General features: G+C 47.5%; 1 protein-coding gene across 1 annotated transcript; it reads left to right on the top strand.

Annotated features, from left to right (window-relative positions):
* The first annotated feature begins 3,824 nt into the window (after positions 1-3,824).
* On the top strand, positions 3,825-37,133 carry LOC136566518 (heparan sulfate glucosamine 3-O-sulfotransferase 3A1-like). The gene is made up of 2 exons (XM_066565691.1): positions 3,825-4,378; positions 36,496-37,133. Exons 1-2 carry the CDS (start codon positions 3,825-3,827, stop codon positions 37,112-37,114), a joined length of 1,173 nt encoding a protein of 390 aa, XP_066421788.1. The 3' UTR covers positions 37,115-37,133.
* Positions 37,134-71,437: the final 34,304 nt, after the last annotated feature.

Genomic DNA, 71,437 nt, shown 5'->3' on the forward strand with positions numbered 1-71,437 from the left:
CCTCCTCCCTCTCCCCTGGCTCTCAGATCCTTGGCCACTGCTGGCCTGTCCCCGTTAGCCATTGTTCCCATTCATTTTAGATGAAGGGGCCTTTGTTGTGGGAGCCTATGTGGGGTCACATCACCCCCTGGTTATCAATCTGTTTCCCTCTGCTCTGTCCCATTCTCCATCTCCCCAGCACAAAGGGATGTTTTCTTCAGCAGCAGCTTCCTGACAGGCAGGGCTTCCCTTTCCCTTCAGACCTTATAATCACTTGTTAAGTTGCACTAGCCCCGGGCTCCCGGGCCCTTTTCCACCACAGTCCCAGTTTAACCCCTGATCCCATCTGTGCCACGGGTCACTGGGAAAGGGGAACAAATACAGCAATCCCAGTGGGGCTGGCACGGGCTGCTCAGAGCCTCTGAGGTGCAAGCCTTTCCCTTTCCCAGCTCTGGGGAAGCACCTGGAAACGTCTGATGGTGGAAGCAAAGCCTTCAGCTCTGGTTTCCCGGGGGGCAGAGAAGGTTTTGGTTGCTCAGTTGAAGCCAGAGGTCTCTCCTGGTGAGCAGGTGTGTTGTATTCAGTGAAGGGCATCCCAAATCAGCCCATTTGGAGTAGGAAGCCTCACTGCTGAAAGGAGGATTTTGGCACCAGCCAATGCCAGGAGAGGAGCCCCACTCACCCCCCTCAACACCCCAAAATGACTGGGGCAGGGTGGAGGCATTCCTGAGGGGGAGGCAGGAGTGCAGCGAGAAGCAATAAAATAAATGAATAAATAATAAAACTGCGAATAAAAGTAAAAAATAATAATAATAACAATAAAACTGTAAATAGATAAAAGGAGAAAGGAACAGGGCAAAGTAAGGAGCAAGTGAAAAGAGGAGCACAGAGGAGAGGGAGCCTGCCATGGCAGCAGCAGGACCGGTGCCAGGGAGCTGAGTCACAGCCAGGGGCACAGCCCGAGGGTGGCCACAGTCCCCTCCGCCCTGCCAGCACTGTGGGGACAGTGGGGAGGGCCCATGGGGCCAGCACAGGGGGCAGAGCTGCCCTGGGATCCCCCCAGGCTGGCTCTGCGATGGGTGCAATGAGCAGCTCCGAGATGGGCAGACAGAAATTCAAGGGGCAGAGGAAGAGGCTGCTCTGAAAATGTTAACTCAGTTGTGCAAGGGACTGAGTAAAATGAAAAGCAACTTTTGCTGCAAGCTCCAAGTCGTTCAAAACCCCTGAAGTGATCCCTGAGAAGGGTTATTTTTGCAGCAGGGCTAAAACAGATAAGAGGAGTAAGTTCTCAGCACTTGATGCCATGATCTCAGCCACATAATTTTTCTGGCTTTATAGTACACTGTTCATCAAATGCTCTCTGTAGCAAGAAAAACTCATCCAGAAATAAGGTCCAAAGCAGTCTGCTGCTAATAAAGAATCTCAGATTTGCAGCTGTACTAACAGAGCCCACAGCAATACGGGTGGAACTATTTCCCTGTATTGCCCTTTCTAAAGCATTAAGACACCTTCCTTCTTGGAGAGCTGGTCCTGGCTGCAGAATTACTGCTGCCTTCAGCCCCAGGAGGCAGAAACCATGAGTCAGGGTCTGTAAAAATATCACAAGTTTGCCTTAAATATCGTAGGGCTCTTTTAAATATAGATATATTTAGCTTATTGCTTTCTAGACACTGAAACTTTTTATACAGGCTCTGGTCATATTTTCCCCAGTCAGCTAGTGACTCTTTAAAGGAAAGCTGAGATTCACACAAATATTTCCAGGAAAAATGCTGCAAACATAAGGCTTGAAAAGCAATCCCAGCAGATACACGCTCTAAGCTCTCTCACACCAATTTCCCTTATCTTTTCTGGTTTTCTCCATTTGAAATGACCATTTTTTTTTCAAACAGAAAGCGTAGCACTGTTCTAAGTGTCCAGGAAAAAAGTATCAAAATGAGAATAATAAGAAGTGAAACCACTTTTACCCTTCTGCAGGGCCCAGTCCAAAGCCCATTGATGTCAGCAAAGCCTTTTCATTGATTTCAATGAGCTGGATCAGAGCACAGATTTATAAAGGCATTTAGGTTCCTAATGATGTAAGAAGTTGCCTAGAGGTGTTGGTGGCCTAACCTGCTTACAGCATTTTGTAAATCTGCTTATATATTGGAACACTGAAATACCTGAAATGCTACAGTATCTTGAAATCACCAAACACACCAAAATCTAGTGGAGTAATTCACTGCAAATAGCATTTGTTATTAATTTTGGTCTGTTTACTATTTGGAAACACATTTTTATTAGCCAGCCAGCTCTGCAGATGGCTGATTATAATTCAGTGCAATTTTTCTCCCCTCTTTTCATTGCATAATTTGTGGATACACCAGCTTTATTTCCAAGCAGTTGAAGTTTAAGTCCTCGGCTAGGTCCACACCAAACAGAAGGAAAAAAAAAAAAAGATCTAAGTCAAGTGTTTCATGTGCGAGTTTGTTTGAAAATTCTATAATCTATGACAAACATTTCAAATTAAGAGGGCATTCCCACAGGCAATGAAATAACGAAGCCCTTAGAATCAGGCAGCCGAGCCACGGAGCTGAGAGCTATTTCCACATTTTATGTACTCTCAAAGGAGAAGAGCAAATTCCAAGAGCAATATCGTGTTGCTTTTGTAGATATTTCTTACCAACCGTGGGCCAGATTCTGCAGCCAGCCCAGGGGCAGCTCGTGCAAATTAGGGGGGGAAAGTCTGATTTTGGGTGTTTCTGTGTTGTGTTCTGCATGGAGCTCAGTGGAGCTGTTGGTTGTGATGCCATGAGAGTGTTTTACACCCCTCAGTGGCTTTGCTGAGCTTTAGGGGGGCTGTTCTACTGTGCAAAGGTATTGGTGTCTGTCAGGGTGGATTATTGGGCACATCAGGAATTTGTTCTCAGGTCCGGAGGGATGCGGGGGCGTTAATTAAAAATCTGAGTGGCCGGACAGGTGGGTGGACAGCACGGACAGCCAAAAGTCCTGCAGCGTTCGGCTGCCAAAAGAGGCTGCCCGTGGGCAGCAGGATGTCCCTGTCAGCACCGAGAGGAAAACTAGAAAAGAGTTCCCAGCTCTCCTCCCTGCCCCGCGGGATGGACTCAGGGCATCCCTGCACCCTCCGCGACAGCTTCTGGGGCATCCCCGCACCTCCCAGCACAGCCTCCGGGCCATCCCTGCATCCGTGTACCTCTGAACAGCCTCCGGGCCACCCAGGGCATCCCTGCACCCTCCGCGACAGCTTCTAGGGCATCCCCGCACCTCCCAGCACAGCCTCCGGGGCATCCCTGCATCCGTCTGCCTCCGGAACAACCTCCCGGCCACCCACGCATCCCCCGGCAGAGCCTCCCGAGGGGTTCCCGCATCCCCCGGAGCATCCCCCGGAGCATCCCCCGGAGCATCCCCCGGAGCATCCCCGCATCCCCCGGGACAGCCTCCCGGACACCCCCGCTCCCCCCTAAAGGGCTCAGCAGCGGCTCCCCGGCGGGTCCGCCCGCTCCGGGCTTGGCTTCGCCCCCCGCCCCCGCCGCGCCATTGGCCCCGCCGCCGGCAGCGCTCCGCCCCGCTCCCGGTGATGCCTCGGCCGAAGTTTTCCGCGGCGGGCTCCGCACGTGGGAGCCCCGCGTCGAGCCCCGTTCCCGCATCCCCGCCGAGCCCTCCGGAGCGGCAGCGGCTCCCCCGTCCAGCCCCGCCGTCCCCCGCGGGGGATGCCGCCCTGAAGGCGCCGGGGATGCGGCAGCGCGCAGCCCCCCGGCCCCGCGGAGCGCAGCGCGGAGGGGCCGCGCCGCGGGGCGGCCGCGGAGCAGGAGCATGGCCCGGGCTCCCCGCAGCCCTCTCGGGGTAGCATGGCCGTGAGCGCGGCGGCCGCCGCCGAGCCGCTGCCCCGCAGCATCTTCAAGAAGTTCCTGGTGATGCTCTGCTCGCTCCTCATGTCCCTCTACGTCTTCTACTGCCTGGCCGACCGCTGCCAGACGCTGCCCGGACCCATCATCGCCGCCGGCGCCGCATCGGAGGAGGACGAGGGCGGCGGCGGGGAGTTCCTGGGCGGCTCGGCCGAGCTGCCCCCCTGGCAGGCGGCGGCGGCGCGGCGCAAGCGGCTCCTGCAGCGGCTGAAGCAGCGGCGGCGGCGGCAGGAGGCGGCACCGGGCGCGGAGGAGCCGGCGGGGGGCGGCGGGAGCCGGGCCGGGGGCTCGGGCGGCGGGGCGGGCACGGCCGGCACCCTGGCCCTGCTGCTGGGCGAGGGCAGCAAGCGGCTGCCGCAGGCCATCATCATCGGAGTGAAGAAGGGAGGGACGCGGGCGCTGCTGGAGTTCCTGCGGGTGCACCCCGACGTGCGCGCCGTGGGCGCCGAGCCGCACTTCTTCGACCGCAACTACGAGCGGGGACTCGCCTGGTACAGGTACGGCACGGGCGGCGGGACGGGGACGGGGATGGGGACGGGAATGGGGATGGGGATGGGGATGCAGCGGTGGCCGAGCCGCCAGTGCCCCCCGCTGGCCGCCGCTCCTCGCTCCCGAGCCTTTCCTCAGCCCCGTTCTCATTCCTCCGCTCACGGAGCACTCTTCCCCGCAGCCTCTCGCTCCACCCGTTCTTCCCTCCCTGCTCCCAAATCCTCCAGCTCTCCTTTGCCAGCTGTCCCCATTCCGGAGTGCCCCAGGACCACCAGTGCTCCCGGGGTCCCTCCGGCGCTCCCCGCTGCAGCCCGGCTGTTGCCTGCTCCCAAATCCTCCAGCCCTCCTGTCCCCTCATCCCCTTCCCGGTTGTCCCCATTCCTGCGTGCCCCAGGACCCTCCTGTCCCCCCATCCCCTTCCCGGTTGTCCCCATTCCTGCGTGCCCCAGGACCCTCCTGTCCCCCCATCCTTCTCCCTATTCCTGCGTGCCCCAGGTCCCTCCTGTCCCCACATCCCTGTCCCCATTCCCGAGTGCCCCAGGACCCTCCTGTCCCCGCATTCCTCTCCCCATTCCCGCGTGCCCCAGGTCCCTCCTGTCCCCGCATTCCTCTCCCCATTCCCGCGTGCCCCAGGTCCCTCCTGTCCCCGCATTCCTCTCCCCATTCCTGCGTGCCCCAGGTCCCTCCTGTCCCCGGCGCTCCCGGGCTCTGCTGCTTGCCCCGGGGTCCGTGACAGCACAAAGGGAGAAGCGCTGGGTGCCCCGCTGGCCTGGGGACTGCACGGGGATGCTGAGGCACTGCTAAACCCTGCCGTGAAAAGCACAGCCTCTCAATATCTTTACACTCCCCCAGCTCTTTGCAAAACCTGTGGCTGACCGCTGAGTCTCAGCCGAGCCCCGGCTGCCTCCCCATCGCCTCCCGCAGCTCCCAGCCCAGAGCTGCAGAAGCCGCTTTTCCTGTAGTCAGTGTGGACAAAACCCCCCTATTTCCCACGGAAATATTTCAGTATCCCGCTAGTGACCAACCAAAAATGTCACTTTCAGCATGTGTCACCCCACATGCTCACCTTGCCTTTGAAATACTAACAAAGAGTTGATCGGGTGGTTCTTGCAATGAATTAACGTTTTGTTAAACGAGCCAGTAAATGTTAAAGCTAAGAGGCTTCTCCCTGAAGTTGTTCAGGTCTTTTTTTGTCGTGTGTTTCAAAGTTAGAGGAGCGTTTTCCCGGCAGCTTGGTTAGGGTGAGAGTGAAACTGCTGTCTCCAGAAGTGTGTCTTGTGTTCGCGGCTTTCTTGAATGAACAAGCAAACAGGAGAGGATTTGGGTACCCCTGGAGTTTTGTTTTACTTTCACATAAAGCCCGGCTATTAGCAGAGAGAAGAGGATTTTGGCTCAGCTCGTGGTGACAGTATTGAAATGCGGAGTAGGGTGGTACTGGCAGTCCGAGTGTTGATGTAAAAGTCTTAACACGTGGAAGGGATGAGTTTGCTTGTGTATCTGCCAGTGTCAGAAACACCCTGGGTTCCTGCAGCCTGCAAAGTGTGACTTCTCTTGAGAGGAAAGATTTCCTTTCGTGTGGGCTGAAGCTGTCTACAAAATGATATTTTTAGTCCGTGCTTATCCGATTTCCACATGCTGACCCTGTGGCAGAAAGGAAACGTTAAAAATGAATCTGAACAACCTCAAGAACTCTAATCAGGTCTTGACTTTGAAAAATAAACACATGGCTGTGGGGTGGCATCTACTGAAATTTATGGTGGATATGCAGAAAAGCTCATTTGTCAAACCTGCTCTGGAAGCTTTGAGGAGCAGAGGGCAGTGGGATAGACCTGCCTCTGGAAGCAGCCCTGAGCCACGAGTGCAGACCTAGACAGAGGAGGAGCCACAGGCATTTAGGGCATAGTGCAGCCCTCGGTGTTGGGGGTATCATTTTCCAGAGGTTTGGTCTTGATCTTGCAGCTCTTTTTCACTGGCTGTGCTGCCCCGTGTGCTGTTTGTGTAATCATTATGTTTTAGCAGTTGGCACATGAGCTGTCCCATTAATTGCTGCAGTTTGTTTGTTCTGGTATTTGATGTGCTGAGTTGAGTTTCATCTTTTTTTTTTTTTCCTTTCCTTTTTTTTTTTTTTTTTTTTTTTGCTTTATTAGCCCTGTGGAGGCTGAGGTACAGTGAATTCTTTGTGTGGGATTATTCCTTTGAGACCTAATCTTGCTGGCTTGGCTTGTATGAGTAATCTTTGCTCACACAGGATGGCAGAGCCGTGGTGCCAGCACGCTGGTCACCACTCACAAATACTCATTTACAAACCTACCTGTCTGTCTGCGGGCTTTGTTGTGATCTTTGATGAGGGTTCAGGGCTGGGGAAATGGCCAGATGTTTGCCAGAGGTCCCCATTCCTTATCTTTGCCATCAGAGGCTTAGGTTTCATGTGTGCTGCTGTTTCCCAGCAGTCAGACTAAACAGGTTTAGGGTCATTACAAGGTATAAACACTTGGGTTTGTTTTCAGTGCCCCAGGAAGGCAGCCAGTGCCCAGGGAACAAAAAGCTGGTGGCTGTTGCAGAGATTGAAGGGGCAGCCAGCCTGTGGAGCTGTCACAGGCACACAGAGGTGGGCTGGCACAGGCACAGGGTGGCCGTGGCGTTTTGGGCATCAGGAAAGCCCTGATTTTCCCTGGAAATAAAAGAGCTGCTCCCCTAGCAGCTGCAGTGAGCAGGGGGAATGGCTGGGCTGTGCCTGCAGCAGAGGGGGATGCTCCTGGAGCAGCCAGCCAGGTGCACCTCTGAGGCTTTGTGGTGCTGTTCACAGGGGTCTTATGTTGAGGGAGGAGATGAGGATCTGACTCCATGTTTCAGAAGACTTGATTTATTATTTTATGATATATATGACATTAAAACTATACGAAAAGAATAGAAGAAAAGGTTTCATCAGAAGGCTGGCTGAGAATAGAAAAGAATGAATAACCAAGGCAGCTCTCTCAGACTCTCTGTCCAAGCCAGCTGGGCTGTGATTGGCTGTTAATTATAAATATCCAAGATGGGCCAATCCCAGATGCACCTGTTGCATTCCACAGCCGCAGATAACCATTGCTTACACTTTGTTCCTGAGGCCTCTCAGCTTCTCAGGAGGAAACAATCCCAAGGAAAGGATTTTTTATAAAAGGATTTTTTATAAAAACCTCTGCGACGAGGTTTGGTGCCACGCAGGTCACCCGCTGGGGTGCGTGGAAACAGCACCCAGGAAATGAACGGAGCAACAGCGCAGCCCCTGGTCCCCTGGAGAAGCTGACTCTGTAAAAACCATCTGTGGGATTTCATTTGGTGAGTGTGACACCTCCGTGTGTGGGTTGGACATCAAGGGCAGCTGTGTGCCCAAAGGAGCTTTTTCTGGTTTGGGTTTGAGTCCCCTCGTGCACAAAAGGAGGGAGGGGGCAGCCCACAATGCTGGCATTGACTTCAGTGCTGAGCTTGCTGCTGCAGCCCTGAACAAGGCTATTGAGCCAGCAGGGTTCAATGGCAGGTGAGCACGGGCTTTAATAGAGTTCAACTGCCAAACCCCCACCCCAAAATGGCTGCACAGCCTGGGGAAAACTCCCAGGAACAGGGGCTGAGCCAGGCATGTAAAAAAAACCCCTGGATTAAAAGGAAATATCTGTGTTTGAGGGTGATACTGCAAACGTGGCTCTTTCCCTCTGATCTTTTGTTAGTCTGCACTGATTGAGCTGCCTGTTGGAATGCCATTATACTGTCACTCAGCCCAGGAACATTTATTTCATATGTTTTAATCTCCCTGCCTCTGTAGCACCAATGCCACTTTCACTAGAGTGAAGCCAAGTTAATGTCATTAGATTACATCTGATGCAGGGGAAGATGAAAGATAATTCAAAGTTACTCCGTCAGGTTGGGAGTTGAAATATCTCTCCTCCTCAGTGCTTCCAGAGCTGGGGAGTTGTGACTCCTAATTAATGTCCTCTTGGGATTTATTTCCAGGGTTTTTTTTGTGGGTTGTTTTTTTTGCTTCTTTGTAATCTAGATAATGACATTTCTGAGTCAAAGGGAACAGAGAACATCTCAGGTGCTGAAGGGGTCTGAGATGGAGGAAAAGGGGGATTTTTGGGAGGGGAGATGCTCCCAGCAGCTGTGAGCAGCTGCATCCCTCCTCGAGCTGTGTCCCATCCTCTGTGCCTCAAACCAGGGTGGAATCAGAGCCTGATGGGGATGGAGGAGTCAGGCTGCTCCTGGGGCAGGGGTTTTGAGGTCTTTGTAATCCAGCAGAGCGTTCTGTGACTGAATAAGTGTGGGAGGGAGGGGAGGAGTGCATGGGTGATGTTGGAGGGACATCAGGGCAGTCAATGCAATTTATGGAAGGTGGAGCAGGACTGGGTGGCCTTCAGGAGGAAAAGCCCTTGTTGCAAACCCCCTGTGTGAGGGAGATGCTGTAGCAGGAGTTGCCTTGAAGTGCTCATCTCCCCACCTTCCTTCTGCAAGCAGCAGCAGCTCTGTGGCTGTGTTCAGGGTGTGCCCAGCACAGAGCATGGCTTATGGGATTGCACATTCAACCAGTTTGGGTTTTCCACTCCCTGCTGCAGGTAGGAAGGGCTGGCTTAGCAGTGCCTTCTCCTTGTCCTGGGAACATCTCATCTCATCTCCCAAACACATTTGACTCACTAATAGCACCAAGCACAGCCTGAAGCAGTTTCCCTGGAAATTGCAGCCTTGGACAGCCACATGCTGAAGAGGATCAAGGTCCTTGTTTATTTATTAGCTGTGTAATCAAACACCTCCTGAACCGAGCTGGCAGGGCCAGGTACTGTATAAAAAGGAAACAAAAGGTGGTTGTGGCCCCAAAGTGCAGCTAATTCACTGTAAACAGCAGATGGAGATGGGCTGAGCCTGTGCTGGCTGGGCAAGGAGTCCCTGCAGATGGAGGATGAGGAGGGTCTGTGGGTGGCTGAAGGGACCTTTCTGTGCTGGGGAAATCAGGGCTGGTAAGACATTAACTGGTTCTTGTGCTCATGTGCTTTGCCACTGCCTGGAATTGGATACTCCAAGGATTTTCAGCAGAGATCTGAAGCAGTTTGGAAGTCTGGGGAGGTGTGGTGGTGTGCCTCAGTTTGCCATGGGGTAAAAGGAGGAGTCACTGCAGGGCTGGAAGCAGCAGGGCTGTGCTGGGACACCTCTCTGCAGCACAGAATGAGGAGTCACAGGCATTCTGATGGGTTAAATATGGGTTAAATCCCACCCAGGGCTGCTGGCAGAGCAGCTGCAGCCTTGGCACAGCTTTGGCTGTGCCCTTGCACCTGGAGGGACTCTCCAGGGATGGCACTGCACAGACACTGCTGCAGAGACCTGGGGCTGGGCTCTTTCCCCTCTTACTCCTTAAACAGACCCCAAAGGATTATTGGTTTATGGTGGTTTTTTTCCAAGCATTTTGTGTCTGTACATGTCCCTTCTGTTTAGTGTTAGTGGGGCAGTCCATATCTGGGGTTTGTGTCTGCTCCTGGTGATGGAGTGAGCTCTTGTGGGAGCAGCAGGGCTGTGCTGGGACACCACTGCAGCACAGAATGAGGAGTCCCAGGCACTCTGATGGGTTAAACACCACCCACAGCTGCTGGGCTGTATTTATCCCATCAGAAACCTTGGCACAGCTTTGGCTGTGCCCTTGCACCCAGAGGGACTCTCCAGGGATGGCACTGCACAGGCACTGCTGGGGCTGGGCTCTTTCCCCTCTTACTCCTTAAACAGACCCCAAAGGGTTATTGTTTTATGGTGGTTTTTTCAACCATTTTGTGTCTCCTTCTGTTTTCTGTTAATGGAGGAGTTCATATCTGGGGTTTGTGTCTGTTCTTGATGAAGGAGTGAGCTCTTGAGTTGGCATATTAGGAGAAGTCAACCACATTCCTATCAGAAAGCACCAAAATAAATACTTCAGATTTTACTGACTCTTCTTTCCAGATGCTGTGGTCTGAACAGGGGGGTTTCAGAGCTCTGTAGCCCATGCTCCTCTTCAGTGCTGGTTCACACCCCATTCCTGGAGGGAACAGCACCTTCCTGACCCGCCCTGTGGCCCTGCTGAGATGTTTGCAAATAAAGCTCCCCTGGCCCCGTCTGCTGGTGCTGAGCAATTGGGAAAGCATGGCCTTGGCTGTCCAAGAAGCTGTCAGTGGAATTCTCAGAGCCAGCTCTCGTGGAGAGCAGCACAAAGCTGCAGCTGGCTGGGGTGAGAGCTCATTCATGGCAAAAGTTGGGATAAACTTTAGAGAAGCAGCAGATTCACCTGCTTTAGGCACTGTGGTTGGATTCTGTGAGTGCCCAGCTGTGCTCCCAGCCTGTCCTGCTGCCCTGGGGGGCTCCTGGGAGCCATTCCATGGGGGCTGGACACCATCCCCACCAGGATGTCTTCACCACAGCCCAGCTTGGGTTTCACCTTTTGAAGTTTGGAATAGGAGCAGTGAGGTCTGGGGAGGGGGAAGGGAGCTGGTGCACTTCCAGAGAGTTCAGGGCAGACAAGCAGCGATCAGAAAACCTGAGAACAGCCCCCCATGAGCCCCCTGTGGGACACAGGCATTGAAACTCCTGAGCTGCTAATGATGCTTTCTTCCCCTGGAGAATTCTGAGGTAACCCAAACTGCTTTCACAGGGAAACCTCAGATGCTGGAGAGGGGCAGCTGGGGCAGGGTGTTGTGGCCATAAATCTTTACAAATTCTCATTATGTGCAGGTATGATGGGAGGGGAGTGAATTTAGGTCAGTTCAATTTGTGTTGCTGGGGTTGGGTGCTGGGGTCTTACCCTGTTCCAAAGCCCCCAGTGGGGCAGTGGGGGTGTTCATGCAAGGTCTGGAATCACCCCAGGGATTTTGACAGCGTTTCTGCCTTTCTCCTGCACGAGCCACCTCCTGGGAAATTCACTTTTTCATGGTTTGGGGTTACACATGTTCAGCTTCACACCCTCCTGAGCCCTGTGAGCAGGATGGTGCTCACAGTGAGGGTATAAATAGAGCTGCTCGAGGAAGTGAATTATTCCTGCCATTCCTTCCATGGAATAATGTGATTCTGCAGCAGGAAATCTTTCAGCAGAAGGAATTGCTGCTTCCCTTCATGCATGGCAAAAGCATCCTTCTTGCTTCCTGCAAGTGAGGAGCCTCGTTTTGTGCTCTTCCTCTTGCAGCACCATCTGTTGCAGGGTTTGAAGATCCCTGCTCAAACTCCCCCAGGCTGCTGGGGATGTCTCTGGTGGCAGAAAGAGGAGGAACTTCTCCCTGCTGCCCCAGGGCAGCTTTGGCAGCCTCCTGTGGTTGTTCTCCCCGTGGCTGAGCAGCTGTGCCCAAGTGTCACATAAGGAAATCCCCCTGGGGTCATTCCAGGCATCTGGGGACCTTTCTTGCACCAAACTCCTGCAGCTTCAGTGGGATCCTGCTCTACCCCTGTCCCCAGTTCCTGAGCACAGCTGCAAGCTGGGATGTTAACAGCTGGATCATTTGCATCCACAACCAGCCTTCCCACAGCATCCCCTGGGGAGAGATGTTCAGGTTCCAGTGCAACATCACCATGGGAAGCTGGCCATTTATCCATTTAATTATTTATTTCTCCTCTCAATTTGTTAAAAACTGCAGAAAGCCAGGCTGATTTGCTCTGCCATTGCCTGTTGGAAGAGGGCTCCCTCCCATAGACCAAGCTGCCTGGGGAAGCCTTTTATGGAAAACCAGCAGATCAATAATTGTGCCTTCTGTGTTTTTCCATGTGTGGCTCTGTGTGTTCATATCTGCAGCTTTCAACTCCCAGTGTTGCATTTTGTCTTTACCATTTCACTGCTGCCTTCGTGCTCTTGTGTTGTAACACAGAGCATCTTTTGACATTATTTTAACCCTTTTGCACAGTCTGAACTGGACTGTTTGGGAAGCCTGATTACAGAGGGAAAGCCCAAGAATTGGCTCTGTAGAAGAAGTGAGGAAACATCTGGATTTCCCAGCTGTGTCCTGACTCCTCCAGCTCGGAGTTAGTGAGTGAGAGGCTGGAGATGTGAAGCCCAGGAGAGATTTTGTGCCAAGGAGGTGCCTTATTGTATTTGCAGGGATGCCCTGATGAAGGAAGGAATGATGAATCTGACTCCATGTTCTCAGAAGGCTAATTTATTATTTATATATATATATATTAAAAGAAAAATAAATATATACATATAATATATATATAGTATGTATAATATGTATAATATATATTATATATATATTTATAATATATAATATATATTTTAATATAATATATACTATATTATATTAAAAAATGCTAAACTATAGTATACTAAAAATATGAAACCCCTTACTAAATACTAAAAAAAAAATTTAAAAATACTAAAAAAACCTCTTACTAAATACAAAAAAAATACTAAAACACCCCCTTACTAATACTGAAAATACTGAAAAAAATTTTAAAAACCTCTTACTAAATACTAATAAAAACTTGTGACTCTTTTTAGAGTCTCGACACAACTTAACACTAATAAATCAATAAAACAAAACAACTCACACTAAAATTTAATAAAACAATCACTTGTAAATAAACAATCTCCAAACACATTCCACACATAAACACGACACAAAAAAACCCCAAATAAAATAAAAATTATTTTCTCAGCTTCCCAGAAAAAAAGTCCTAAACAAAAAGATTTTTTTTGAAACGTGTGAGTACCACAGGTGTTCAATGTGTGCTGAGCTTCCCTTGGCACCAGGCACATCCTCCAGGCTGCTGCTTGTGCTGAAGGTCAGGAAAAGTTCCCCTGACACCTCTCATGAGGCTTGAGGGTGCTAATCCCCATGTCTGGGCTAAATTCCATCCCTGGTAATCCTGGTCTGTGCCCCTAAAAATGAGCTCTGCTTGTTTCAGCTGGCTCCAGTTCCTTTGTTCCCTGCCCATGGGCCTGCTGGCAGAGCCCCACCACAGGGCTTGGGGTTCTCTGCTTTTGATTGCTGAGACATGGACGTTCTGAAAGCCAGTTTGGGTTTTTCTGCGTGTGAAACTGCGTGTCACAGCAAGGCACAAAGTGAATATTGCACAATTATCCCGTCCTCCTGCACTGCTGAACTCTGCCGTGTGAATGTGAATATTTGCCCTTAAATGTTTGCCTGGTATTCAGCATTCTTGTACGTGTGTGGCAAAGGTGGTTACAGCCTTCATCACCTCCAAAGGAGGATAAAAACACAAAAGGGAAAATCTCAGTGCCTGCAGCAAGCAGAGCACAGGCAGTGACATGCAGAGCTGGGGTTTGGGGCTGACAGCTGGCACAGCCACCCCTGTGCAGGGCTTGGGGAGCCTTGGCTTGTCCTTGTTCACTCCTGGGGGATTTCATGGGGTGGTTTCTGAGGCACCCTGGCCTCCCCCTGTCCCTCCTCCCCCTCTCATGTCTCCATCTGTCCTATCAGCAACAGGTTGGAAAGAAGCAGAATTAGAGACTTTCTCAAACAGTGTGAGATGAAGCTGTGAAATTGGCTGCCACGGGAGGTTTTTAGCTAAAAGAGTCCAAAAAGCACCCTGGAAGTGCTTGGCAAAGAACAATGCACCAGGAGCTGCTGAGTGTGATGGACCAGAAACAAAGTTCAGTTGAGGGAGCTGCCAAATCTTACCTGGGAGGGACCCAGGGCCCTGCTGCTGGCACAGGAATATGAGCTTGTGGCTCACAGGGTGACCCAGGGAGCCTCATCTTCCCATAGCTGTTACTGGAGGGGAATTATGGCTGGTGTTGTTTTGTATTTGCATGGCCCCCAGACGAGGAAGGGAGGAATGATGAATCTGACTCCATGTTCTCAGAATGTTAATTTATTATTTTATGATGCTGTAGTATATTAAAGAATACTAAACTAAAGAATAGAGAAAGTATCTCTGGCTGGGGTCTGTGTACAAATCACAAATGAGACAGGATTGCTAGGAACGTGCCTTGAGCTGTTGGATTTTCCAGCATCAGTCTCATTCCATGGCTATGACAATGGAAGATGCCAGCAGCTGACATCCCAGGCAGCAGACACAGAACTCAATGTCACAACTCACTTTATGAGTTTTGTGACCAATCCCACAAAGCAAAAGCACATTGACAGTAGTTCCATCCAACCACTGTAAGCACAGGTACCTTTGGTTAAACAATGCTTGCTTATTTCAAATACAATACCTGCTTGTGAGCCTTCAAACACAATGCACAGAGCTCCATTATTGAGCTTAGAACTCCCTAATATCTCACTGGATAAACTTTTCTGCAGCTTAGGGAGTTATTCTAGACAAGTGTTAATACACAGACCATTGTTCTATTTGTCCTTACTTTTCTACTTCTTACATAATTTTTCTGCTGACCAATCTCATGGCTGCTGCTTAGCTCCAAACACAGTTCTGCTGTCTCTGAGGCTGCCTTTTGCAGCTTTCCCAAAACCCTCTGATTTTATGGATTCCAAAATAAAGGATACTTACAGAATGCTAAAAAGATAATAATGAAAACTCCTGACTCTCTCCAGAGTCCTGACACAGCTTGGCCCTGATTGGCCAAAGAGTCAAAACAACTCCCAGCAGAATCCAATGGAACAATCACCTGTGGGTAAGCAATCTCCAAACACAGGAGAGCAAAACAGAAGAGAAGCAAATCAGATAATTCTTGTTTTCCTTTTTCTCTGAGGCTTCTCAGCTTCCCAGGAGAAGAATCCTGGGCGAAGGGATTTTTTCAGAGAACGTGAATGCCACGGTGCTGTTTGGTTAAAAATCCAGCTGCTGTGCAGGGAGGGATTTTCCAGTTGGTAGCAAAGAAGGGAGCATTTCCACCACTCTGCACCACGGTCTGGGTAATTTGGGTAGAAATGACCCTCAACCCCCTGCTCCCTGTCAGCTCTTGTGCTGCCTGGGGGTCATTAGCCCAACTTCTGTGCCCTGTGCAAACCTGCACGGGTTTTAGGGCTGCCAGAGGTTTCTGAGCAAGCACAAAACCCCCCAAAACAGTCCATGGGTGGGTGTGAATGGCTGAGAGTCAGTGTGTGTCCCACAGAACACCAAATGTTTCTTGTGTCCAGCTGCTCAGGTGAACCCTCCCTAGGACCAGGTATGGGATTTTGTTGGGCAGCTGCAGGGATGGAGGTGCAGGGGTCAGCATGGGCATTGCCATGGCTGGGACAGCATCTTCTGTGTCGTGTCCAGAGCAGCTGAGGAGGCTTTGGCACACGCTCAGCTGGCTGGCGGTGAGAAGGGCCTGATGAACTCACAAAGCTGAGCTCCCAAAGCAGCTGGGAGGGCTGGGACTGGGTTTCCTGCAGCCAGTGAACACCATGAGCTGTCCCTCCAGCACTGCCCTCCCTGGGTTGTGTTTGCTCTGACCACGGGCTGACACAGCAGGTGCTCAGAGGTTTGCACAAGGGAGTCACACTGAGCTGAAATCTTGTGTTTACACGCCCAGGGTGTGATCCCTGATCAGCCCAGCACCCAGAGCTGTTTGTCACCATCTGTGATGCTGCTCTGCCTGCTCCTGCCTCACCACAGAATCACAGAATAATGAGCTTGGAAGAGACCTCTAAGATTGTAGCCATTATATTTTATGAAAAATCCTTTTGCTAGGATTTTTTCTCCTGAGAAGCTGAGAGGCCTCAGAGGAAAAGAAAAACAATAACTATCTGCTGCTGTGGAATGCAACAGGTGCATCTTTGATTGGTCCATGTTGGTTGTTTCTAATTAATGGCCAATCACAGTCAGCTGGCTCGGACTCTCTGAGAGTTATGAGCTTTTGTTATCATTCCACTCCTTTCAAGCCTTTTGATGAAATCCTTTCTTCTATTCTTTTAGTATAGTTTTAATTTTATATATCGATCATAAAATGCTAAAAATATTCTTATTTTCATAAAATATAAATATTATATCTATATTATTATAAATATAATATCTATATTATCATAAATAATAATTTTTATTATTCTATTTTAATAATAAAAATAATTATTATAGTTTTCGTACTATTTACTATATAAATAATATAATTATTTATATAATAATTATTATCTTATTATAATATATTTATATATAATACTATCTATAAATATATTTTATATATAATATTATCTAAAAATATATATTCCTATATAATATATATAGAAATATATATTATATATAAATATATCAATATATAAATATGTAATATATATTATGTATTTATATATAAAAAATATATAAATATATTATATATTTATATCTTTATATTTATATAAAATATAAATCAGCCTTCTGAAACATGGAGTCAAGATTCTCATCTCTTCCCATGTCAGGACTGGGAAATTCCCACATAAGATCATTGTGTCCAACCTGTGCCCCAGCACCTCATCCAGACTCTAGCACCAAGTGCCATGTCCAGTCTTTTTTTAAACACACCCAGAGATGGTGATTCCACCACCTCCCAGGGAAGAGCATTCCAGTGCTTTATTATTCTTTTGGTGAAAATTTTTTTCCTAATATCCAACCTACAGTTTCCCTGACGTAGCTTGAGACAGCAGTACCTCCTCTGGGACAGCCTCCTGTGGAATTCAGCTGGCAAATCGGAGAGGCTGGGGCAGGGAAGGGCTCCCAGGCTGACCCAGATGCAGAGCAGAGAATTAACACGGAGTTAATTGAGTTTGACCATGCCCAGTGCCCCGGCGGGGTCAGCCCTGGAGCTGCTTTGTTTGCTGTGGGACAGCTTGAGCTCTGCCCTGCCTGCACGGGGGGTCGTGGCCCCCTGTCACCCCCGGGGACCTGCTGTCCCCATGGTGTGCTGTGACAGGGTCAGTGAGCTGTGAGCTGTGCCCTTGGGGGGATGCACTGAGGAGCTTCATCTCCTCCCAGCCCCCTGATTGCACTTGGGCTCTTTGGCAGCGACAGCATCTCGGGATTGCTGCTGCTCACAGGGACCCTGGGATGGGTTACAAAGTCTCTTTTCCCAGCCCAGCGGTTGAAGAAGGAGTCAGAACTCTTCTGTTCTCGTTCTCAAGGTTGTTTATTGTTTCTTATCTATAAAATTCTTTCTCTGGCCTCCCAAGGTCTGTTCAGCAGGACAGACAGAGGCACTCTGGCCGTCCCCAGGGCAGTGTTATCTTTTTATACTAAAAACTACATACACAATATTTACCATAACTTTCCAATACCTATCACCTATGTTAGACAGTGAGCTTCTACCTGAAACCAATCTGTAAGTGTCACCATCACAGCAGAAGATGGAGGCCAAGAAGAAGGAGAAAGGCTGGACACGCCCAGATTCCTCCATCTTGCCCCCTGAACCCCCATTCTAAAAACCCCAAAAAATCTTTTTCACCCCGTGACAACTCACTATTCTTCTGCTTAGACTTTCATGGCTATAGATCCTCATATAAGGTTGGTCATTTTTTCCATGGGTCATAATCAAAGGCACAGGGGTCTTGGGCTCTGTGCCAGGGTCTCTGAGCCCCCTGGCAGGGGTTTGGGCAATCCAGGACAGCCAGAGCTTTGGGGAGTGATGAACAGCTCAGCTGGGGCAGGGCTGTGGGTCAGAGAGGCCCAGTGATTTCCTGGTGATGTTCCTGCTGCAGGGGATGCTAAACCAACGTGGCAGGTACAGATCTACCTGCACCCCCAGCTTTGGAGCAAAGTGAGGGCAGGGGCAGTGGGGACATCCCCTGAGCCCTGCTCTGCAGAGGGACTTTCAGGCACAAACCTTGGGTCACCCTGGCATTGCTGACTCAGCCATGGGCCCTTCCCTCTGCAGAGATTTCCAGGAATGCCCTCCTTAACATCTCCCACTAGGCAAATCACAGCCAGCATATGGTTAGGGAGAAATTGGATTTACCCTGTAATCTAATCAATGTTAAATAACAGTAATTCTAACTCTGAGCTCCATGTTTAAAGTGCTGCTGGTCTCTGGGGTTCACTGGAGTTATTTAATCTAATGAAATCCCATTACTGGCTCATGAGGGTGCACCACAGGATGTCTTTCCTAGGAAGGAAAGCAATGGTTAAAGAACTGGGACAAATATTTAGGGACAAATATCCAGTAAGGGAAAGGGGCTGAGTGCAGTAAGTTGAGGGTTTCACCTGGCAGGAGCTCAGAGCACTTTGGCTGCATCATTGCAGTGGTGGCTGTCATTGCTCAGGACATGGTGATGCCCAGGTTCCTCCTGTCACCTCCCTGGGCAGGCTGTACCACCTGGAGCCACCTTTTCCCTTTTCCTGGCCCTAACAGGGGTTGTGTTCCTTAACCCATCCCAATTCTCCACCCAGCATCACACTTGCTGTGCTTCCTGCAGTGTTGGGTTCTCAGCCCTGGCTCTCCTGGCTGTGTTGGACTTTGATAGAATCAGAGAATCACCAAGGCTTTGGTTGGATGGGGCCTTACAGACCAGCTCCTTCCAAGCCCCTGCTGTAGGCAGGGTCACCTCCCCCTAGGCCAGGTTTGTACAAGCCCCATCCAGCCTAACCTTGAACACTTCAGGGATTTAAGATGGTTTCCCCCAGACCTGCTGTGCTTTTCCCATTTGCATCAAGCAATTTTTCCTAATCTGCTTCATAGAGGGAGACAGGAGCTCTCCCAGGTCACATTTCCCACACTGGCTTTGTGACAATTCCTGAGCCTTCAATCAGTTCCATCCCAACAGAGTCAAGCTGAGCCTATTGCACCAGTTGCTTTCCTACATGCTGAGCTGATTGTATTCAAATACCTTGGAATTCTCTCAGCAGAAGGCAGGGACTCTGCTGCTGACAGATCCCAGCCAGGCTGCATCCTGTGTGCTGGGGGAGTGTTCCTTCCCCTGGAGCACGTGCTCCAGTTTCCCTTTATTACTTCTTTAATAAGACTGATATTTACTCTGCATTGCTCATGTGCTGCCAGAATTGGAACCATTAGCGCAGTAAGTGACAATTACCTTTAGAGCAGCGTGGGATAGGAGCCCAGTGAGGTGCTGCCCCAAAGGTGGGGGATCAAACCTGATTTTGGGGTGTAAATTGCTGTCTCACTCTATTCCTCACTTTCTAGGACAGCTGGGATGGCTGTCAGGGGTGCTCAGCATCCTCTAGAGGAAGGATTGCACGCAGAGGTGCTGGGAGAGGACACATCTGGCTCAGTGGCAGTGGATGGGATGGGAATGAGGGGTTGTGGCTCTGTGCTGCTGAGTTATCTTGGGACATCTTCAGAGCTGCCCATCCCCAAGGAACAGCTTGTTTCCTTGAAAACCATCTCTGTGCTGAAAAAAAAAAAAAAAAACCAAAACCATTAAAAAGGAGCATGTCTGGTAATTTAATCATGTTAAGTGCTCCTAAAATCACGTCTGCACTGCACAGCAGCGTGCCAGAGCTCTCTGGAGGAGCAGATGTGGCAGGGTTAGGTGCAGAGAGATGGGGCTGATGCCTCAGGTTTTAACTTTTATAATTTTCAGATTCTGTGCTGCTTTAGTGTGTGGGTCTGAGCTTCACATCAGGGGATGCTGAGCTCTGTGCACAGAGCAGGGAGACAAAACGATTCCTGCTCCAGCTGGGGACCAAGGACAAATGATCCAAATCTCAGCCCAAGAGCACAAACCCCGTGGGCTGGAGAGAGAAAAACAAGGATGGGACTGGATGGGCTAAAGCTGGAATGAGACAATGAACTGCAAGATGCAAATGGAGCAGAACTGATCCCAGGGAGAGACCCCGTGCCTGGCCGTGCATTTTGTGACCATTTTGATTCATCTTGGGTTCATTTTGTGACCATTTTGGTTCATCTTGGGTGCAGCCCTGGCTGGGCTCTTGTGCTGCCCAAGGTGGATCCATGGAGGAGATCCTTTTCATAAATCCCTGCTTTATTCTTTAGCTCTGCCCAGCCTCTGCTCTAACTCTGCCTTCCCAAGGCATCAGGGCAAAGGATGGAGGGCGAGACACTGCCCGTGCTTTGGCAGGCGCTGCAGGAGCAGCCCTTGTCCCCCGAGGGGTGGCCCTGTGTCCTCAGCCCCTGGGGGAGGCTGGCAGGGTCCCCTGGCCCTGGGCTGGCGTGGGAGCAGTGGCAGAGCTGGCTGTGCTAACGAGGAGCTGCAGTCCCACCGTGGCTGTGCTCATTATGCGCGTCCCTTTCACACCGCCTTCATTATTCCCCTGCTATCTAGTGTCATTAAGATATCAAGTTCATTTAGGTACATCCACATTGGCAGTTTAATTATGTCTGGGTACTACTCTGTATTTTATTCATGGACTATCTGGGGGCGGTTGTCAAACACAAGGCCAGGAGATAAAGGTTTGGTGGCTGCAGAATGCTAATGTCCTGCTGGCTCCCTTTTGACAAATACACATGCCAGTTATTGCCAAACTGATTATTTCATTCATTAACACCACATACATCAGCTCCCTTCACCCAGTATTATTGTGTACATTCATCTTTTCATAAACAATTACCTGACAAAGTTGAGAGGGGCAAGGATTGGGGAATGAATGCTGTGCTGGGAAGTTCCTGGTGTGGGTTTGGAGCAAGGTGCTGGGGGTGTGCAGGACGCTCCCTTGGCGTGATGGCTTCATTAATCAAATTAGGGACAATGGCATGTCACATGTGTGCCCTGCTTCCCAACAGCCTGGTTGTGCTCTGCTCCCCCTTGGGCTCCCTGAGCAGTTTGTGGTGATGGGGTGGGTGAGGTGAAGCCCAGGGGTCCCTGTGGGAAGGCTTGGAAAGCAGCCAGACCATGACCTGCATTTCTCATTGTTATTATTTTTAGTAGTAGTATTATCATGATTATGATGAGGAATATTTGCATGAAAACAAACATTCTTTGTTTATTGTTTCTGTCTTTTTTCCAGCCTCCTCATACTGCTTTTTCCAAAACTGGAACCATTAGAGCAGCAAGTGACAATTACCTTTTGAGCAGCGTGGGGTAGGAGCCCAGCGTGGTGCTGCCCCAAAGGAGAGTGATCAAACCTGAATTTGGGGTGTGAATTCCTGTCTCACACTGGAGCAGCTTCCTAGGGCCAGCTGGGATGTCTGAAGCTGGAACCCTGTGCAATAGGATTAGAAATGGTAGCAGGAATGATTAGGACATCATGAATATGTAACCAGCTGGGAACAAAGCCCCCACCCTGACTTCTTTCTGCAGTTTTTGACTGTAAAAGCTGGAGATGGAGGAAAAAAACTAGCAGGGAGATGAGAGCAGTGAAAAGTAACCAAAGTCATGAAATAAGTGATTCCTGCAGCTTTCCTAGAGATGGTGGTGAGACCCTGTCACAGACATCTTTTATGGAAAATCCTTTCCTTAGGATTTTTCCTCCTGAGAAGCTGAGAGGCCTCAGGAACAAAATGCAAACAATGGTTATCTGCTGCTGTGGAATGCAACAGGTGCATCTGGGATTGGTCTCGTGTGGTTGTTTCTAATTAATGGCCAATCACAGCCCAGCTGGCTCAGACTCTCTGTCCGAGACAGAAGCTTTTGTTGTCATTCCTTCTTTTTCTATTCTTAGCCAGCCTTCTGATGAAATCCTTTCTTCTATTCTTTTAGTATAGTTTTAATATAATATATATCATAAAATAATAAATCAGCCTTCTGAGACATGGAGTCAGATCCTCATCTCTTCCCTCATCCTGGGACCCCTGTGAACACCAGCACAAGACCCACCAGGAGGGACCTGCCCAGGGGAGATCATTCCCATCTCCAGCTCCTCATGTCCAGCACAACCCCCTGTGGAAGGGATCAGACCTGGAGCTGCTCCCAGCCATCCCCTGGAACACACAGCCCACATGTTTTCTGTGAGGTGTCTTGTTTTATTTCTTCAGATGCTTTGTCCCCTCGGCTGTTCCTGCAGGCAGAGTCTCCCTGGTGTGGAGGAGGAGCAGCTGCTGGAGGCCACCAATAGAGCCAGGATCAATTCATCTTCTCACTCAAGCAGACACGCTCCAGAAGTAATGCTGCGGGGGTCACGCTGCTCCAGTGCACGATTTGCAAACTAAATAAAAGATCTGAGTGAGTTTTAAGTGCCTAACTCCCTTAGGCCCCTTTGGAAAAGCCCCACTGGAGTAACTAAGAAGCTTTCAGTGCGCATTTGCAGAAACATTAATCCCCCTTGCTATGTCAACTCTCTTTGATCACACTTCAAAATCTTCATCTCCAGGGGTCCTGTCTGGGCTTTCCAAAGTGGCTTAAGAGCAGAAGACCTGTGCTCCCAAGGCTCAGAATCCTTTTGCAAATCCCTCCATGCTGGAATGGAGAGATCACCCCATGCCGGGGGTCCCTGTGTCCCCCTTCCCTGCAAGGTGGGACCCACCATGGCTGATGGGTGACTGTTGGGGTGGGTTCTGGGGTTTAAAATCCCTGCTGCTCTCAAGAGTGTCAGCCTTGGTCAGTTCTGCCTGTGCTTCCTTACTGTTCCCAGGGAGGTGTGATGGAAGAGGAGGGGGGTTTTGTCTTTGGGTGCTGGGAAATGAATGGTGAAGGAGGGCTGGTCTTGCTAAGCAGGGCAGGGCTGGAAAAGGAGAGGCTGGAGTCATCTTCAGGAGCTTGATCTGAAACCTCCAGCCCATGTTCAGAGCTGGGTGAGGAACAGCAGTGTTTATTGGCCTGGATCCAAATGACTCAAGTTGACTTATGAACCTGAGGTCAATAATTGGGGTTTTTTTAATCCATCCATCCATATTCTGGAGAGCACTTCATCCTTCCTTCCTTCCTTCCTTCCTTCCTTCCTTCCTTCCTTCCTTCCTTCCTTCCTTCCTTCCTTCCTTCCTTCCTTCCTTCCTTCCTTCCTTCCTTCCTTCCTTCCTTCCTTCCTTCCTTCCTTCCTTCCTTCCTTCCTTCCTTCCTTCCTTCCTTCCTTCCTTCCTTCCTTCCTTCCTTCCTTCCTTCCTTCCTTCCTTCCTTCCTTCCTTCCTTCCTTCCTTCCTTCCTTCCTTCCTTCCTTCCTTCCTTCCTTCCTTCCTTCCTTCCTTCCTTCCTTCCTTCCTTCCTTCTTCTCTTCCTTCTCCTTTTCACATTATTGAGCTGTATTCACTCTGAACAACCTCGGTGTCACTGCCCCATCCTGAGCCTCCACATCCCTCCCTGTGACCCAAAGCTGAGCATGGTGCAGACCTGCAGAGCAGAGCTGGCTGCTGTGCCATTTACTCATGAGATCTGCATCTGCTGCAAACTAAAACTCCCTGAAACGTGTCAGATGGCTCTGATAGTGGATCAGACAGTGATGCATTCCCTGGGAGAAGGTGGAATTGCTGAGCTCAGGGAAGAGCTCTTGCTGCATGATCTTGTGAGGAATGGCTAAATTCCCTGCCTTGTCTGGGGGCTGGAGACACCAGTGTCCATCCCTGTGCAGCTTCCTCAGCACTGCTCCTTGCCTTGCCCAGAACTTGCAGATTAGGGCAGGAAAAATCTTTTCCAGCTTTCTGGAGACTTTTCCCCCCTTTTGCACCTGACTGCTTCGCTCTAGGAATGAAAGTACAGAGCCCTTTCCCAGCATTTAAGGTTTCATTTAGCAAAAGGACAAAAAGAATTGGCACAGGAAGGATGAAGAACCACTGCAAGAATAAACTTGTGTGACTCTATGGATTTTAGATCATAGCCTGAGGTCAGGCTCCCTTTTCTGTAATACAAATAAAGGGTTTGTGGCCATGCAGCAGCAGGAAATGTGTAGTGATACATAAAAAAAGTCACTTCTCAGCATAATTTAAGGAACAACCTCTGCTCTCAGCAGTGAGGTCTTTGAGGTGTCTGGGTGTTTCATTAAACCCCCAGCAGGCACAGATACACACACAGATGTGCACACAGCATCTCCAGCAGCCCAGGGCATGCCACAGGAATTTCCAGAATTTATCATAATTTCTGCTGCACTGTTGAGGACTCCACAACAATATCCTGGCTGACAGATCCTTTTACCCCTGCAGATAAGGGAGAAAATGCATCTCCTTGCTCCCCAAACCCCAGCAGCCAGTTCATAATCTCCAGAGACACCAGGGTGTCCAGAACTCCCCAGGTGTGGCTGTACAGCCCAGTGGTCCCAGCCTGCTGCATCCACTGCCCGTTTCCAAGATTATTTCTTTACCTCCAGCTTCAGCTGCCTTTATTTAGCCAGTTTAGTCCCTGCACTCATTTTCAGTCTCTGAGATTTGGTGGCATTTCTTCAGAGGGAAGGAGAATGGAGGAACACTGGGTTTGTTGTTTTTTGTTCTTGGTTGGTTTTTTTTTTCAAAATCCACCTCAATTTAGTGTTTTTTCTGTGTCCTTCCAATTTTCAGACAACATTTTATTCCCCTTTATGTTGTCTGCAGCTTCTCAAGCCCCACCCCTGTCTCCAGCTCCATTTCCCACCCCAGCTCCTCTCCATCCTTCTCCTTTTCCATGGCAGGAGCAGTGAGTGTGCATGGCCTGCCCAGGCACCAAGGAAAAATGAGGCAGACATGGAAAAGGAGCAAATTGCATTATGTATTGCAGGCAATAATGCAGCTCCCAGGGGACAGAGATAATGCAGTGAGAGACAAAGGAACAAGAGTTTTTGCTGGCCTGAGCACTCACTTGATTGTGGCCTTTCTGGAATTATTCCTGACTTCTTCTGGGTGATTGTTTGTGTCACTCTTTTGACTTTTCACTTTTGTCTGGCTTGAATTGAACCCCAGGGTATTGCATTGGTGGGGTGCCCCATGGCAGGAATGATAAATATGACCCCATGTTCTCAGAAGGCTAATTTATTATCTTATGATACTATATTATATTAAAGAATACTAAACTAAACTATACTAAAGAATACAGAAAGGATAATTAAAGAAGGCTAAAAAGATAGTAATGAAAACTTGTGAGTCTCTCCAGAGTCTCGACACAGCTTGGGACAGATTGGCCAAAGAGTGAAAACAACTCCCAGCAGAATGCAATGGAACAATCACCTGTGGGTAAACAATCTCCAACACAGGAGAGCAAAACAGAAGAGAAGCAAATGAGATAAGAATTGTTTTCCTTTTTGTCTGAGGCTTCTCAGCTTCCCAGGAGAAAAATCCTGGGCAAAGGGATTTTTCAGAGAACGTGAATGCCACAGAATGGTTTTTGCTGGCCTGAGCACTCACTTGATTGTGGCCCTTCTGGAATTATTCCTGACTTCTTCTGGGTGATTGTTTGTGTCACTGTTTTGACTTTTCACTTTTGTCTGGCTTGAATGGAGCCCCAGAGCTGATGAGGGATCAGGATGTGGGCAGAGGCATTCCCCAGCACCAGGGATGGGGGCTGTTTTCAAGCTGGCTGTGATTTTTGGGGTTTATCTGTCTGGGGGACATTTTCTGGAGAACTGCTGGTTTGGGTTCCCGTTTTCTGCTGGAGGCAGATGTGCCATTGGCACTGGGAGGGAAGCAGTGGAGATTCCCCGAATTTTGGGTGCAGAAAGAGGCATCAGGGTGAAACTGCTGGCATCAGCCATGCAGTGTGTGTGTGTCCCCAGGCCACATCTGGGTTTGGGGCTCACAGTGGGGCTGGTGATCCATGGCTTTGCAGGACACTGAACTGTCCCTGTGATGGCTGTGGATTTCCTCAGCAATCTAGGTGGTGAGAAGCTGTCCAAATCAAAGTCCCTCAGCTTTTGGAAAAATCCCATCTGGGATGTTTGCCTGGGGGCTCCCCAAGGTCCCCCTGCAGAGACAGCCAAGGCTCTAAGATGTGCTTTGGACCTTCTCTTTTCTCTCTCTTCTCTTTTCTCTCTCTTCTCTTTTCTCTCTCTTCTCTTTCCTCTCTCTTCTCTTTCCTCTCTCTTCTCTTTCCTCTCTCTTCTCTTTTCTCTCTCTTCTCTTTTCTCTCTTCTCTTTTCTCCCTTCTCTTCTCCTTCTCTTCTCCTTCTCTTCTCCTTCTCTTTTCCCTCTCTTTCTCCTTCTCCTTCTCCTTCTTTTTCTCTCCTCTCCTCTTTTTCTCTCCCTCTCTCCTCTTCTTTATCTCTTCTGCTTTTTCTCTCCTGTCTTTCCACCTTCTCTGAGACATAAGCAAATTCCAGGGAGGCATCAGTTGTCTTTAACACCCAGAGGAAAAATCGAAGGGAAGGGTTCAATTACCCACATGAAAAATGAGTCTCCTAACAGAGCTCTATCCATTTGCTAGTTGTGCTTGTTTTAAAACTGAATTATAGAGACTGCACATTTTTCCAGAGACAAATGCATTAATTTTTCTCCAAACAGACAAGGGAGAAGCAGAGGGAAAATAAGATAATAAGAGTTTCCACAGTGATTTATATGCCTTTGTGAGAAATAATGGGGGCAGGCAGCAGTGTGCTCCAGCAGCTGGGAGGAAGGGGCAGGGGGGTGGCAGGGACAACTGCAAGGAAAACTGCCAGAAGTCCAAGTCTGATTGTTGGTTTTAGATGATATAAGATCACTTTATGTCTCTTGACTGGATTGAAAAATCTCTCTTCCTCTCTCTCTCTCTCTATATATATATATATATACACATATAAAATATAGACCATATGATGCACTCAGAGCCAGCCCAGGCTCTGGTGTTTATACAGGAAGGGATTGTGTTTCTGGCCGACCTCTCCCCAGCCCTCCTTCTTCTGACCAAGGATAAACTGGGACCTTTAGAAAACAAAGTGGTAGCTGCAATTTTTAACAGATTTGCTCTTGTATATATTTATACAGGGCAGGCAAGCCCTTCCCCAGGGCAGTCTGCTTGTGCCTGTGGGCAGAAACCAGGGGGGTTGAGTTTATTTTTTTTTTTATCTGTTCACTTGGGTTTGATTTATATGGTAAAAGAGATATTTTTATTACAGTGCACAGTAAATTGGGTTTCTTTATTGCTCATGAGAGCTGTTTCCCAAAATTGGACTATTTATATAGTACACTGATTGCAATGTATTTCTGATCTTGATGTCTAACTGTAGGGAATAAAAAAAAAAATTATAGAAAATCAGATGTTTTTTAAGAAAACCTGCAACTTCTCTTGAAATAAGATTAAACTTTTTCTTGAGATGATGATGTAGCTCTCAGCAGCTCCCAGGAAATCATCTTGGTTTGGTGACTAAAGACTTTTGGTGAGAATTGGAGGCTTTGGGAGGCTTTGAAGCAGTTTTGTGGTTTGTCCATTGGTGTAATCCACAGGAAACACATCCGTGGGGCCAAAGGCCACCCTGGCTGTGGTACCTCCCCTGATGTTTCTCTGCAATTATGGGAATGATTCAATGAATTAATTCCCACTTGGTTTCCCAGCAGAAAGTCCTGCAGCGTTCAGATGGACGTGAGAGTGGAGGGAAGTGATGCTTTAAAGCAAATCTTAAATCTGTTCCAGGGCAGATGGTTAATTGTGGAGTTCAATTTATTTGCCTAATGCAAATCATGTCCCATTTGCCCATGGCGCCAGGAGAACCCAGATTCCTGTTTGTTTTTGCTCAAAGCTGAATTTTCAAGGAATATTCTGCAGCTCCCACATGAACCTCCCATTTATGGCCCCAGAGGAGGGTGACTTGCACACAGGACAAGCAGCATGGAAAGATGCTGGGATGAGAAATTAGAACCCAGATTCCTGTTTGTTTTTGCTAAAAGGTGAATTTTCAGGGAATATTCTGCAGCTCCCACGTGATCCTCCTGTTGGTGGCCCCAGAGGGTCACTTGCACACAGGACAAGCAGGGGTTCCCATGGAAAGGTGCTGGGATGAGAAACTGAGAAATAAGAACCCAGATTCCTGTTTGTTTTTGCTCAAAGCTGAATTTTCAGGGAATATTCTGCATCTCCCACATGAACCTCCTGTTGGTGGCCCCAGGAGAGGATGACTTGCACACAGGACAAGCAGCATGGAAAGGTGCTGGGATGAGAAATTAGAACCCAGATTCCTGTTTGTTTTTGCTAAAAGCTGAACTTTCAGGGAATATTCTGCAGCTCCCACGTGAAGCTCCCATTTATGGCCTAGGGGAGGATGACTTGCACACAGGACAAGCAGGGGTTCCCTTGGAAAGGTGCTGGGATGGGGATAAGCTGCCAACACCCTGTTGGTTTGTAAAACTCAGCCTCCCATGCTCATGGCTCCAGACCTGAGCAGGTGATTCAGCCTCCTCTTTTCCCATTCCCAGTGTCTGTGGGGCTGGATTCCTGCCCTGGGCCAGGAAGGTGTTTCTCAGGGAACTTCCCAACTTCCCAAAAGGGCCTAATTGAAGCCTGTAGAAATTTTTTTTTTCACAGATTCATGGCTTTTCAAAGGAGAAATTTGCATATTAATAAGAAGCTGTTCAGACTGATTGGCTTAATGTGTTTGGTGTAAGTATAATTAAATGTCAAGGGAAATATATCATGAAGTAATGGAGCTGGAGTTAATTTATCAAAAAAAAAAAACAAACCAACGAATCCTAAAGAGGGAGACACTTCCAATAACAAACAGTTCTTTAACCTTCCTCCCTAAGATGATTTGCTTAGTCAGGGCTGAAATGTGTGGTCTTGGAGATCCTTGAGTGAGAGAGAATGAAGTTGGCTTGGGGATGGAGGTTTTTCCACACTCTCCCATTTACAGAGCTTTCTGTCCTGGGTCAGCCAGGATGGATTTTTTCAGATCCTGCACTGCATTGGTGCCTAACTCTGAACTCCATATCAAGTGTCAGCTTCTGCCTTCACATTTTGGTCAGACAGAACAATCCCTCTAGGCCTGAGATCCAAGGACATCCTACAGCCTCAGGCCCCAAAAAGTACAAACAAAAGTGAATTTGGAGGGAAGAGCAAACTGAGGGAATAGGACTTCATTACCTGAAGCTGTAATTGGACAATTAACCCCTGATACGTAAATGGGCCAAACTTAAAATTGTCTGAAAAATTCATGACCATCATCCATCCTGGGTGTAGCCCCTCTGGGAGGCTTTTGAGTGCCCAAGGTGAATCTGTTGAAGGCCTTTAATAAATACCATAATAAATTGAAGGCCTTTAAAAATCTTTAAAAAGAGGGTTCCCCCAGGTCCAGGTGAGGGAAGGTGCAATCCTGCTCCCTCCAAGCCCAGCAGCATCTCCTGTGAGGGTTTCTGGGTGGGTGTACCCCTGTAAGACTTCAGGGGTGCCCTTAGGGAGGAAGAATGAGATTGAGATTTATTTATATCAGGTGCTGAGCCATTTGTACCCATTTTTTGGTCATCCCTCAGTCTTTGCTCTTTGAACTTTTCAGAGCACGTGCCATCTCCTGCTCTGTTCACATCCTGGCTGGGCACAGACCCCACACAGTGGGGTTTAAAGCTGTGCCCACACAGGCCCAGCTTTAAAACAAACAAAAACTGCCATGCAGGTGCTGAAAGTGGATGGTTTAAGATTGTAATTGAGGAAGGTGAGGTGCAGGCTGAAGGCTGTGCTGATCTCTTCAAGGCTGTGGCTCCTGGCATCCTTCGGTGTGGTGGAAAGAGGCTGGGAGCTCCCTCCCCATGGTGCAGTGGACAAACAGGCAAGGACTTCCCAGCAAAACTCTGCTTTAGGTGGGTGCTGGGTTCATGGATTCGTGTCCAGCCATGTCCTCTGCTGTCCTCTTCCAGCAGGGACTGTCCCTCCTGTGTGCTGGGATGGCAGAAAGGAGCTCTTGATTTGCACTTGCAAGGGATGCGAAAGGATCATGTCCATTGTTTCAGCTGGAAAATCCTCCTTTGGCATGGCAGACATAGAGGAGAGTCAGCAGGCTGTGATGGAGAATCCCTTTTCATTTGGGAATGGCATTGAAAATATGACGAAATCACTGTGAGCCTGATTTTCAAGATTTTGGCAAAAGGCTCCTGCCTTCAGTGTGGAGCTCTGCTCACTGCTGGGGTTAAATGAACGTGGTGCTGGGGACACCAGAGGTGATGAGTGTTGGGTCCAGGTCTGATGGGAGAGGAGAAGTTTCTCCTTCCCAGTGCTTGACTGGAGCTGCTGGGAGTGCTCTGAGGCTGGCATAAAGAGCTCATGGCCAGCCCAAGGGGATGTCACACCAAGGGCAGTGACACCAAGCACTGCAGAGGTGGCTGATGAACCCAGCCCCAGCCCTGGCACAGAAAGATCCTTTAGAAGATGCCTGGTGGTGTCTCCATTCCCATACAAAGGATGGACACGTGTTGAAGGGGCTGTGACCAAGAGCCCTGGGGCTCTTCATCTGTTCCTGGTAGGCAGAGGGCTGGGATTTACCAGCAATTAACCATTGGAGAGAAAACAATCTGAAACACCCTTTCTCCAAAGGCCAGCTGGGCAGCCCAGAGGAGCTGGTGGTGCCACCTGTGATTGCCTCAGCCTCCATGAGTTTCTTGTTCCAGCAGAGAAAATCAATGGCTTGCAGGGCTAATGACACCAGGGAGTTTCTGCTTGTCAATAGCACTTGGGCACTGCTGCTCTCCAGATGTGCCTTCAGGCAGGGTGGGTTTTTTGGGAACCTCTTGGCACAGTTTCCTCTCCCAGACTGGTCACAGGATGCTGGGACATGGGGGTCACCTCTCAGCACAAGGAGGCCCCAGGGCACTGTGCTCCCCACTACCTGCTGCCCTCAAAGTAATTCATTTATAATTCATCAGAGCAATTAGACAGAGGGTTTGCGTGCTGTAATGAGCTCTGATCCACACGCTCTCCATCCCAGGAGAGCAGGGGGGCAGGAGCTGAGCATGGGAGGCACAGCAGGGAACGGGGTGGAGAGCAGAGCCCCCTCCTTGTGTGCAGCTGCTGCCCCTCACTGCACTGCCCCGAGGCTCTGCAGACAGGGCAGTGACCCCAAGGGCAGTGACACCCAGGGCAGTGCCACCAAGGGCAGTGACACCAAGGGCAGGGACACCAAGGGCAGTGACACCAAAGGGAGTGACACCAAGGGCAGGGACACCAAGGGCAGTGACACCAAAGGGAGTGACACCAAGGGCAGTGACACCAAAGGGAGTGACACCAAGGGCAGTGACACCCAGGGCAGTGACACCAAGGGCAGTGACACCTGTCACTCTGCTCTCTAAGTACTTCCAAGCCTTCTGATGTTTGCATTCTTGTAATGAACTTCCTCACACGCTTTTCTGTTCCGCGTTCTTTTCTGGAGGAGGAGGAGAAATGTGATGGACTGTTGATTTCTCCAGTGTCATTGGAGAGGTGGCATTGTCACCCTCCAATGCACTGTCACTTTTAGAAATCTATAAATGTTGGAGTCAGAAATTAAACTGTCCTTCTTCTTACCTTGGAGATTCATTCCAGTGTCTACATCGTTTTATTTCGTGTCCTAGAGCGACAGACCCCGAGGGCAGTGACCCCAAGGGCAGTGACACCAAGGACATTGACACCTGTCACTCTGCTCTCTAAGTTCTTCCAAGCCTTCTGATGTTTACATTCTTGTAATGAACTTTCTCATGCGCTTTTCTGTAAATAATTATTGTTTTATGTTCTTTTCTGGAGGAGGGGAAATGTGACGGACTGTTGGTTTGTCCAGTGTCATTGGAGAGGTGGCACTGCCATCCTCCAATCCACTCTTAAAAATCTATAAATATTAAAGTCAGAAATTAAACTGCCCTTTTTTTTTTTACCTTGGTGGTTCCAGTGTCCACATTGTTTTATTTTGTGTCCTAGAGGGACAGACTCCAAGGGCAGTGACCCCAAAGGGGTGACACGAGGTCACACTGTGCTGCTCTGACAGGGTCTCCTGGGGGTGTGTGACCCCCTTATCTCAGGGACCCTGCTGTTTCCTGCCTTGGCTCCCTGAGGTGCAGGAAGGATCTTCACCTCTGGAGGGATCAGCAAACAAGCTGGATTCTCCATGACATTCCTCAGATGGATTTCCCAGCTCCTCAGGAAGGGATGAGGCTTCCTGGCTGTGACCCTGGGACAGGATGGTGGCAGCTGTGACCTCCTGGGAGCTGGGTGTGCCAGGCCATTCTGGAGGCAGTGGGATTCCTGCAGTGGGCTGTTTTTAAATGCTGAGGTGGTTCCAGCTTCCAAGCCAATGGTGGAAGGAGTGGAGGTGCCCATGGCACTGGGTGTGCAGCTGGGAGGGTCTGCAGAGGACCCCTGGGTGGGAAATGGATTTGTGGGAAATGGATTTGTAGGAAATCCCCAAAGATTTCCTACAGAAGGCTCACACAGTGTGCATCTGTGTGCAGATCTTGAGATAAGAAATGCTGACTTAGAAATGCCATGGGATAGGACAGACATTGCTGAGACAGAAAAGGAGCTAGAAACAAGTTTCAAAGGATGGCCTTGCAAAAAAATCCCATATATAATATATGATATATATCATATAGATATACATGTATGGAGAAGAAATCCTGGGCAAAGAGGATTTTTCATAAAATATGACACTGACAGGAGGGAGCTCACTGCCCTGGGCACAGGGACCATGGCAGGGGGGCAGGACAGCCACCTCAGCACATCCCGAGGAAGCCAATAATCCAGGGTTGTTTCCTGACAGTGGGAGTGAGGCAGTGCTGCTGGAAACCTTTCTGACCACAGGCAAGGGAAAGAAACCACAAATATTTCAGCAGGTGACACCCTCATCCTGCATGGCTTGCAATGCTTCCACGGGCATGGAAGAGCAGAGACAAAGGAAATTCCAAGGCCCCTGACTTGTTGTTTTGTGAGGGTGCAGCATCCTCTGAGAGATGGCAGTTGTGTCACAGATCCCTCCAATAACACCAGAATTTCCCTGAGCTTTATCTTTGTGCAGAGAGAATGCCTCTGCAGCAGGATGGGCAAGGAGAGCAGACCCCCAGGGCTCCTTGTCCTCTCCCAGGGCTGTTCCTGCCTCTTGTTTTGCTCCAAGCTCAGCTTAATCCATCCTCATTAAAATCAGTGGCAAGAGTGTCCTTTTGCTGTTGGGTTGGATTTTACATCCCACACCACAATGAGTGATTTTCTGTTTTCCTTGCAGACCTCTCTGATCTTTTGCCCCTCTCCTTTCAGCTTCCTCGGTCTCACAGCTTTTTTTGGGGGGTTTTTTGTAAATTTCTCTCCGTTTCCTGAAATGCATCTTTCCCTGTATCGATTCCACCTGAGATCTGAAGGAAGGCAGAGCAGGAGGCTCAGCTGACTCCCATGCACACTCACAGCTCATCAAAGCAAACACAGAGCCTTGTGAGAGCTGCTGGGGCAGCACAGCCCCTGGGCTTAGCAGCTGGCCTCATGGGAGGGAGGAATTAATCTCTTTAGGCAGCATTTTTGAATTTATATCTCCATCCACGCTCCTGGTTACATGGAGTTATCACTCTTGCTAGAGCATCTTTCTTTTCAATCATCTCCTGAACATGCTGTAATGGCACTTCTGGGAGTGTGGGCTGAGCTGGGGGAAGGGGAGTGCTTTGAGAGCTGGTTTGGGTTTTTTTATAAATTCCTCTTGCAGAGTCACTGCTTAAAATGATTTGGAAGAAAAAGAGAGATGGTGGGGTGTGGGAACCCAGGACATCCCTCTGGCAGGGGGCTCAGAGACCTTGGCACACAGTCAAAAACACCCGTGCCTTTGATTTTAATCCATGGAGAAAATTACTAAGCTTATATGAAGATTTACAAGCCATGATAGTTTAATTAAAATAACAGTTAGTTTGTCACAGGGTGAAAAAGTAGAATTTTGGGGTTTTTAGAACAGGGGTTCAGAAGCCAAGGTGGAGGGATTTGGGTGTGCCTTGTCCTTCTTCTTCTTGTCCTCCATCTTCTGGGTGATGATGGCACTTTTGGATTGGTTTAGAGTAGAGACAGACTGTCTAACATAGGTGATAGGTATTGGAAAATTATTGTAAATAAAGTACAGGTAGTTCTTAGTATAAAAAGCCAACACCACCCCAAGGGCAGGGACTGTGCCACAACCTGACCTGCTGGACAGATCTCAGCAGGTCAGAGAAAGAATGGAACAGATAAGAGAAAATAAACAACCTTGAAAAGCAGAACCAAGGAACCTCGACTTTTTCTTTGGTCACAGGGCTGGGGAAAAGAGACTTTCTGACACCTCAGGGTCATCTTGACCACAAAACCCCCGAGAGTGGGGGAAGAAGAGGAAAAAATGAGTCACTGGTGGCAGCAGTGGCCCAGGGAGCAGCACACAGCCCTGTGGGGCTGGGGGTGAGGTTGCACCAGGCCAGGATGCTGGCTGTGCCTCAGTTTCTCTGTCCTGCTTGTCTGGTAGCTCCATGGTGCAGGAGGCCCTGTGTTCCCCCAGGGCTGCCAGCCCTGTCACACGCCTGTCACCACCGTGGCTGGCTCCTGCCTGGGCACAGAATTCTGGCACTGTTTCTGGGGAGAAGTCAGAGATGCAACAAGCCCCCTCGGACAGTTCATTTTCCCTCTCCACCCTGCTGCTCCACCCTGTGACCTTGCTGCATTTCTGGGAGCGGATCTGGCCCTTCCTTTCCCTTTTCCACAGCACCCAAAGCTGATGGCAGAGCTGTGGGGCTCTTTCAGAAAGAGCAGCATTTTTTTAAAAACAATTTCCCCTGCAATGACCCCTTCAGTGGCACCTCCTTAAAAACAGCACTTGCCACCAGGACAGATTTCCTTTCCCACCACCGCCTCAGGCTGGGGTCTCCAAATCCAAGCCAGACCCATTTCTCCAGAAGAAAATCAAGCTGCAGCAAAGCAGGGGAAAGCTAACAGAGAGCAGATTTCCCCTTTGCAGTTTGCTTTAAGGTGTTTGTTATCACATCCATTGGCAGCTCATCCCAAGCCACGAAAGCAGGAAGGTGCTCTCACACCACATTATTGTCAGTGGTGATTCCCTTTGTCTTCACATCTTCAGGATGCATGAGAAACCTTTCCTGCTCCTCAGCTTGCTTATTCCTCAGCTTGCTTATTCCTCAGCCTGAACGTCCCAAATTCTTGGAGTTTCCCCCAGACAGAAGCCCTCAGCAAAGGTTTGACTTCTCTGGGAGCACATCTTTGCTCAGCCCCTGTGTAAGGGGGCTGCAAATGCTTTAGGAAGGTCCATTCCTTGCTCTCTCATTTGTAACATAACAGCCTGGGGTTTGGTTATTATTGCTGTTTTTAGCTGCTGTTGGCTTTTCATTGTTGCTTTTTTGATAGATGGGTTCAATTTTGCTGGCAGATTGCTCAGGTTTGCAAAGCAGATGCTGCTGCTGCTGCTGCTGCAGGATGGTGGCAGCGAGGCGGGCAGGGAGCGTTCACCCCACACACGGGGTCAGAGCCAAGGGGGCAGGGTGTGGGGGGCTGCAGCTGCCAGGAGAGCTGCTGGTGGCATGGGGGTGACCCTCAGAGGGGCTCCAGCCACCCCCCAGTCCCCCTGGGAAGGATGGGACCGTGGGAGGATCAGCTGTGGAGAGGGAAACGGCTGAGCATGGATTTGTGTGTCACCACGTGATGGGGTGGGAATCTGGTGTTTTGTAGATGCTCTTGAGAAGGCTGAGCTAGAACAGAGGCTGGGCAGAGTTACAGAATAAAGCAGGGGTTTATTAAAAGGGTCTCCTCAGTGGTTCCACCTTGAGCAGCACAAGATGAACCAAAATGGTCCCAAAATGCACGGCCGGGCACGGGGTCTCTCCCTTGGATCAGTTCTGCTCCATTTGCATCTTGCAGTTCATTGTCCCATTCCAGCTTTAGCCCATGCAGTCCCATCCTTGTTTTTCTCTCTCCAGCCCACGGTGTTTGTGCTCTTGGGCTGAGATTTGGATCATTTGTCCTTGGTCCCCAGCTGGAGCAGGAATTGTTTTGTGTCCCTGCTCTGTGCACAGAGCTCAGCATCCCCTGATGTGAAGCCCAAAATTACACACTAAAGCAGCACAGAATATGAAAAATAGAAAAGCCAAAACCTGAGGCATCACTGGGTCTGGGTGTGGTGTAGCAGTGGTGTGTGTAAGGGATGGGATGTGGTGTGGCATGCAAGAGGGATGAGGAGGGCAAGGAGAGGAGCTGGTAGTCACCTGCTCCTGTGGCTCCTACACCTCACTTTGGGTAAACAATCTCCACATTGCATTCCACTTTAGCACAACACAGGCACAGCAAGCGAGATAAGAATTGTGTGTTTTCCTTCTTCCTTTCGTTTCCTTTCGTTTCCTTTCCTTTCCTTTCCTTTCCTTTCCTTTCCTTTCCTTTCCTTTCCTTTCCCTTTCCCTTTCCCTTTCCCTTTCCCTTTCCCTTTCCCTTTCCCTTTCCCTTTCCCTTTCCCTTTCCCTTTCCCTCCCCTCCTTTTTCCTTTCCTTCCTCCAAGAGATAAGAACTGTGTTTCCCTTCTTCTCTACTCGTCTCACAGCTCCTCTCTGTTCAGAGGGCACGTGAGCACCACACATTTGGGCCCTGACGTGTCCCTCGTTCCCCCTCTGCAGGGAGCTGATGCCCAGGACACTGGAGGGGCAGATCACCATGGAGAAGACCCCCAGCTACTTTGTCACCAAGGAGGCCCCAGCCCGCATCTCCTCCATGAGCAAGGGCACCAAGCTGATCGTGGTGGTGCGGGACCCCGTGACCAGAGCCATCTCGGACTACACCCAGACCCTCTCCAAGAAGCCTGACATCCCCACCTTTGAGAGCCTGACCTTCAAAAACAGGACTACAGGCCTCATAGACACCTCGTGGAGCGCCATCCAGATTGGCATCTACGCCAAGCACCTGGAGAACTGGCTGCTGCACTTCCCCATCGGGCAGATCCTCTTTGTCAGCGGGGAGAGGCTGATCAGGGACCCTGCGGGGGAGCTGGGCAGGGTCCAGGACTTTCTGGGCCTCAAGAGGATCATCACGGACAAACACTTCTACTTCAACAAAACCAAGGGCTTCCCGTGCCTGAAGAAGGCGGAGGGCAGCAGCAAACCCCACTGCCTGGGCAAGACAAAAGGCAGGACCCACCCTGACATCGACCAGGAGGTGGTGCAGAGGCTGAGGGACTTCTACAGGCCCTTCAACATGAAGTTCTACCAGATGACAGGGCAGGACTTCGGCTGGGACTAAGGCTGAAAGAAATAATTTAAGAAAAGGAAAATATAATATAATATATATCTATTTTTTTTACATATCAGTAGAGAGGCAGGGGGGAAAATACGGGGAAAAATAATAATAATAGCTGTGCTGAAACACACTTTGTTTTTTTCTTTTTTTTTTTTTTTTACACTGCTTTGTATCCTTTCTTCTCTCAGAGAAGAGGTGCTGTGTACACCCAGAAAAGGAAAGGCTGTGGAGAAACAGCCTGGTCCTACTGACATGAGCAGCTTCCCTCAATGGGCCCAAGGTTTAGCACAGCCTCTGTAAAAAAACACAGGTGCAAAGTTTCTAGCAGTGACAGGGGTGCTTGGGGTAGCTCAGAGTCTTCCTGAAAGTTCAGCCAGGTTTTGGCTTGCAAGGGCCATTTTGGCCAGACCTCACCACTTTTGACAATAAAACAAAGGTGGCTTAATACCTAATTTGGCTTTCCAAATGTTACTTTAGGGGATTTTTTTATTGCATGAAACATTTGGTGAATTTCGCTTCCACTTATCCAATTTTTTTTGTTTTACTTTTACCCCCCTTAAATCAACCTCTTTTCATCAGCCAAGCTTATTTTTCCTCTTAAGGAAGCCAAAACCAATAATCCTTTGTTTTGTTTTGAGAGAAAATAATTTTGGTAGCCAAAAGTGAAAGAACACAAATGATTCTTTTGACTCTCTAATGAAAATTGCCAGGTAGTCAAAGGCCTCATTCACAGGAGCTGGCTCTAACCCAGGGCTCCCTATTGCATCCCTTTTGCTACTCTGACAGCAAAATGGGTTTCTAAGGGGTTTTTTTTTTCCCCTAAGGGGGGGCCCATCTGAAGGGATTTTGGGGATGGGAAGGAGGTTCCACACTGAGATGATGCTCATGGCACACCCTGAAGGTGTTGGGGGGACCAACCATCCCACCAGGCATGTGCAGGAGACTTCTTGGTGTCCAGTGACATGGTTTAAGCCACAATGAGGAATGTTTTAAGTTGGGCCAGTCTTAAGTAGACTGGAGGAAGGGTTGGTTGGGAAAAGGTGAGCAATAATCGTGTCCAGAAAGAGGAATTAGAAAACAATTGTTCTTTTCTGAAGGAGAACTGAGGGGGAACCTTGAAGGTTGTGAAGGGCGCCAGGCAAAACCTTTACCACCTTTTTTTAGCTGGTGGAAATGTGTCAGTGAGAGAAATCTGTTAATGAAGCAGAGTCTTTTATTACCATGGGCTCATTTATCTGCTGGCTCTTGATCTTCAGCATTTCTGAGCTCTGGGAGTACCCAGTTACACCTTGGTGCATAAAACACATGGAAGGGCTCCCTGTCCTGAGCCCGGCTCTGAAGGGGTAAAACCTGAGGGGGTAAAACAAACTGTGTGGGGATCCCCCAGGAATGTGGTTAGGAAGGAGCCTGGGGATGAAGTTCGCTGGCTGCCTGCACACCAGCAAAAAATATTAACAAAATCGCAGCAGAGCAATTTCAGAGTCCAGAGAGAATTGGATCAGAAGTTACCATTTCACCGGAGAGGGAGGCAGTTCCACCTTGGAAAGTCAGGAAAAGGGTTTGGGGACCCTCTCAGCCTCATGGCACTGAGTTCCTCTGCATGTGCTGAGCCACAGCTGCTCCTGGCTGCCCTGAAGCACCTTCCTGCTCAGCCCTACTCATCTCCTGTTCCCAAAAATGTGAGTCCTGGAACCTTCTCATGCCCTGAAGACACAAACCCAGAGGGTTTTGCCTGCCCTTTCCCAAGGGGATGAAAACAGCTTCATTGAGCTCCTGAGGCCCCAGGAGCTTCTCCCACAGCAGGGCTGAGCCTGAGCCCGGGCTCCCATGCCCCAGCTGGTACAGAAGTGGTGCTGGGCTGGTGGCACCAAAGCCAGGCTGTGCTCAGCCCTCTGCCCTGGTGTGGCATACTCAGTGCCATCTGCACCCCCTCCACTGCTGCTTTCACCTCTTCCCCCATTTATGTCCCTTTTTAAGGCCTTTTTTTGGCAATGTGCCATGCCACATCTGCACAAACACAACACCTTACAGCAGAAAGGAGGATGAGGCGCCACACAGACCCCCAACATCCCTTCTCTTGCCTGCCTCCCTTCAGCCCCTCAAAATTCAGGCAAGACATGACCTGAGAAGATCAGAGATGGTCACAGAGATGGGACCATGGTCCCTCCCAGCATCAGAAGCTGGGAGAACCTTGGGCTCTTGGTAATGGTGTCACATTATTCCTTCCCACAGGAGGTGAGGGGAGCAATCTGCCCGTGCTGGTCAGAATGGGCATGAGCTGTAGGCAAAAGGATGGTGGGGAATTATTGGGATAAATATTCCAAGAGCAAGGTTTTGGGGCAGGAATAGGGGATGGACAGCCCCCCATGCTGTGCTCTTTATTCACATGGAAAAACCAAGGTGGTAGCAAGGATGAGGCATCAGTCACTCACAGGCATAACCAAACAGTGCCAGAACCAGCAAGGCACAAAATCTGAGGTCTTCCAGCTGAAAAGAAGATTTTAGCATGCCATTTCTTTGGTATTTCGAGGAGAGTGAAGGTTGGGATAATACAGAAATGGCTTTGACAAATTATTTTGGTTAAAGCCCAGCTGGGATCTCAGCCCCACTCACTCCACAGGTGAGACAGGGGGGAGAATTGGAAAAGTAAATCTAAGGAAACCTGTGGGTTGAGATAAAGACAATTTAATAGGTAAAGCAAAAGCTACACACACCAGCAAAGCAAACCAAGAAATTAATTCCAGGCTTCCCATGGGTGCTCAGATGCTCATGCCCAGGACAGCAGAGTTCCCTCTCATTTGGAATGGCGACTTGAGAAGACAAACACCATCACTCCAAACATTTCCTGCTCCTTTTTTTCCCCCACTTTTATATGCTGAGCATGATGTCATATGGTCTGGAATATGCCTTGCAGCCATCAGGGTCAGCTGTCCTGGCTGTGTCCCCTCCCAGCTCCTTGTGCATCCCCATTTTCCTCACTGGAGGAGCAGGAGGAGCCTTGATGCTCCGTAAGAGCTGCTCAGCCCCAGTGAAAACACCCCTGGGTTATCAGTGCTGTTCCCAGCACAAACCCAAACCACAGTCCTGTGAACAAAATGAGCCCTACCCCAGCCAAAACCAGCAGACAAATACGAACATCACTTAGGAGTGTGATGCTTTAAAAAATCAATATAGTGATATTGCTCTTTTCTCCCACACAGTCACATTTGCACCGCCATAAAGCAGCTTTATAGGGCCACAGCCTGGTCTCCCCATATTGCACAAGCTGCAGCACTACCAAGCATTTTTTACAGCAGAATATCTGCACCTGCCACCAAATCCCTGCCATTAAATCAGCAGAGCCTTGATCTGTACGCAAGCCCATCAAATGTGCCTTTAAAAACTCTTCCCAGCACATCAAGCTCAGCCACTTAGGAATACTCTCCCCTAAATGCTTCAGTGTTTTGCTTCCCCTCATTTGCAGGGGTTTGAATACCTTGTTGCACACCTTGTAAAGCTATTTAGGGATCTGGGGCTGTGATTGATTGGTTTTGATCTGGGCCATAAGTAGTTTGGAAAATCCCTCCACATATGAACAATGGCTTTTAAAAAGGGGTCATGCAACCGAATTGCTTTGAACTCTAATAGCATTTAAGCCTCTAAACTCTTTAGGCTTATTTGAAAATCCAGCCATGAAGTTTAGATTATTTTAACCTAAGAAGAATTGGGAGGTAAACTATTGAAAACCACATCCCTCCTGGGCCTGCAGTGCTGAGCATGTGTGTTGGAGGGGAAATCAAAAGTAGCTATAAATAAAAAAAGTGGTTTTCTTAAAAAAAAAAAAAAAAAGGGCAGAAAAATCTAAACAGTAACTATGAGAAAATAATTAAGTTATTAAAATGCTTCTGGTCTCAATAATCAAATCTGCCATTAGGCATTGATGAAGCTCAGGCTTATATGTGATGCAACGTTTGGATTTTAGAACAAAATCCAAATTTTAGATTTGTTTTGAGGGAAAAAAAAAAAAACCAACCCACACCAACTTTTCTATCGGCATCAAGTGCCAAATGGATCATAAATTTTACACAGTGAGGGTGGTGAGGCCTGGGTTGCCCAGGAGTGGATTTCCAATCCCTGGAAGTGTCTGAGGCCAGACTGGGCTTGCAGCATCCTGGGGTGGTGGCAGGTGTCCCTGGAATGAGATCAGCTTTGTGGAGGATTCCAGTGCAAACCATCCCCTGGTTCCATGATCTTTGAGGAGACAGACACAGCCACAAATGGCACCACAGCTCTCCTGCACTGAGACCACAGGAGTGTGGGCTTGGCTGTGCTGAGCACCAGGATTGCCACAAAGTCCTCAAAAATAATTTTTTGCCCCCACTGCTGTTGCCCCCAATGCTTTGGAGCCCAGTTCATTGAAGGTGAGATCTCCCTTTAACCCATCACCAACAGCTTTCAGCCAAACCTGGAGGGTGGGGAAGCCCTTTTCTCTCTGTTTCAACTGCAAAAATTCAGAGAAATGGGGTTTTCTTTACCAGTGCGGTTTGGCATGGCAATGCCAGGTGTGTCTGCTGCTGTGAAACCCATCCCTGCCATTCCTGCCAGGGGCTGCTGTGCCCGTGGGATCCTTGGTGCTGATTTTGTGCCACAGGGAATTTTATCCTCAGCTGCTGTGGAAGCGCTGCCACTCCATGATCCACCCAGTTAAAACGAGTTTATTCACCATGGGGGTCAGTGTGTGACACTCCTCTGCCTGATGTCAGGGTGCCCTTTGGGTGCAGCACTAAGGAGTCAAATTTCCAGCAATAATTTGGCTTTTCCTACCCTGCACAGGGTGATTCTGGCCTGCACTGATTCCCAGTTCCCCCTTCACACTTCACAGCACCCAGTCTCCAGATGAAGGGGAAACATTGCCCATTTTCCCAACCATTTAAGCACTCCTTGGTTGTATACAGCAGTTTCTGGGTTTTCTCTCCTCCCTCCCCTTCACTTGGTGATACTGTCATCCTTCTCCCTTTGGTGCTATTTCAGTATGGAAAAAAAAAAAGATTTTAATTTAATTTAAGAATGAAAAAGCACACATTTAATAAAGTTTACGGGTACTGAGAGGCTGTGCTCTCTTTTTGCTGGTGGCTGCAACCTGGAAAGAGGGGGCAAAAAAGGGGGAAAACCACAAAATTTATGAAAAAAATGGGGAAAACCACAAAATTACCCATTTGTGTCTGATTTTACTGTTCTAAACCCAACTCACGCCATGGCTGAGCCTTCTGTGAACTCCCCAGTGGCATCACTGTTCCCATGACCTCCTGTCTTCCACCACATCAAGGTCAATGCCATATTCCTTTCTTTAAATTGCAAAAATCCTCCAAAATTCAGGTCTCCCTGTCTCCCCCAGTGCTCATCCCTTTGCTGTCCCTGGCCCTGCCACATCCGCAGCATTTCTCCACTGAGATGGAAGAATTCCTGCTTGCCCTGACCAGGATTGTCCCATTTCACAGTGTGTGAAACCCGAGGGGAAAGGAATTCCACAAGAAATATATACAGTGGAGAAACCCCCCCTGTATCAGGTTTGCTGTGTGGTCAAGTAAAATGATATTCTATTTACTTTTTTAGATGTATAAACAGATTAAGTCCCAGGGAAAATATGCTCCCAAACTTCATAATATTTTATTAAACCACTGAAGTTTAATATAATCTTTTGGCTTCCACAGAAAAATTTTCCATTTCTTTTCTGAGCACCTTTGATTTTATTTTCTTTTAATTATGGTTATCCGGAGTTAACGATCTGGGGTTTGCACTCCACCCAGAAAGGACTATCCAGATTAGGAGTGAGGAATTCTGCTGAAATACAGAAATATCCATGTGGTGGTAAGAAGTCAACAACACCAGGGCAGAAAACTCTGGAGAAGCCAATGTGCAGAATTAATTCTGGCTGCACTCCTCAGTTCACAGCATTTCTTACCTAAAATATTGGCCAGCCACGGCTTTTGTGAAGAGTTATGCCTCCTCCGTCGTCTGCCTGTCCATACTGCTTTTCCATCCTGGGGAAATCTCTCCTGAGCTCATCTCCAGCCCTACCCTTGGGCTCAGCACTCATGGACACAGCCCTGGATCATCCAGAAGGTCAACACCACACTGAGCCTCCAGCACACAGCTTGGCCCAGACCTGCCCGTTGTGCTGGCCAAGGAATGCCCCACAGGCAGCCTGGCTCCTGGGAAAAGCTGCTGGGAGCCAAGCAAAGCCCCTCAAGAAAGCCCCAGCACCTGCATTTTTTCCACGCTGTTAATTAGGAATAATGACGGCCATCGTGGTGTTGTGGTTCTTTTCCAGCTGTGTGGCTTCTGGAGGCCAAATTTGCTGGTGTGAGCGTTGCCCTGAGGTGCTCAGTGCTGCAGAGGAACTTCAAATGTTGCTTATCAGCCCCACCAGTGTGTCCCTGCAGCTCAGATCAACTTCTGGGAATGGAGATCAGCTTCTGGGAATGGAGATCAGCTTCTGGGAATGGAATTTGCCTTGGAGATGGAGATCAGTCTTGGAAAGGGAGATCAGTTCTGAAAATGGAGATCAGCTCCTGAAAAAGGAATTAGTCCTGAAGATGGAGATCAGTCCTGGAGATGGAGATCAGTCCTGGAAATGGAGATCAGTTCTGAAAATGGAGACCAGCTCTGGAAATGGAATTTGCCCTGGAGATGGAGATCAGTCCTGGAGATGGAGATCAGCTCTGGAAATGGAATTTTCTCTGGAAATGGAGACCAGCCCTGGAAATGGAATTAGCCCTGGAGATGGAGACCAGCCCTGGAGATGGAGACCAGCCCTGGAGGTGGAAGGTCCTTCCTCACAGACACACCAGCTTCTCTGAGTTTCTCCATTGGTGCCAAGGCAATGGTGAGGCTGGAGGTCAGACTTGCCTGGCCAGAGTTTCTCCAGTTCATTTCTTTTGTTCTTCCACCAGCTGCTGAGATGTAGGGGTGTGAGCAGCAGTCCAAAGGAAATGACTGAGAGGGATTGGCTGGGGAGCACTCACCTTCCCTTGGAGGAGAATCAATAGATTTCCTATCCAGCTCACACTGGGCACCCCCAAGGCTGGGCACAGAGGAGGTGGCAGGGCAGTGAGAACCTTCTCTTGAGCAGGACAGGTCTGAGAGCACAGAGGAAAGAGGCCAAATGCATCCTTTTGACAGGGCAAACACAGCCACCAATCTAATTCCTCGCCTTTCTGCTCACTCACAGAGCTCTGCAGGGCTCTGCCAGTGCACAGTGAGCACCAGTGGTGTCCTGGGATCCAGGGCTTTGGGATGTGCAGGGCTGGGGGAGCCAGAGGGAAACATCCAACCAGGGCCCCCCGCAGCATCACCAGACCCGATAGAATGCCAGGAGCCATCTCCCTGCTGGGCTTTAATCAGCTCTGTTAATTTCTGACAGGGGCTGTTTGCCCTACAGTCCAAGAGGTGCAATTTAGGGGCACATCCTCTCCCACCCACTTGTCATGGGAATTACAAGGACAAACCCAATGGCAATGATGCACCACGACTCAAAAACCCCCTCACTGCTCCCCTTCCCTTTGACTCTGAGACCAAAACTCCTTCATTTTCCCACAAGGGGAAGATTCAAGGTGAAATGAAGGAATGATTTGTATGACTTCTCCTGGGAGCTGCTGGGGCTCAGGGCACAGCCAGCTCTGCCTGTAGAAATTGGATATTAACCCTGAGTGAGCAAGATGGGAGCTCTGCCTGACCTGCAGTGACCCTGGTGTCTGGAAGATGCTGCTGATGGAGAAAAGGGCTGCACATACACATCTGGGATCATATCTGGACTTGCATCAGCTTAGAAAAGCTTGTAAATGGCAGAATTGACCTTTTCCCAGCAGAGCCTGGTCCTGGATGCAGCATTCCACAGCAGATCCCAGAATGGTTTGGGTTGGAAGGGACCTTAAAGATCATCTCATTCCACCCTCCTGCCTTGGTTAGGGAACCTTCCACTGTCCCAGGCTGCTCCAAGCCCTGTCCAGCCTGGCCTGGGACATTTCCAGGGATGGAGCAGCCACAGCTGCACTGGGATCCCAGGGAATGGGCACCCAAATTCAGAGTTTGATGTCTGAACCACCTGAACCCCTGTCAGACACGATGTGCCCTGGAGGGGGAGGGCATGGGGACAGGGAGGGGCTCACGGTGTGTGACGGTGTTCACAGGGGTCTTGGGATGAGGGAACAGACGAGGATCTGACTCCATGTTTCACAAGGCTTGATTTATTATTTTATTAAATATGTTACATTAAAACTATACTAAAAGAATAGAAGAAAAGGTTTCCTCTGAAGGCTGGCTCAGAATAGAACAGAATCAGAAAGAATGATAACAAAGGCTTGTGTCTCAGACTCTCTGTCTGAGCCAGCTGGGCTGTGATTGGCCATTAATTAGAAACATCCAAGATGGGCCAATCAAAGATCCACCTGTTGCATTCCACAGCAGCAGATAACCATTGGGTACATTTTGTTCCTGAGGCCTCTCAGCTTCTCAGGAGGAAAAACCCTAAGGAAAGGATTTTCATGGAAAGATGTCTGCGACAATGGTGCGCGTTGGACCCTGGGCATTGTCACCCCAGAGGGCAATGCCACCTCTTGAGGAGCCTGCAACCACTGCCTGGACAGCCCAACCATCCCCCTAGCCTGGGAAACTCATCCTGCTTTGACACCCCATATTTTACCAGCTTCACTGAAGGGAAAATTGTCATATGCTTCCACTTTTCGAGGAGCTGAGCTGTCCTTTTGATAGCAGCTGCCAGCATAAATATACATGAGAAACAGGTTTTCAGTTCCTGAAAAATGTCTAAAAATTGTAAACAATCCCCAAGTCATATGGGGATAAACAGTCAGAATTTTAATATTGTTTATAGTTTAAAAAAGCAACAGTTGTCTGAGTCGAGTCAAGCCAAGTCCTTTTGAATAGATAATTTTCAAACATTTGGTTTCAATTCTCCCAAACCTTCAGTAGAGAAATCCCATTCATGGAATATTTAGCTTACAATTCAAAATGAAAAAGTATTACAGAGTAGAAAACTGGATTTTCTATTTCAAAAAATAAGTGGCCTCAGATACTGAACCATCTTGAAAACCCTTTTTAGGAAAAGAAAAAAAAAAGGAGAAACAAAACCACTCAGCCAAGAAGTTTATCCAGGCTGTTCTACTACTGAAAATTCCAGTTTTGCTGAGTTTGTTGTTTGTTTCACTTAACAAACAGGAATATTCCATCAAAAAACACAGTCCTGCTTGTCAGGCTGAGAGCAGACATGGCCCCGTGCAGAAGCACAGAGCTTCTGCAACTGGGGAGAGTGGAAAAGAGAGTTCTTTAATTTCCTTTTTGCATTAGAGTTCATCAGGAAAAACTCCACTCATTGTGCCTGCATTTGCATGTATTCTGTGGATGTTTAAATTGTATTTTCCTGTGGTTGTTTGACTTTTTTTTACAGTTTCATGTGTCTTTCCTGTATCACTCATGCTGGATTGCTTCCCTGCTCATAATTAATTCCTGAAGTAATTTATTTCACTTCTGTCACTGTTCATCAGCTGGATGGTTCACACAAACAGAATTTGCTAGTTATGTTGGTGGGAAATTATTTATTTAAGTTATTTGCTGGTATTAGGGAATAATCAGTCAAGTTATATGGCAGGACTCCTCTTCCCAGGCTGGATAAGACATTTCTCAGGAAGAAAGGAAAAGTTGCTAAAAAGCTTTACTGGATGCATTTTGGATGCTTCACTTCCCCTCCTAAAATCATAGAGAATAATTAAGTTTGGAAAAGCCCTCTAAGACCATAAAATCCAACCATCAACCCAGAACTGCCAGGCCCACCACTAAACCACGTCCCCAGGGGCCACATTTGCACATTTTTTAGCACTTCCAGAAAAAATGCACCAGATCTGATGGATTTTGAACCAGAATTTGGTTCTTTACTCAGAGGGTGGGCAGGCCCTGGCACAGGGTGCCCAGAGCAGCTGTGGCTGCCCCTGGATCCCTGGAATGTCCAAGGCCAAGTTGGATGGGGCTGGAACAACCTGGCATGATGGAAGGCATCTCTGCCATGGCAGGGGTGGCACTGGATGGGATTTAAGGTCCCTTTTAACAAAAACCATTCAATCAATTGTCATTTTGGTTTGGATTATTGTTGCTGTCCTCTGATCCAGATCTCCTGGGTGCACACAAGGGGTGGTTCATGTGGGACACTGGAGCATCTGGAGCTCTGTGCAGAGCATCAGAGAGTTCCTGCCCTGAAACACAGCAGAGGCAGCAGAAAAAGAAAAAAGAAAAGAAAAAGAGCTCCCAGATGTTTCACTTGACTTTCTATCAGGCTCTTTGCTACCTGTGTGGCCTTGGCAGAGCCCTGGGGTTTCTTGGATGCGAGCTCCCCTGCTCCTGCTGGATCCATCCCAAGCTGGGAGCTGGCTGGTGCTCAGGGAGGAGAAGCCAAGCTGCAGCTATTTCCTCCTTCCTCTCCCAGCCCATAGGCTGTGCTCCAGCATCTCTGCTGAGAGGAGAAGGTTTTTTTTTGTTGTTCATCAAATGAAATAAAGATTGCAGGGATGAAAGGGAAGGTTCCAGGGAGCTGCAGGTGGGGAGGCCTCACATACCTGGAGTGCAGCAGCTGTCCCTGTAGGGCTCAGTCCTGCAGAATTTGTGCTTCACCCCTTTCTCTATTCCATCTCCAGGAATGTGAGTTTTTTTTCACCCTTCCTTTTCCCCAGCCCTTCTCCCCTTCACACCCAGGGTTTGGGCATTGGCTTGTCACAGACATGTTTTATGAAAACTCCTTTCCTTAGGATTTTTCCTCCTGAGAAGCTGAGAGGCCTCAGGAACAAAATGTAACCAATGGTTATCTGCTGCTGTGGAATGCAACAGGTGCATCTGGGATTGGGCTCATGTGGTTGTTTCTAATTAATGGCCAATCACAGCCCAGCTGGCTCAGACTCTCTGTCCGAGCCACAAACCTTTGTTATTCATTCCTTCTTTTCTATTCTTAGCCAGCCTTCTGATGAAATCCTTTCTTCTATTCTTTTAGTATATTTTAAATGTAATATATATCATAAAATAATAAATCAAGCCTTGTGAAACATGGAGTCAACATTCTCCTCTCTTCCCTCATCCTGAGGCCCCTGTGAACACGGTCACTCTGGCTAATGCTGGGCACACTGCTCACCCACACTCTGCTTGGAGAAAACAGTGACCAAACACTGACCAGACACTGACTGTTCTGTCAGATACTCTTGGAATCTCTGCTGCTCACAGTGACCCAAGATGTGTTAGAAAGTCTCTTTTTCCCAGCCCGGCAGCTGAAGAAGGAGTCAGAACTCTTCTATTCTCGTTCTCAAGGTTGTTTATTGTTTCTTATCTAGAAAATTCTCTCTCCAACCCGCCGAGGTCTGTCTGGCAGGTCGGGTTGAGGCACACTGGTGGTATCTTTTTATACTAAAAGCTACGTGTACATTATTTTTCAATAACTTCCCAATACCTATCACCTATGTTAGGCAGTGAGTTTCTACTCTAAACCAATCTAAAAATGCCACCATCACCCAGAACATGGAGGCTAGGAAGAAGAAGAAAAAAGGACAAGGCATATCCAAATTCCTCCATCTTGGGACCCTGAGCCCCCATTCTAAAAACCTCAAAAATCCATTTTTCACCCCGTGACAAACTAACTATTATTCTACTTGGACTTTCTTGACTTGTAATTCTTCATATAATGTTGGTAATTGTTTTTCCAAGGGCTAAATCAAAGGCACAGGGGTCTTGGGCTCTGTGCCAAGGTCTCTGAGCCCCCTGGCAGGGGCTCGAGCCCTCCAGGGCAGCCAGAGGGATTTCCTGGGTTCTGACAAGATAAAGGGCTTTGGGGATTTCCATGCCCAGCCCTTGGCCCTCATCCTTCCATGTGCCAATCACCCAAACCCAGAATGAAGCAGATAAATGAGCTCCAGGGCGTAAAAATTACTCTCTGCCTTAGTAATCTCAGTTCCAATTTATTGGCACACAAACTACCAGTTTCCCTTGGTTACTCCCTGTTGGAAATTCCTTTCCCAAGCTCTCCTTCCTTTCCAGCACCACCACACCCATGTGCAAGCAGACGTGACACCAAGAGCTGCTGCAAATCTCCATGCACAGAGCGTGTAGCTCCATCCTCGGGCTACTTCCTTGCTTTTGTGCCTGCCCATATCCATCCCCTACTCCTCTTCCCTTCAGCTTTTTTTGCTAAACCTACAGCAAGCAGATTTTGGCCATCCCTCCTTGGTGCTGTCACAGTGGAAACCTTCACATCCAGAGGAGCTCAGTGTGCAGCTCTTGCACTGTGTGGAAAAGTGGCTTGGGGGAATGTGATGGTGTTCCCAGGGGTCTGAGGATGAGGGAAGAGATGAGGATCTGACTCCATGTTCCAGAAGGCTGATTTATTATTTTATGATATATATTACATTAAAACTATACTAAAAGTATAGAAGAAAGGATTTCATCAGAAGGCTGGCTAAGAATAGAAAAAGAAAGAATGAATAACAAAGGCTTGTGTCTCAGACTCTCTGTCTGAGCCAGCTGGGCTGTGATTGGCCATTAATTAGAAACAACCACATGAGACCAATCCCAGATACACCTGTTGCATTCCACAGCAGCAGATAACCATTGGGTACATTTTGCTCCTGAGGCCTCTCAGCTTCTCAGGAGGAAAGATCCTAAGGAAAGGATTTTTCATAAAACATGTCTGTGACAGGGGGACCTGGAGCTGCTGCTACTGCCCTGAAGAGGAAGGACCAAGGGATCTTTGTCTCCCTGGAAGGATTTACATCCCCACAGCAGACTTTCAGCAGCATTAACAGCCCAAGCCTGCACAGAAAAATGTCTGTTTGTGGGTAATAAAGGCAGACAGATGCCCCCTGCATGCAAACTGCCAGTGCCTCGGAGACAAGAGGCTCTAAATAAATAATAACAAATCCTAGAGCTGAATGCACAGTTCCTATTTGCATCATAAATAAATGAGGAGGCTTTTATTTACTCATTCCGGGGGCAGAGCACAAACCAGAGGAAATCCTCAGAGCTCCCACAAATTGTCATTAGCTCAGCACAAGTGCTCTGTCCCCTTCAGCTGCTGCCCCAGGAGGTGCCCTCAGGGCTCATCAGTGAGAGGGAGAAGCACACAGGGCCTCCATGAGGATGGAGAGCTGCTGGGAAGCAGGGAAAGGGGCCTGGGAGTGCTGGCCAGTCCTGGGGATGAGCCAGCAGTGCCCTGGCAGCCAGGAGGGTCAGCCTTGCCCTGGGGACATCAGGGACAGCATTGGTGGCCAGGCAAGGGGGGGATTGTCCCACTCTGCTCTGCACTAGGATGGCCTCACCTCCAATCCTGTGTGCATCACAATAAAATAAAGACATTAAACTGTTAGGAAGCATCCAAAGGAGGCCATGAAGATGCTGAAGCTCCTTGAGGAGCAGCTTGGTCTGTCCAGCTGGAGAAGGCTGAGGGGAAACCTCAGGCAGCTGCAACCTGCTGGAGCAGGGCTGCCCTGGGGATGGGTGACAGCTCAGCCAAAGCAAACTGGTTTGGTTTTCCACTAAAACATTCCTTTTCAGCTCAAAAGGAGGTTGGTTTACCTGCTGGGGCATGCACATTGGTGCGTGGCCTCTTGCTGTAGGAGGAGGATGGGTTTCCTGTGGGCCCCGGTGGGTTATCCATTCATAGAATTGCAGGAGGATTTGGTTTGGAAGCGACTCCAAAGAAGAATTCCACTCCCCTGCCATGGCGGGGACACCTTACACTATCCCAGGCTGCTCCAAGCCCTGTCCAACCCAGCCTTGGACATTTCCAGGGATCCAGGGGCAGCCACAGCTGCTCTGGGCACTCTGACACACCCCATCATCCTTCTTCCTAACAAACCGCGCTCAAAAATTGTTTTATTTTTATATAAAGCTTGACCATCTCCAGCTTTTCCCCCAGACACTGGTTAGTGTGGGATTTGCTGGGTCCCCAGGACAAAAGAGGAGTTGAGAATCTGACTCCATGTTCTTAGAAGGCTCATTTATTATTTTATGTACTTATATTATATTAAAGAATGCTATACTGGACCTATACTAAAGACTAGAGAAAGGATGCAGACAGAAGGCTTAAGAAGAATGATCATGAAAACTCGTGACTGTTTCCACAGCTGGCTGTGATTGGTCATTAAATAAAAACAATTCACATGAAACCAATCAAGCATTCACCTGTTGGATAAACAATCTCCAGACCACATTCCAGAGCAGCAAAACAGGGAGAAGCAATCAGAAAATTATTGGTTTCATTCTTTTCTGAGGCTTCTCAGGAGATGAAATCCTGGTGAAGAGATTTCTCAGACAATGTGACAGTGACAGGTCAGCAGAGGAGCTGCAGCCTGGTTCCCTCCCTCCCTCCCTCCCTCCCACCCTTCCTTCCTTCCTTCCTTCCTTCCTTCCTTCCTTCCTTCCTTCCTTCCTTCCTTCCTTCCTTCCTTCCTTCCTTCCTTCCTTCCTTCCTTCCTTCCTTCCTTCCTTCCTTCCTTCTTTCCTTCCTTCCTTCCTTCCTTCCCACCCTCAGCTTTTGCATGGCAAAGCAGGAGATGCTGAAATGCAAAGGGAGCCTCCATCAGCTGCTCCTCCTCTAACCAGCCACCCCTTGACTCTAAATCTGAATCAGCCAGCCCCTGGGGCAGGCTCATACATTTTTCATGGCTCATGATGTCCAGGTTTCATCCCTGGGGGTGGTGGCAATGAGGAAACCCCCAGTGACCAGCACAAGCTTGCCTCTGGCAGCCTGGGCTGTGTTGTGTGAGTGTGTCAGGATTTTCAGCTTCACAGGAAGAAAGCCAACACTGTGCAGAGTGGGAGAGAAATCCCCTCAGCCTGGTGTTTCTTTTACTGTGCCAGACACTGAAACAGCCCTGGGATTTTCCTTGTGAGCGTTGATTTTGGAGGTTTCCCTCAGCTGAATCATTACTTATTGTGGCACTGAATGTCTGCTCTGCCTGGCTCTGTGCCACCTCCATGGCAGTGGCCACGTTCTGTAATGCTTCGGGTTTCCCCATTAGAGGAGAGCAAGCCTGCCCATGTTTCCTTGGCAGAAAAGCAGGCTATGACATGAGATCTGTGGCCAAGAATCACCATAAACCCAATGCTGTTTCATTTTAAATGACAGCTCCATTTACACGGTGCTGGGAATGAAGAAAGGCCTTCCCCTACAATCCTATTTGTTTATTTTTCCATGCCCATTGCTAACAAGCACAACAGCAAGTTTTTAACACTGGCCATGTCAACCCATCCCATTACAGTAAATTCCTGTGTTGTATGAGCAGCTAGACACACAAATAATTTAACCATGGTTTGAACAACATTAAGCTAAAAGTTTAATCAAGACCAACTATGACTTCTTTCCCTAAAAGAATTACAGACCAAGGCTCTGGCTCTGGTTTCACTGCTCTAGAAAGATGCACAAATCCTCAGTGAGGTTTCAAACAGACCAGGGAACATCACCCAGGTACAGCAGGAGGAGCAAGGGGAGAGCCAGAGAGGAGCTTGGTGCTCCCATGCTGTGCTTGCTGCAAGGATGGAAATACCATGGAAAATGCAAGGAAAAGGGGCAAAGTAGCTCAGCTGGTGTATATGAAAATGGAAAAAAACACCTGGGCAAAGCAGAGACCATTGGGAGGAGCAACCATGTGTAGGAGGCAGGAAAATCAGAGCCCAGGTAGGAAAATCAGAGCCCAGGTAGGAAAATCAGAGCCCAGGCAGGAAAATCAGAGGCCAGGTAGGAAAATCACAGCCCAGGCAGGAAAATCAGAGCCCAGGTAGGAAAATCAGAGGCCAGGCAGTGGGAGAAACCTGGTGAATCAAACAGTGCAGAAAGGGTCATCCCTGAACATAGAGAGGATTATCCATGAACACAGAGAGGGTCATCCATGAAAAAACACAGAGAGATCACCCATGAACAGAGAAAGAATCATCCATGAACACAGAAAAGATCATCCATGAAGAAAACACAGAGAGGGTAATCCATGAACAAAACCAGAGAGCATCATCCATGAACACAGAGAAGGAAATATCATGGAAAGATGGAAACAAACACAAATGAACAAACACAGAGAGGGTCATCCATGAACAAACACAGAAAGGGTCATCCATGAACAAACACAGAAAGGATCATCCATGAATGAACCCAGAGAGGATCATCCACGAACAAACACAGAAAGGATTATCCATGAAAAAACAGAGAGGGTCATCCATGAACACAGGGATGGAAATACCATGGAAAGATGGAAACAAACACAGATGAACAAACACAGAGAGGGCTGTGAACAAACGCAAGAAAAGATCGTCCATGAACAAACATAGGAAGGATTATCCATGAAAAAACACAGAATCATCCATGAACACAGAAAGGACCATCCATGAGCACAGAAAGGACTATCCATGAACAAACACAGAGAGGGTCATCCATGAACCACGAACACAGAGATGGAAATACCATGGAAAAACAGAAACACAGATGAACAAGCACAGGGAGGACCATCCATGAAAAAACACGCAAAGGACTGTCCATGAGCACACAAAGGACCATCCATGAACACACAAAGGACCATCCATGAGCACACAAAGGACTATCCATGAACACACAAAGGACCATCCATGAGCACACAAAGGACTATCCATGAACACAGAAAGGACCATCCATGAGCACACAAAGGACTATCCATGAACACAGAAAGGACCATCCATGAGCACACAAAGGACCATCCATGAAAAAACACACAAAGGACCATCCATGAACACACAAAGGACCATCCATGAAAAAACACACAAAGGACCATCCATGAACACACAAAGGACCATCCATGAGCACCTGCTGGTCTCACCAAAGGACCAGAGAGCCACATTCCTCTCCTTCTGTGTGGGAGCCCTCAGACACCTGAGGTCAAAACGTGGCACACCCTGGCACATTTCTAATGCCACCAACACCAGGGAAAGCAGATGCTGACATCCAGCTCCCCTCAAGCAGCATCAGCCTCTTCAGCTGAAATCCACATTTCACCAGAGCATTCTGAAGGAGAAATATTCACCAGTTACAAGCTGAAACTCAATGGCAGCCAGGCAAATCCTCCCTCTCTGGACCTTTCAAATCACTTTCTGAAGCCCTTATGCAGCCCAGGCCTCACTCTGCCCAGGATCTCTGATTTATTAAGTGTTTTAAAGGACTTTATGGCTGTTTCTGCAGTGGGAGATCACCACAAAGGCTCAGGCCACACTGCTGGCTCAGGGCTGCATGTTTGTGCCTCTCCAAAATTCACAGCCACGCTGATTCTGTTCCAAGCAGCCAGGGCATCCTGCAGTCCAAATGGTTCATTATCTCCCTTTCTTTAAAAGGTCAAGAAATGCTCTCTGCTTGGCAGATGGACTAGGGTAGGAGTCGTGGAGTCTCAGGATTTGTAACATAACAAGGTTATTAAATTGCAAACCCTGAGCAGAGGCAACACCAAAAAATTTGCCTGAAGTTTTTAAAGAAAGGGGGAAAAAGTGATATTTTGAGAAAATTATTTTTTTACCAAAAAAAAAAAAAAGTTGGTGCTCAAAGCAAATAACTCGGCTTTCCAAGTAACTTGATTTCTCATTCTTTATTTATTTTCTGACCTGTTGCTCCAGGCCCTTCTTCCCTTTTGCTATATTTTTTTTTCCCTGCTACAGCAAATGGAGAAAAGAAGGGAAAGACAAGAAAAGAGTAGGAACTCCCTCCTCCAAAAGTTGCCTATTCTACAGCTGTTCAGCTCCCACTGCCTTTGAGTCAGATTGAAAAATTCAAAGCTCATAAGGACCAAGTACAACCCCCAGCTGCAGGTGCAGGAGGAGCTCCTGGTGCTGCAAGGGAGCATCTTTGGGTCCAGGGCTGTTTTGGGATGGATTGGCACCCACGCCCTGTACTAATGTCCCACCTGGGCACCACCCATGGGATCACAAAAACAGAAAGCATTAAAACAGCCCAGCATTAAAAATCCACATCCCATCTTCACCTCTTGGCTACCGAGTCTTGCTGACTGTTTAAGTGGGAAGAAACCAAATGAAGACAAATGCACTTAATAATGATGAGTCCCCAAAACAGAAAACCTCTGGGAGTTTGTGGTGCTCTCCTACTCCTGTGAAATCCAGCAACAAAACTCCTCGGCTGCTCTCAGGTTTCTGTGCTTGAAATGGCTCCTGAGATATTAAAAAGTCTCTTTTTTCCCAGCCCCACAACTGAAGAAGTTGAGATTTGTCAGTTCTGCTTTTCAAGGTTGTTTATTGTCTCTTATCTGTTCCATTCTTTCTCTGACCTGCTGAGATCTGTCCAGCAGCTCAGGTTGTGGCACAGTCCCTGCCCTTGGGGTGGTGTTGGCTTTTTATACTAAGAACTACCTGTACTTTATTTACAATAACTTCCCAATACCTATCACCTATGTTAGACAGTCTGTCTCTACTCTAAACCAATCCAGAAGTGCCACCATCACAGCAGAAGATGGAGGACAAGAAGGAGAAGAAGGAGGACGGGACACGCCCAGATTCCTTCATCCTGCCTCTTGAACCCCCATTCTAAAAACCCCAAAATTCTACTTTTTCACCCTGTGACAAATTCACTATCATTCTACTCAAACTCTTGTGGCTTGAAAATCCTCACACAAAGTTGGGAATTGTTTCCATGGGTTACAATCAAAGGCACAGGTGTTTCTGACTCTGTGCCAAGGTCTCTGAGCCTCCTGCCAGGGTCTCGACTCCTCCAGGGCAGCCAGAGCCATGTCCTGGGTTCTGACAGTCTGGCAAACAAGTTTGGCTCCATCTTCCATGGGCTGGGTGCTCAGGAGCTGTTCCTGTACAACCCTGAGTCCTCATTACCCTTCGTACCCCCCAGCTCTCCATGGAGCATTGGCCAGGAGCCATGAATGCCAGCCCCAAATTCCCAGCCTGGCAACACTCAGCAGAACTCAGACTTTTACCTCTGCAGAGCTTTATGGAGCCCAAAGTGAGTTTTATTGACTCCAGTAGCTGCCTGGACAAGGCATTCTTTGTAAACCCCATTAAGTTCCTGCTTCCAGCAAACACTTTTTGCCTTCCACGTTGTAATTATCTGCCAACAAAGCAGAAAGCAGGATCCACTCCTGGGGCTTGCAGCACCCATTTCTGTGTCACAGGTGCCTTGGCACAGCTGGTGCATTCCTGCAGTCGTGGGAGGAGAAGCAGAGGGTGCAGGGGGAGGTTGCAGGCTGGAGGAAGAGGAGCAGGGGGAGAGTTGATCTCTGGGATGAAGCTCCTGCCCAGATTCTCTGCTTCACCTGAAGCAGCACAAAGGGTGAATGTCACTAATGTCACTACAGGACACGAAATAACACGACATGGACACACAGCTCTTTCAAGGCTAAAAGAGTATATTTCATTTTTTACTTTAATATTTATAGATTTTTAAAAGTGACAGTGGATTGGAGGGTGACAGTGCCACCTCTCCAATGACACTGGACAAACCAACAGTTTATCAAATTTCTCATTTTCTATAAAAGAATGTAAAACAATGAGTTATTTACAGAAAGTGTGTGAGGAAGTTCGTTACAAGAATGTAAACATCAGAAGGTTTAGAAAAACTTGAAAAATCAGGGTGACAGGTGAAGAGAGTGGCTGCAGATCCAGAGGTGCTGCTGCAGGCAGGGGTTTTTCCATAACTGGGTTTTCCAGCCTGAGTTGTGCAACCTTGGCAGCCCAGAGGTCTCTCATGCAGTCTCAGCTGGGCAATCCAACCTCAGCTTCCAGTTCCCAAAGTGATGAGAGCTGGAAAGGGACAAGAACCACAGCTGGAGAATCTGCACAGCAGGAGTGCAGGTCCTGCCAAGCCCCAGGGCATCCTGGGCTTCAAGCGGCTCCAGGAAAACCAATTCACATGAAACCAATCAAACAATGACCAGCTGGTAAACAATCTCCAAACCACATTCCAAAGCAGCAAAACACAGGAGAAGCAAATCAGATAATTATTGTTTTCATTTTTTCTCTGAGGATTCTCAGCTTCCCAGGAGAGGAAATCCTGGCGAAGGGATTTTTCAGAAAATATCACAGTGACAACCTGACATCCTTGTTCCTGTGACCTTGTGGAATTTTCCCTCCTGGATTTGGCCCTCAGGCACCCCAGACTGCCCAGCAGAGCCCAGTGCTGGCTGCTCCTGTCCTGCTGGCTCGGATGAGGATGCAGCAATTCAACCCCACCCTGGACCAAAGGCACCTGTGCCCTTTCCACTGCACTCATTCATCTCCAAGATGGGTCTGGGGTGTTTGAGGGTCCCCAGGATGAGGTGAGAGATGAGAATTTGACTCCGTGATCTCAGAAGGCTGATATTATATATTATATTATATTATATTATATCATATCATATCATATTATATCGTATCATAACATATTATAGAAATTATATTCTAAAACTACACTAAAGAAAGAGAAAGGATATCTCAGAAGGCCAAACAAGAATGAATAATAAAATCCTGTGACTGACCAGAGTCTGACACAGCTGGCTGGGATTGGCCATTAAATTAAAAACAATTCACATGCTGGGTAAACCATTCTCCAAATCACATTCCAAAGCAGCAAAACATGGAGAAGCTGAAACTTCCCAGAAGAAGAAATCCTGGTGAAGGGAGTTTCCATAAAATATCAGGGTGACAGGGTGTCTGTGCTCCCCAGCAGCTCAGAGAAGATTTTCCCCTGGGAGCAAGGGCTGGTAGAATCCAGGGAAGCAGCCCTGGGAATGTCCAACCTGGCTCAGGGTGTCCTGGCTCCTTTAAACAGCTCTTAAATACCCTCTCCTTGCTCCTGTGCTCACTTTCTTTTTGTCACCTGCAAATTTAGATTAACAAGGAGGTTTGACAAAGTGCTGCTGTATATGTTAATAAACCCATTAGTGTCGGCCTGCCTGACATATAACCTGCAGAGCCTCCAGTGTTTACTAATATGATTGTCAAAGCAGAGGAACATTACTTTTTAATGACATTTCATATCACTTCAGTTGAAGTAATATCCTGGGACACGATAATCAGAAAGCCATTTAGCCACAGAACTATGTGCTGAATCGAGGCTGGTGCATGAAAAAATGCTCATTTTGTCAGAATTAAAACATTTGTGTTTGCTTCATAAGTTGTAAGTGCACTTGTGGAGGAGAAACATGTTGTGAAATATTTATTGGAAGCAGCCAGGCTCAGGTAAATGGGGCTTCAAAATGAAATGCTGGGAAGGGTTATTATTCTAGTCGCTGTCTCTTTTGCATGTGATACATCAACTGACAGTTCAAATGTATGAAATGCTTAATAAAGCAATGAGATTTTAGAACTTCTCTTTAAAGAGCAGTTCTGAAGGGGTATGAGTGGCCATAACCAGCCCAGCTGAATTTATTGCTGCTTTCAGAGCCAGGCAATGGCTGCAAGATGGACTGAGAGGGAGTTTGATTTTATAGTGCACCTCACACGCTCCAGGTGATTCCAAAATGCTTTCTAAAGCAATGAGTGGGGTACAAAGGCAGCAGTGGCACAGGGAATGCAGCCCTGCTGCTCTCCATAACGGTTCTCTCCCCAGTCTGGCTGTCCAGGGCCATCTCTGAGCTCTGCTCTGAGCTTTAGAGGCAGCTGATTGAGGAGCAAAGGAGGAAAGCAAGCTGGGAAACTCCCTGAAACATCCTCAGAGCTGCACTGGAGTCATTGAATAAGACAAAGAAATTAACCTGGTTTAGATATAGATATATAAATTAACAATAAATTAATAGTTTCTCCTTTTTTTTGAAATAAAGCACCAAGGGGATCCCTCTTTCAATATGGTCAGAGCAATCCCTCTGATAGAAATCAGCAATTGATTTAGTTCAAGTCTCCTGTTGGATGGTGGAGAGAGCTGATTAAAGCTATGCATGTACTCCTAATAGGAGCAGGATGCCTTTCTGTCATTATTATTAATTATGCTACTGTGATTACTATCTGTTCATCCATCCACTCATTCCCCTTTCTAGCATCCCAGCACTGGCCATGTACGTATGAATACAGATTTTTATTATCTTTTTGTTTCAGGTTTTCCAAGGAGAAAAAAAAAAAAAAGAAACAAACCAAAAAAAAAACCCCACAAAGAATAAAAAAAACTACAGAAAGAAAACAAACTAAAAAACAAACAAACAAACAAACAAAAATCCCCCAAAACAGAAACAAACAAAAAAAAACCCAAAAAACCAAAAAAATACTCCCCAAAAAAACCCCAGAACAACCCCAAGAAAATCACCAAGCCGAACACAAGAAACCCAAAAAACCCCAAACCAAATGCCTGAATTTACAGGATTTCTTTGCAGAATGTGTGAGCGTGTGAGTGTGTCTGTGTGAGAAAGTGGTGGGAGATGTGTGGGTGTGATGTACGTGGGAGCATTTGGCTGTGACAAATGCACAAAGGGAAGGTTAAGCCAGAAAAAAAGAGACTCTGTGTTTAATTTGGACCCACTGGGCTCTTCCAACCTCCTCTGCTACAGAAGAATCTGGGTGTGAGCCCTGGGAACCCTCTCCCACTCTCACATCCCACCTGGCAGTGAGGTTTTCTCGACTGGCCCCAAGATAGGCAGAAATTCTCCTTCACCAAATAATTAGGCTGTGATAAGAGGAAACAAAGGAGCAGTGAGGGCTGCACTAAGAGATGAATTATTAGGCCAAGATGGAAATCTCTGTTGATAAATGACTGGCCCCAAGCAAGGAAGGACTCAGCAGAACACGGTGGCATCCTTGTTGTGACACAAGGAAGGAGCAACATTAAAAGGCACAACAAAGACCCTGTGCTGCTACCTTGACCAGCTGATTCATCAACTGCTATCAATACTTCCCCCTCTTTTTTTGCATCAGTTCCAGCATCCAGATGTGGTGTGCAGGGTGCTGTGTCCAGTTCTGGAGCTGGTTTGAAACCACACAGAGGTTCCTGGCAAATACCACCATGGGGAAGGAGGGGAGAGTGAAGCTGCCAACAGATCCCAAGGATTGCTGCCAAAACCCAGTGGATCCTCACAGAACTGCAAAGTTAACACTCCAGTACTGAGCCACAGCAGTCTGGGGACAAAAACAAAGCAGAAAGAACCAGGATTTTTTCCTTTCTTTCCTTCAGTAGGGTGGGTGATGCCTCGTCCTCCAAGTGGAAGATCTGCCATTTATTAATGCCCAGTTCCTGGGATATTTAAATCCTAATTCAGAGGTGGGGAAATATCCACTGGTGTCACTGAAAATGAACCTGACAGTGAGGCACTGGGTAAAGCACTGAGATCAGCAGGTTTTGACATTGCAGCCACTCCAGGGCTTTGGGAGGGGAGAGTCAGAATGTTTTTATGCCAATAAGGTGCAAGAAGAACCCTGGGATTGATACCAGCCATGATCAATGGCACTATTGAGTTCCCTGTGGTCTGGAATGCTGTTATCCCTGGGGATATTTTTTTTTTTGTGGAAGAATTAAGTAGAAACAGCCAGCAGAATGTACATGTATGTATACTACATACACACACCTTTAAAAAACTGAAACGGCTTGATCTGGAATTTCTAAACTTTTTCTCTTTTTCTTTTTCTTTTTCTTTTTCTTTTTCTTTTTTTCTCCTCTTCCAGCAACCACTACCAGAATACACCTCTCCATTTAATGGGATTAGCAAGGTACCATGCTAGATCTTTATTAGTTAAAGCTGACCATGCTGCAGAACTTAGAATTGTAATGAGCTGACTGCCAGAGTGAGGAGTGCAGCCAGCAAGCAGATTTATTCCAAATGGGTCTCTGCCTTAGGGAATATGCTCCCTTCTCTTTAACTCCTGCAAACTGGTAGTTTTCAGGGAAAACCCTGAAAGTTCAGCTCTCCTTGCCTCTGGTGCCAATGCTTCCTGCTCACACAAGCTTAATTCCACTGCTGTGGTGATTTGCATGAACACAAGGTAAGAGAGAAATGGATTTATTTGCTCTGATGGCTCACAGCAGGATTTAGCATTGAGGACAGCTCTACGTGGCAAGTCCTGCCTTCTCTGCTTTACTTGACTGGCAAATTGGAGAGACCAAACTATCAAATATTAATACTGTTGGGTGTTGATATCAGCAGCACTTATGTTTACAGCCATCTTCTGCCCTCAAGCCAGTTAGTTTGGATCCCAATGTTTTATTTTGTGAAATGGGGGCAGGGAAGAACAAGTGAGAGAGAGAGAGAGAAGTTCTGCTATCAAACAAACAATGCTGGCCTGCCCTTCCATGCTGATGTGGCCCATCAGAAATCTTTCAGGAGATCCCATGGCTTTCCCAGGTCATGCCCAGAACTTTTAAAGGTCTCAGGAGGACCAGCACGTGCCCTGGGGAAGGAGCAGAGGCCAAAGCACGGCCCTGGATGAGCCTTTCACTGCTAGGGAGTTTCTTGCTTTGGAGCTGAAATGACAAGCATGTGCAGAGGAGATCTGGTTTCCATCAGGGTGTTATTTATAGCCCAGCTTTCACACCATGGATTACATCCACTCATGCTTGTTCTTTGGGGCTCTCCCAGTGCTCTGCCTCCTCACTTGAGCAATGAATCCGTGTGTTTCGCCCTGCCATGACCAGGCTGTTCACGTCTCATTTAGTTCTGTGTTCACTAAATGTGCTCTGCAGAGCTTGGCTGCCCCTGGAAAGGGGTTTTGCAAGCAGAGTTATCTCCAAAACATCCTTCTGAACCTTGGACCAGGGTGGTGAAGGCAGACTGGTTCATCAGCTGCGCACAAGGGAGAGGTCCCATGGAGGTACAGGGGCCCCAGAGGACAAAGCGCCTCTCTGCAGCTGGATCAATTAAAGTTGGCATGGAGGAGAATTGTATTTGCAGGGAATGTCCCAAGGAAGGTAGGAATGATGAATCTGACTCCATGTTCTAAGAAGGCTATTTTATTACTTTATAATATGAATATTATAATATAATACTATAATATAATACAATACTATATATATACACAATATATATATATTATATATTATATATACAATACTATATATTATACTATAATATAATACAATTAATTAAATTAATATAAAACTATAATATTATATAATATAATATATATTATAATATAATAGATATTATAATATAATAGATATAATATAATATAATATAATATAATATAATATAATATAATATAAATTATAGTTTATATAATATATTTATATAATATATATTATATATTATATATTATATGTATATTATATATACAATACTATGTATAATACTATAATACAATTAATTAAATTAACATAAAACTATAATATAATACTATATTAATATAATACTATATTAATATAATACTATATTAAAAAATACTATACTATACTAGAGAAGACATAGAAAAGATGCTTAGTTCCCTAACAGGGTGATGATGATGATGATGATGATCACAGGCTGATAGGGGCTCAGTATTTCCATCTCCTTAACTAGGCAGACTCTAAACCTTTCCATGCATTGATTTTTATGGTAGCAGTATTAGTAACAGTGCCTTGTGTACTCCACTGTGTGCAGCAGGTGATGAATAAGACCATTAGAGAAGTTTTTACAGTTCAGAAAGAAGGGGGAGATGTGAGGAATGGGTTTGTGAAGAATTCTCAAAACCTGACAGAAAGCTCCCACAGCCTTGTACATCTGTGTGCAAACTCTGAGATGAGGTGTGCTGGCTTAGGAAGGCCATGGAATAGAGATGACATTGTGGAGAGAGAGATTGAACTGGGAAAAAGTTTCAACAAGTTTCAAAATGTAGCTCTGCAAAAACACCAGATATTTTAGAGAATTAGAAATGTCAAAGATGCATTGTAGCAGGACCGTGTGAGGAAAAAATAGAGGTGATTTGTGTTAAATATAGGTGAAAATACAGGTAAAAATAGAGGTGATTTGTGTTAAATATAGGTGAAAATACAGGTAAAAATAGAGGTGATTTGTGTTAAATATAGGTGAAAATATAGATAAAAATAGAGGTGATTTGTGTTAAATATAGGTGAAAATACAGGTAAAAATAGAGGTGATTTGTGTTAAATATAGTTTAAAATATAGGTAAATAGAGGTGATTGGTGTTAAATATAGGTTAAAATAGAGGTGATTGATGTTAAATATAGGTGAAAATATAGATAAAAAGAGAGGTGATTGGTGTTAAATATAGGTTAAAATATAGGTAAAAATAGAGATGATTGGTGTTAGAGGTAACAGCAGCATTGTGGGGCAAAAAGCTAATAGGCTAAAAAACATTTCTAAGGTATTGTAACCAGGAAATAAGTTGGCTTCTGATGGAATGGAGTTGACTTTTACATCCCTTATGTCTCACCCTTCATCGAGACTGATAATGGAACAAAATCTTTTTAAATGCTTCTCATTTGCCCCATCTCTGTAAAAACTGGGAAACCCAAGAGTCTGGGAGAGCCCTGCTCTTCCCTGAGCACACTGGAGGAGGCTGTGATTTATCCTGGGGCACGGGGGCAAGTGGCTGATCCTCCAGAGGCTCAGTAACTCAGACCATCTGCACAGGCAGCTTCTCCCCATCCCTTTTTCCCCTCCATGGAGGACAAGGAGCAGCCCAGATCTGAAGGGAGGTGCAGTTCTAAGCAGGGCTGACGTGCCTCTGTGCCAGCATGGGATGGATTAGAATTAGGTTTTGCTAATTTGCTCCACATGGAGCTTTCAGTTTGAATTCTGTCTCCTGAATCAACAGGCAGACCACCCTCTTGGTATCCTGGCTGCTGTATTTCCCAAAGCGGGGGATGAATTTCTCATCCATTCCGTGCTTCGGGCTGTGCCGTACCCACTGCGCCAGGGAAAGCAGTGTGTGCATTCAGCTCCCTCAAACCTCACAGCTGATCCAAACTTGGGCAGTCATTTCAGAAAAGTCATCTGGAAGGATGGGACTTCATAGCCTGGAGCTGGAATTGGACAGTTAACCCCAAGATCTAAATGGAGCAAAACTTATAAAAGTGTGAAAACTCATGACTCCATTTTGGGACCATCTTGGGTGTAGCCCTGACTGGGCTCTTGTACTTCCCAAGGTGGATTCTTTGAAGATCTTTTTAATAAATCCCTGCTTTATTCTTTAACTCTGTCCAACTCTGTTCCAGGCAGCCTCTCAAGGCCTCACTGTCACAGGCTGTCCACTTACACTCTGCTTTCCTTCTCCATCTCTAACTGAGCAGTCTGATTTTCTTGTTTGTGTTTTACAGCACAAAAAACTCATGCAAGCTGGAAAGGCTTTACCATTATTTCCCCAACACTGAAATATGTGTCTGCAGTGTGGTGCTTTTTAGCACAGCATCCACTCAGATGGTGGGGAATTCATCACAGCCCAGGGTGAGTAATTCCAATGGCTCATTACTCTTTCAATTACAAACTGGCACTTTCTTTGCAGTCTGAATTTCTCTAATTTTGGTTCCAGCCACTAGATATTGATATGGCTTTGTCTGTTAGATTAAAGAGAGTTCTGTTATATCTCATCTTTAGCAAGTGCTCTTCATCTTTAATAAGATACTTCTTCCTCTCCTTTTGATAAGCTGAATTATTAAGCACCTTCAGTATCTCAGTGTGAGGAGCTCTGCTCCACCCCACAGCCCTCAGTCTGTACCCTCATTTTCCTCCTGAATTCCTGCTGGGATACTGCTTGGTTGCCCACTAAGCCCATCATGCCACTGTGAGAGCTCTTTGTGGAACTGGCAGATCTGCCACATCTGCAGGGGCACTAGATGAGCCTATCTGCATTTAGGCACCTGAATCAAGCCCTCAGATTCCAGACAAAGGACAGAAGATCCATCTCCCCTAAACTGAACCACCAACAGGTGTAGCAGTAGACCAAACCTGTCACCTCCTCTCCTGAGGACATCTTGCTCAGTCAAACCTCATAAGTGGTTTTTTTTGGTATTTAAGTTAACGCTGATTTAAGGTGCCAGTGTCCAGAGGGCGGCTGTGATGCATCTTGTTGTGGTTATGGTGCTTAGAACTGCACCTCTCTTCAGATCTGGGCTGCTCCTTGTCCTCCATGGAGGGGAAAAAGGGATGGGGAGAAGCTCCTTGGCAGTCAGTGTGCAGATGGTCTGAGTTACTGAGCCTCTGGAGGATCAGCCACTTGCCCCCGTGCCCCAGGATAAATCACAGCCTCCTCCAGTGTGCTCAGGGAAGAGCAGGGCTCTCCCAGATTCTTGGGTTTCCCAATTTTTACAGAGATGGGGCAAATGAGAAGCATTTTAAAAGATTTTGTTCCATTATCAGTCTCGATGAAGGGTGAGACATAAGGGATGTAAAAGTCAACTCCATTCCATCAGGAGCCAACTTATTTCCTGGTTACAATACTTTAGAAATGTTTTTCAGCCTATTAGCTTTTTGTGTGACTGAGAGATTTGGGCTTCTGTCAGCTTTATCTCTGTGGGTCTGGGAGGAAGACATGGGTGGTGCAGGCCCCTGCCCTGCTTTGCCAGCAAAATCCAGCAGAGTTCAAGTGTTTGATGCTGTTAGTTGTGGCCTCAAGGACAGAGTGTCGTGTCACCTTCTGTTGTTTGGTTCTAGGTGCTTAAGAAATCGTCCCAGCCTTTGTGCTGGGGTTCAGACATTGGCCAGGAGCTTCCAAGGACAACCATCAGCCATGTTCTCCACCTGCCAGTCTACCTGGGAGGGACCTGAACAGCACTGCCAGATTTCTCATGGCTCTGCAGAATGCCTGGGCTTGGGATGGCCCCTGTTCCAATGGTGTTTCAGAGGTGTTCCACAGGACTGTGGCTGTTAGTTGTGTAATTTGGGTTTATATACAGTGACTCATCATGTGCCAGGAGTTTTATTGTGGACAACAAATCCCATTCAATCAACAGCAGTGCCCAAACAGCCATTGTTGAACCCCAGTGCTCAGAACAGAGCTGGACGACTCCAGGCATGCCAGATGGGACCCACCACACTCACTGTGCTCTGTGTGAGCAATCAGCATGTGATGGGCTGCAGATTCCCTCACCAGTTGTGCTGGGCAGGAGCTTGTTCCAGGCCCAGCTGGAGAGTTCTGCTGCCTGGAATGGTTTGAGTGCAGGAGGTTCTGCAGTGTCCAGTGAGCCAGCCAAGGTGGGACCTGATGTGAAGTCCTTGCAGTCAGAGTGCAGCAGAGCAGAGTGCCTGGCTGCCCCACCAGACTGTTCTCTGTGGGAACCCAGGGCACAGGGAACATTTCTGTGTCTGCTCTGAGGGGCTCTGAGCCCCAGAGAAACACTGCTTTTAACCTGCACCCATGGAGAGGGCTTCCAAGGCTTCAAGATAGATTAGAATTTACCAAGGTGTGAAACAGATAATAGAGAGTAGTTAAGTATGCCACTTGGGTGAGAAATTTAGGTTCTGGGATTTTTAGTATGGTGTAGTCCCTGTCTTCTTCTTCTTCTTCTTCTTCTTCTTCTTCTTCTTCTTCTTCTTCTTCTTCTTCGTCTTCTTCTTCTCCGTCTTCTTCTTCTCCGTCTTCTTCTTCTTCGTCTTCTTCTTCTTCTCCGTCTTCTTCTTCTTCTCCGTCTTCTTCTTCTCCGTCTTCTTCTTCTTCGTCTTCTTCTTCTTCTTCTTCTTCTCCGTCTTCTTCTTCTCCGTCTTCTTCTTCTTCGTCTTCTTCTTCTTCTTCTTCTTCTTCTTCTTCTTCTTCTCCGTCTTCTTCTTCTTTGTCTTCTTCTTCTTCTTCTTCTTCTTCTTCTTCTTCTTTGTCTTCTTCTTCTCCTTCTTCTTCTCCTTCTTCTTCTTCTCCTTCTTCTTCTTCTCCTCCTCCTTCTCCTCCTCCTCCTGCTGACATTATGGCTCAAGATGCCTTTACCTTTGAATGCTACTGGAGAGTATTAACACACTTTGTTATTTTATACAGTCTAGGAATATAGATTCTGTTAACTGTGTTTTCTGAATCCCAAAAAATCTTATTGCCCAGCTGATTTGTCAGTGACTGTCAGAAGCTGAGAAGCCTCAGAGAAAAAAGAAAACATTATATCATTTGCCTCTCCTGTGTTTTACTACTTTAGAATGTGGTTTAGACATTGCTCACCAACACTGCATGTTTTATTAGTTTCATGTAAATTGTTTTAACTTAATGACCAATCACAATCCAACTGTGTCAGGACTCTGGAAAGAGTCACGAGTTTTTCATTATTATCTTTTAACCTTCTGTCTGTATCCTTTCTCTATTCTTTAGTATAGTTTAACATTCTTTATATATAATATAGTATAACATTATATATATACTTTATACAGTACACATTATATACATTTCTATATATATATAGTATAACATTCTTTAATACACACATTTTGGCTCTGCCCTTCCACAAGAGCCACCACAAGTGTCACTATGTTCTTAGAAGGTTAATTTATTATTTCATGATTTAGATTATATTAAAGAATGTTATACTATATATATATAAATTTATGTAATGTGTACTATGTAATGTATATATATAAATGTTGTACTATAATATAGATAAAGAATGTTAAACTATACTAAAGAATAGAGAAAGGATACAGACAGAAGGTTAAAAGATAATAATTAATTAACCTTCTAAGAACATGAAGTCAGATTCATTCCTTCCTCCTCCACCCAAAAATACCACACAGCTCAGCAGCTGGAAACGGAGAACTTGCAGCCCTCACCACAAAAGTGCTCATCCAGCTGCCCCAGGTCCTGCCCAACAAGAGAATCCTTCAAACACGTCCCTGGTCCCTGCCTGGCAGGGGGGAAGTGGCACCTGTGGAAGGGCAGAGCCAAAATGGGTGCACTCACTTTCTTCTGCAGACAGGAAACTGAAGAAACACCCAGCTGGGCCAAAATAAATATGTTTGGCATCTTTCCTGCTTTTGCACTGGCACATTTGTGGTGCTGGAACTGAAAACAGGCCTGAGCTTTATTTACACTAAAGTCTCTTTCCATCACTTTGGCAGTAGGAAGGGGCTTAGTAGTGGTACATATTATATTTTCTTTTCAACATGAGAAAACGAGGATCAGGCTTTTTCATGGCTCAAAATATATGTAAATGACCCTTTATGCTGTCAAAACAGTGTCAAGAGGCCTTTCTGCAATTAAGAAATCAGACCTATTAAGCTTTTATATCATGCTCCATTCATTTAGTTTTAGTATCCCAGCCCTGGGCAATTCCCCTTGACCTTGGCAATCTGTTCTGAGATTTTTACACAGCTTGGGACTAAAACCAGGGGCCTGAGGAAGGTGCATGAGCCCAGAGAGAAAGACACCAAAACCTTCAATCTAAACTGAGCTTGAAGACCCACCTGGAAGTCTCTCCATGCCCAAAGGCCATCTGTGCTAGGTTTATTCTGCCTATTAGTTGCTCTGATGACTCCTTTTAAAAATTTTTTATATTTTACTGATCTTTGCACAACCATGAAAGGAGAAAAAGAGGCAGAGAGAGAACAACAGGACATGCTGGGTTTGGATGGCTCACAGATGGACCTGCCATGCCTCCTGTTCAGGCCCAGGAGGATCCATGTTGAGAGACACAGACCATGCTATGCAAGTAAAACCAGTTTATTACACTGATCATCCATGTTTATAGTTCTATAATTTCTATACGAAATTTTCTGCTCTGAATCTTTTGTTCTTGCTCCTTTAGTAGCACAATCCTTTTTGGTTATCAAGTCATTGGGCATTGTTAAGCAGACATTGGGCACATCTGGCCAAGCCTCTGTTTCTGCTGAGTGATGAGTTTGCTCTGTGCACATCAAAGGACACACTGGTGAGAAGGGAACTGGCCTTCCTTGGATCTCTTTAATTTTAGGATTAATTTCCTTGAAGGGGTGTTCTGTGAATGCTGAATAAACAAACACCTGTCTGAGCTACCTGAGTTGGTGGTGGTTGAGATCAGGGATCCAATTCCCATCCCTCCTGTCAGATCAGCACAGAGAAATCCATTAGCCAGCAAGAGCTGACCAAGGAACAGATCCCAGACCAGCTGGGCTCAGGATTTACAGCCTGGCAGCCCAGGGGAAGATCTCTGGCTTAGGCTCAGCCCCTGTCCTTAGGCTCAGCCCTGAAAGGTCTCCAGGCACTCTAAACCTCTGCAGAACTCTGCTTGTCCTCCTCCTTGTCACACTGTACACCAAGTAAATTACTAGGGAGGACCTTAAACCAAGGCCACATTCCATATTGGTGTCAGTGAGAAACTCTGGAGCCAAGAATCATTATTGATTATTGACTGATTGATTACTGTGGGTGCTGCTTGTTGCCCAAACTGCCTTCTGCCCTTTCCTTCTGCCTTCTGGGCTACCAAATCCAGATGCCATCCACCAAATAATGCCTGGATAGACTGCACTGCTCCTTTGGAGTGGCCATCACCTGTGGGGACACCCTGGCAGGTCACCAGGGCCATCAGTCCTGAGAGCTGCAGCAAGTGGCACTCGAAACCAGCTGCAAATTCACTCACTGGAATTTGTGTCAGCCTGTTCCACCCCAAACCAGAGCCACCCTGTGGGCACAGCCCAGCACCCTCTGGATAACCCAGCTGAAGGGCAGAACCTTTACAGGAACTGCAATTTTCTTTTCCTTTCAGAGGAATGCACGAGGGATTCTCAACACTCTCCTTACCCCCCTCCTCTTTTCCCCCATAAAATCACTCTCTCTCCAGCTTTGCCTGCTGAATGCTGCTTTGCAGCTTTGCTCCAGGAGCAGTTGCAGTTGGAAACACCCAGACAAATCTTATCCAAGAATTTATGAGGCATAGCTCAGAGGCACCCTGAAAACTGCAGCATGCTACCTAGAGTGCTGCAGATTATTATTACTTTTTTAATCTTGGTATAGTTCTGGGGAAGGTTTTAATTGGGCATAGTATTTCAAAGCCAAGGAGCAGGACCTATGCAAAGCACTGGATGGTTTCTGTATTAATTGACCATCAAATCCTTCCCCTTTGCATCTGCATTTTATTATTAGAGAATGTAAAGCTGTTTATAGGGCTTTTAACCTCTTCAAGCAAACACTCTGTGGAAGTTATACTGCTGCAGGGACCATATTAGCTTTATAGACTTCATTTCTAATCCAAGGAGGAGGGAAAAGTGGAGAAGAGACAGAGCAAATGAATGATTTTTGATGGTATAAATTCAGCTGGTGTAAATCAGCACAACTCCATTAACTTTGGTCGGGTGATGCTGATTTATGCCAGTTTAAAGATCAGGCATTTGATCTGCAATGAGGTCCTCATTTCCAGAAGGCCAAAATGGTATCAGACCAATCTTCACAGAGCATTTGTCAGCCTTCTCAAGCACATTCTTCCCTGCTGCATGGAAAAGCCCTGCTGAGATGCCAGGGAGCCCTGTGGCAAGCTGGGTTCCAGTCAGGCAGGAAAATCCCCTGCCAGCAGGACCCTTCCATCACCTGGGTGACCACCAGAGCTGCCAGGTGAGGGGTGTCAGAGAAAGGCAGAGCCCCAGCTGAGCCCTGCCACCCCTCACTGCTGAGCTCTGCTTTCCTCAGGCTCTCAGGGCTGAATTCCCCAGGGAATGAGAGAACTGGGATTTGGAGCCCAAACTGCCCTGGGTTCCTGTGAACAAGGGTCAAATCTGCCCTTACATAACCAGGCAAGACAAGCCATGTTTGAGCTCCTCCTTGAGTGCTGTGCAGCAGGATAAGAAGGAAAATTCTGCAGGATAAGAAGGAAAAATCTGCAGGATAAGAAGGAAAATTCACCCCCTCACTTCCCTTTCCCCCTGTTTTCTTCACACCCTTGTTCCACCACCCCCCAGCAGGTGGGATTCCCACTTTGCAATTCCCTGCCCTATTTTTTTGTTCCATAGCAATCCCAAATGCCACCAGACAGAGCCCTGGACAGTGGTTATGAGCAGGCAAACAATGGGATAAAGGCCAGTGTAATTATCTTGTTCCTAAGCACTTCACAAGGCTCCCAAATATCTTGTATTGAGTTACTTGGTGAGGTCCTGAACGTCTGACTCCCAGCCACTATGGCTTTATTGCTACAGAATAAGCCAGAAACCACTCAAAAGCTCTAAAAGGTCTTTTTAAATAGTCAGAATGAATTTACAGTGTTGGCTGCCTGGCAAATGCAACAGGCATTTCAAGTGGAAAGGAACATTTCTTTATTGCATCTGCTCCTGGCATTCAGGGCACCCTGATCACCAACAATTCCTCAGCTCCAGAATCCTGCAGGCTGGGCACAGCCAATGGGGGAGACAGCTGAGAAAAAAGGGCCTGCATGAAAGGGAAACCTGGATTCAGGGTTAGCTGGAGATTTTCATTATGGTTCATCAGAAAATGATAATTTTTCAATTACGTGTCACAGAACTTCCTTGGTTTCAAACACCTGCAAGTGAAACCTTCCCCAGATTTTCCTGC

This window comes from Molothrus aeneus, chromosome 25, assembly GCF_037042795.1.
Source record: "Molothrus aeneus isolate 106 chromosome 25, BPBGC_Maene_1.0, whole genome shotgun sequence".
NCBI lineage: Eukaryota > Metazoa > Chordata > Aves > Passeriformes > Icteridae > Molothrus > Molothrus aeneus.

Excerpts from the sequence above, each read along its gene's own strand:
- LOC136566518 (XM_066565691.1), top strand. The coding sequence starts at position 3,825 with ATGGCCGTGAGCGCGGCGGCCGCCGCCGAGCCGCTGCCCCGCAGCATC. Across the intron at positions 4,379-36,495 it reads CGGGGACTCGCCTGGTACAG|GGAGCTGATGCCCAGGACAC; the intron begins GTACGGCACGGG and ends CCCCCTCTGCAG.